At 39.0% G+C, this 59,955-nt stretch overlaps 3 protein-coding genes across 3 annotated transcripts; all 3 read right to left on the bottom strand.

The window, feature by feature from the left end:
* Positions 1 to 15,295: 15,295 nt before the first annotated feature.
* Positions 15,296 to 25,032, bottom strand: rnaseh2a (ribonuclease H2, subunit A). Its single transcript, XM_063476436.1, has 9 exons — positions 24,948 to 25,032; positions 23,415 to 23,550; positions 22,707 to 22,778; positions 22,299 to 22,425; positions 22,126 to 22,213; positions 20,647 to 20,784; positions 20,020 to 20,107; positions 16,373 to 16,496; positions 15,296 to 16,063 (listed from the first exon to the last, which is right to left on the bottom strand). The coding sequence occupies exons 2-9, from the start codon at positions 23,539 to 23,541 to the stop codon at positions 15,901 to 15,903; spliced, it is 927 nt and encodes a 308-aa protein (XP_063332506.1). The 5' UTR covers positions 23,542 to 23,550; positions 24,948 to 25,032; the 3' UTR covers positions 15,296 to 15,900.
* A 2,882-nt stretch (positions 25,033 to 27,914) lies between these two features.
* Positions 27,915 to 33,013, bottom strand: LOC134629258 (transcription factor Sox-10-like). Its single transcript, XM_063476435.1, has 4 exons — positions 32,897 to 33,013; positions 31,881 to 32,545; positions 31,237 to 31,508; positions 27,915 to 30,997 (listed from the first exon to the last, which is right to left on the bottom strand). The coding sequence occupies exons 2-4, from the start codon at positions 32,321 to 32,323 to the stop codon at positions 30,210 to 30,212; spliced, it is 1,503 nt and encodes a 500-aa protein (XP_063332505.1). The 5' UTR covers positions 32,324 to 32,545; positions 32,897 to 33,013; the 3' UTR covers positions 27,915 to 30,209.
* Positions 33,014 to 46,065: 13,052 nt separating this feature from the next.
* Positions 46,066 to 57,850, bottom strand: LOC134629257 (inward rectifier potassium channel 4-like). Its single transcript, XM_063476434.1, has 3 exons — positions 57,588 to 57,850; positions 49,306 to 49,484; positions 46,066 to 48,176 (listed from the first exon to the last, which is right to left on the bottom strand). Exons 2-3 carry the CDS (start codon positions 49,395 to 49,397, stop codon positions 46,577 to 46,579), a joined length of 1,692 nt encoding a protein of 563 aa, XP_063332504.1. The 5' UTR covers positions 49,398 to 49,484; positions 57,588 to 57,850; the 3' UTR covers positions 46,066 to 46,576.
* Positions 57,851 to 59,955: the final 2,105 nt, after the last annotated feature.

Here is a 59,955-nt window from a genome sequence, read left to right as displayed (position 1 = left end):
TACTACCAAGCGACGTTTAACCCCTCAGCGACCGGAGACGGTGAGAAAGAGTAGCTGTGCCGGCTGAGATGTGCGATTTTCTGTTCCTTATTCTGATAATAGCAGGGGGTTTCAGGTAGGAACTGAGCAGGAGGAAAGTGGAGACACGATTTTTTTTAAAGAGGCTTGTAGAGTGAAGCTGGGGGACATAGTGTACCTGTTCCTTCATTTACTGGCCCCTGGTGTTGTTCTATAAATAGCTGTAGAATATTTTTATATACTGAAGAACTCATTGAGTGCTCAACCTGTTATTTCAACTCTTATATATATTAAAAGTATTAAACTAAATGCAGTGGTTGTGGTAGAGGAGTTTATCTTTGTATATCTCAATTACCAGCTCCTATTTAGCACCATAACTGGTATCCCAAAGGGTCACTAAATGAAAGTAAATCTGAAAAAAAAAAAAAAAAAAACCAACAACCTTCCACCTGAGCTGTTTTCTTTTATTTTACAATAACAACAATAATTTCATGGGTCATGTCATTTTTTCCTGTTAAAAGGGAGTTTTTCCTTCCCATTATTGCCACAGTGTTTGCTCACAGGTGGATATATGATTGTTGGGAGTTTTCTCTGTTTTCTTTGCATTATTGTAGGGTCTTGGCCTCACAGTATAAAGCACCTTATTAAAACCCCTATGTAATTTTAAGGGCCTGTAGAGCAAGGATGTCAAAGTCATTTTACATCGGGGGCCACATACAGCCCACTTTGTAGGTAGGGTCTCAAGTGCGCTGGATCAGTGAAACTCTCCTTTCTGTCAGTGTATAGAGGTTTAACTGGCCATTTAATCCCTACAATATCTCAATGTAAGAAAAATAAGTTTAATTTGAACAGTATACCTCAGTTTTTTTACATGATAAAGAAATGTTGCTGCAGCTAATGAAAGAAAACTCTCATTAAGGCTCTTTGAGCTTAAATTGTAATAAATAAATGTGTGAAAAATAACAGAAAAAGTTGACTAGTGTAATTATAAAGCAGAATGTTTTTGTTAATTTACATAAATTGTCTTATTTAATTAATTTATGTATTTATTTTTACCGTGTCCCCATTTCTATAGTAGATAATGAAAAAACAGGGTTTTTCCTGTCATTTTAATATTTATTGATTAATGCATTACTTTAGTGTGGTATGAATGACTGTGGGGGAAGGTCTTTATCAGCAGGAAAATCTTTAACATTTATGAAAATACTCGAAAGTCTAAAATGTATGCCTTCACATTTTCCAAATAAGTCTAGAGGTTCAGATTTGAATCTTCTTGTATTTGATGCCTCTACTCTAGTTGAAGTTGAAGATCAGTCAGTCCTGGGGGTGAGGGACATTTGTTTGATTTTATATTGTGGATTTTTAGGGACACACCCTACATGACAGTTCGTTGAAACCTGAACTCCTACCTAAAATAAATTTTTTTTAAAAATCCACCCTTAATGTTTGCATTCAGGGTTATTAAGTTACCTCCAAGTTTAAGATTTAACATTGTTGTTCATAAGTGGCGTCTTCCAGCCGCCTCCTGTCATGCTTTCTATTGGTATTCCTATGAAAAATGGCATCAAGTATTATGCATTATTCAACATTCACACCTGTCACACATGGGATTCATTGGCACATAACAATTCACAGCTCCTCACCCTTGAGTTACTTGCATCCCTGATCCACATGCTAATGAATGAACATGAGAAATTTCCACTGCTGTGGTTTTAAAGACAAAGGCCTTTTGGGATGCTGGCATATTAAGGGAAACTGTGTGCGTTCTGTTCTGATATTATCCAAATCAAGTGAACCATGTTATTCCCTGCTGAGCCTGAAGACAGATGTGAATACATAGTCAATAAAAGGAATGCACACCCCAATCAATGCTAAAGAAAAATCACTACACAGTAGTAATCACTGACTGCACTGTAATATTTAGGGGCAAAGTCAATCACAGTGTTCACACAATGTCTCTGAATGATATTATACTGTTAAACACTGTCACAAGAAAGAAAGACAGAAATGTTGGTCAAAGGTGGCTTGTGAGAAGGATCAATGTGGAGAGGGAAAAACACACAGGAGGCCAGGCAGCTGGTCTAGCTCCAGCTTCAGGAGAGGGGGAGACAGGAGGGGGACTTTAATGGTTTTTAGCATTGTGGCCTAAATGATCCCCGTCTCTCTGAGCAGACGGAGCTGGCAAGCTTTACTCCCTCTCACTGCGGGATTTAGTGCTGACAGATAATTCTGAGTTCAACGTCAACTCCCCAAATACTCCACCACCAAAGCTTCAGTCTTACTTTGAAGACATAAGGAGAAAAATGCCCTCTTCTAATGTACAGTACTGTGCAAAAGTCAACCTTTATTTCTTTATGCTTTGCTAGGAAAATGGGAAATGGCTACTGGGATTTATTCAAACATGACTGTGCAAATAAAAAATGGAAATACAGAATATAAGGCAAAACCAGAGTTTGTACAGTTCTAACAAGCTTTAAAGTCAATATTTGGTATGTCCAGCTTTATTCTTCAGCACAGCCTGAACTCTATTAGGCAAGCTTTCTTGTGTTTTCTTTAAGTCCCAAAGATGAGGTTTAGGGCCAGGGGGCCTATACCAGCTATGTTTGATTAATTTCAAACTGAATTTTTGTTATTACTGTGGCGCCACTGCAGTACCTTTGAGGCCCATCGGGGGACCCTGGCCCTTTTTTGAACATTGGATGCCTTTTGATTTGTTCTCTGTCAAGATGATCTCACTGTTTTAATAACATTGAGCTCCCGGCACTGGGGAGGCCAATCCATGTCTGATGCTTTTCTATCCAGGTATGTTTGTAGTGCATTGCCTTTGTGTTTGGGAACATCGTCATGTAGAAAATGCTTATGATATTTCCTCTATGGCGGATCAAAATCTGCATTCATAATTCCAACAAGTGCAACCAACACTACTGGCTGCAATGCAGCCCCAAATCATAACAGAGCCTCCACCGTGTTTTAGAGATGGCTGTAGACACTCAGTGTTATACCTCGCTAAAACCTGGTACTTTAAAGGGGGGCTTTCTGTAAAGAATCTGCATGGGCCCACAGTCCAAAGACATATTTCCTGAGTAGTTGCCACAGTGGTTGGAACCGCATGTTTGATTTGGCACAGATGTTACATGACGCAACCCTTCCTTAGGGATTGGCACAAGGAGCACAGCTTCTCCCAGTGTTGAACTGGAGGTCATTCACGTGTAAGGCGATACTACATTGATTGGTGCCTCTGAATTGAAGATGAGTATATGGACATGAGTGTATAGTGTATGGTGTGTGTGGCAGAGTGTACCTTTCTTTTTGTCCTATATCTGCTGGGACAGGCCCCAACCTCTATCCCTGATACCTCGTTTGATAAGTGGTTAGGATATTGAATAAAAAATAAATCTATTTTACCATGGCTATTGATAAGTATGATGTCCTCTAATATAGAACAAAACCTTCTACTTTTTACAACACTGCTGTTTAAACCACATATTACTTGAAAACAAAAACAACCTATGAGATATTTGTTTGATTGTTTAAATCGTACAAACAAAACTGTACACACAAGCAAAAATAATTCCTGATGTTTTTAAGCTTAAAACATGATATTTCCTCTATGGCGGATCAAACATGGGTGCGGCAACCATATTTCTTCAAGGGGATTTGACCAGTATTAAGCTGTGCAGGGCAGCCCTGTGCTTTAGAAATAATTTTAGAACAGCTTTCAGTCCATTCTTGTTGAACCTTTTTCACAGTGGCATCTGACATTTACTGAAATGAGCAACAACTCAGACCCAGATACTCACCCCTTTAAAAGCATCTGTTTCTAATAGCATTTGTGATTATTTTTTTTACTGAAGTATTGCTCTGTGTGTCCACAATGTTTATAAGTGAATGATTTTCATTCAATTAATCAATGAGATTTCATTAATAAATAAGGTTTAAGTTCAGGTTTAACTTTAAAAATCTGTGAGATAACATAGTGCTACATGTTAACCATAAATCCAATCAAGTTGACACTGGCCTTATCAGCAGGAGGGTTTACAAACCATATCTGACAAATATGGTCATCAGCATGTCAGAAGGTGAAAAATTATAGGTTTTAGGTAGTGACCCAGTTATCAACTTGTCTGACTTCTCCAACGCATTTAGCTTATGCTGCTTTTTGTTCCGTATTATTATTCAATAATGAATGAGGGCACATGAATTTTACATCTTTTTGTTCATTAAATGCTGCAAGGTCTGAACAGGGGGAGGAGGTTGCAGTGGCAGAGCTCAGAAATGGTGAAGTTTCACAGGCAAATACCTTTTTTTCTGTTACTCTGTGCAAAAGCTCCCCAAAATGATGTCACACTTTTTCAAAGGATGCCCTGAGGGAGGTCGCATTGGGTCAGCTTTCAGCAGCCAAAAGCTTGGCGGGGCTGGGTTTTGGAGTATGCCTGCCGCTTTTGGGATCCCATTTCCCATCGTGGTAAGCCTGCCACAAGAGCTATGTCAGCTCACATCTCTTCATAGACTGCAAGTGGTTCCCCCTGCATTCAAATCCTCTGTGCATGTGTGTGTGTGTGTGTAGACAAACCGTAGCATACTGCTGTTACTGGGAACAAGCAGTCATAAATCATATTTATATACAAGGAGTATACAGTAGATTGATTAATTAGAGAGCCCCAGTAGGATGTTTTACAAACTATCAGAGATCCCTTTTGACCAATTAATCAGTTATACGCTTTTTCTTCTCCAAACGACCATTATTACACCACAGTGTACCAGAAAAACATGAAAAATGTGTCAATGTCAGTGCAGTCCAGTCAAAAAGCTGCACAATAAATACAACATTCGGAAAACCAATAGAGTAATTGTCTTTTGGCGTTTTGTGTAACTTGTGGTGTTTTATATTGTACCTTGTTTTATCACACGCAGGCTGCAATTAACTCCATTGTAAATCTCTAATTGGTCAGCTAATTATTTTCTAAATCAAAAGAAAGAAAAAGGAAAACAGAGAAAAAAAAATCACAATCCCAGAAAGAGACTTCCTCAAAGTGCAGCTTGTGTCTGTCAGACCAAACCCCAAAGAACTCCCACATGAAAGAAGAAAACCACTAAACTCTTAACTCTAACTGGTTCAGCAGCCAACTGTTTGATATCGCACAATGTGTGTATGTTGGATGTGGTCTGACCTGCAAAAACAGCTACTTTAAAATCAGCCCCGATAATGAGTCTCTAGTCTTTTTCAACTTAAACTTTTACTCAGTGCATAGCAAAATAATTAATTAGTAAGAGTTTATATAATTCTTTGGGAAAACCCTCTAAACATTGAGCCATGATGGCTTTAAGGAGGTTGCTGAAGCTTGTTTGTTTGTTTATACAAGTGCAAATTCATGTATTCATACATGCTTGTATTGATGAGCAGTGCTTACCGGCTGTGGTAAATAATTACGCATATTATCCATAACATGACGTTGCATTGACAGCATTGGCTAAAGCATTATAATGTGAGTTTAGAAACTAAATGAGGTAAAACACAGATGAAATAATCAGTCTGATTTCCACCAAGTACACCACGAATGCTTACATATAATGTGATAATTATTACTGTTATAAATCACACCTACAGTTATCTTTGTATGATACATTTAATTGTTTAATTAAAAAGAACATACAATATACAAAAAATAGTTTGTGGGTTCTTATGGCATTCGCTTACATATACAGTCATGTGAAGCATAAAATATTTACAGCACTCTCTGCAGTCCTGTGAAAAACTACACGCAGCAAGTGTGACGACGTTCAGCGGCAATAACCTGAAGTAATCATTTTCTCTATGACTTTATCAGTCTCTCACATCACTGTGGAGGAATTCTGGCCCACTCTTCTTTACAATGCTCAGTCATGTCATAGAGGTTTGCTGACATTTCTTTATGCATTGCTCTCTTAAGCTCCCACCACAGCATTTCAAAGAGGTTGATGTATCGACCTTGACTGGGTCATTGCAGCATCTTGATTCTTTCATCTTTTGTTGTAGATTTGCTGCTGTGCTTAGGATCATTGTCCTCTTGCATGACCTAATTTCAGCCAGGCTTTGGCTATCAGACAGATGGCTTCACTGAGGCAACTCAATGACTGTAAGGTCATCACACCTCCACCTCCACCATCATTGCGCTGATATGCTGTGATTGGTTTCCATGAAACTTGGAGCTGTGCATTATGGGCAAACATCGCCATTTTGGTCTCATCTCTCTCATGGACTTGTTGCAGAAGTCTTCTGGTTTGTTTAAATCAGGGTTGGGGGAACTCCAGGCCTCAAGGGCCGGTGTCCTGCAGGTTTTAGATGTGTCCTTGATTCAACACAGCTGATTTAAATGACTAAATTTCCTCCTCAACAAGAATTGAAGTTCTCCAGAGGCCTGGTAATGAACTAATCATTTGATTCAGGTCTGTTGATCTGAAAACCTGCAGGACACCGGTCCTTGAGGCCTGGAGTTCCCCACCCCTGGTTAAAATGCAACTTAACTTTACAAACCTAAGCCGTGTTGCCATATTCTTTTTAGAGCAAAGAGGCTTTGTCCTGACAACCCTTCCAAACGAGCCATACTCATTCAGTGTTTTTCTAATACTATTGTCATGAACTTTAACATTTAACATGCTAAATGAGGCCAGTACAGTCTGAAATGTTGCTCCTATGTATTTTGTAATTTCTCTAAGCAGTGGAGAATGACCTTGAGGTGAATTTGGTGGGTTGTGTTAACAAACCTCTGAATGCCCCAGACCAGCAAACTGCCAAAACATCTGCTTTTATAGAGGTGCTCACACTTGTTGATGATCAGTTAATAAAGTGCATTTCATTAATAGGACCTTGGTACTACCCACATTTTTAGTTCATATAGAAGCACTACGGGTGTCTTTAGGTTTTTCCAAGACTGCATAGAGTCCTGGGTAAATGTTATTTTACACGACTGCATATAGACAAAATTTCTGTATTCCTATTGCTCAGCATCAACTTTGCAAACATCTCAAAATCTTTTATCTCCAAACACTCATCTTACAGCCCAGTCCTCTTTACTTCCTCTCATTGTTCTCTTTTTTATACTTACTCATTCTTTTTATCCTACAGATCTACCTCCTTATTCATTTCCTTACAGCCCGTACAGCTCCCACCTTCTCTTCATTGCCAACAGTGTCTGTGTATAAGTGGGTCACAGACTACAGCTGTGCTAAAAGCCTAGTCTAGAAAGCGAGTGTCTTTAAATAAAACACCATACGATCTGCAGTCTCGGGGGTGCCTCATCATACATACATAAACCTACCAAAATAAAGAGAAGGGGGAACGACTTAAAGAGAAACAGAAAAGAGATACTGTGTGCATCTTGATTACCTAATTGGTAAAGTGGGTCCTGTCTCTAAAAAATAGAACAATTCCAACAATATTCAGAGCCACGCAAAATATTGTGCACCAAATTACTGTGAAAACTGAGCTGGGTGAGTAGAAGATGAACTGAAGTTATGTGCAGATTTATAAGTTAATTGGTACTTAAATCAGCCCATTACAGAAGGATATAGGAAGTAAGAAGATATAAAATTAATAATAATAAAACATTATTTCAATAATTCTTTGTTTTAGTACAATTTTAGGAAGCAGCACCATGCAATAATTTGGGCAACCAATGAGAGTTGAGCGTTCACATAACCCATAAAACTAATAAAAAGACCTTATTGGAGCTTTAGTGTTCACAATCATCTCTAGGGAGGGTGAGGTGATGCGAATCTGAAAACATTTTAAATACTACTTATTAATATTTTATTAATACGCCTAAGCAGCTTCCCAGCACTCTAAGAAGTAAAATAACTGAAGCCAACAAAGCAGACGAAGGCTAAAGGAAGATAGAAAAGTGTTTTCAGATAGGTGTTTGCTCAGGTTAAGGTCAAGTTGACACCTGGAAGACAAAAGAAACTTCGTGAGAGAGATTACAACAAGAAGGAGCTGTAAAAGGACCCCTCCTTAGGAATGCAACAAAATGCAAATCAAAAACCTTCAGCAGACTGGAGCGTTGGCGTACTCGTCTACAACACATTCACAGCTGTGACCTTACTGGAAGAGTCTCCTGTGTCCTCACCATAAAATTCAGTACCTAGATCTTGCAAAACAACTTCTAAAGAAGCCTAAATAATTTTGAAACAAGCTTTTTAGCAGTGACACGCAAAATTCTTCCTGCTGTAAGTAAGGGAGTGAATCAAGAAGCTTGGTCTCCAAAACAAGAACATTTCACTGGTAGGGGAATCTTGATTTAGTTAAACCTCTAAATTCTAACGTCACCCAGTCTGTAAAAAAGCTAAAGAGTACAAGAGGGTGGCTTATACCACAGAGAAGTAACTCTAAACAGACCATAACACACTCCATAACAGAGTACTTCAACAAACACAATCTTAAGATTTAGTGATCTGCTTCACAGTCCTCAGACATAAACATCACCAAAAAAGAAGCGCTTTTAGGACAACTACACAGTCTCTCACATGTGGAAGAGTTTAGCAGCAACAAAGCAGAAATATCTCCTAAACAGGAACAGAAGGGTGCTTCAAAAAGCCATCACTTACCCTGACATTTTCCAAAGAAGATACTACTAAGCACTGACCATGCAGGGCTCCCAAAGTTTTTTTTAAAACTGCAAAGGATGGACATAAAAAAGTAATCCTGCTTAAAATATTAATGAAGTGTGCCATCTTTAACATCTGTAACTGGAAATCAGGCCATCTTTTACTCGTTTAGCTGAAAGAATAGCAGTACAGATTTCTTTACTATTATTATTACCTCCACCATTGTGTTATGCACCAGGTGGATTGGTCTGCACCTTGCTGTAACCCCTCTGTATTTCTATTTATGTAGACTCTGACCATGATGTGCCTCCTCGAGAGTTTTCTGTTGTGAAGCTGTTTATCTTAACCATGGAAATAATGATAATGATAATAATAATTTCATCATTCTTTTTATTTTTCTTTGAGGTTCCTTTGAGGTCCTTTCATGTTTCTGAGCAGACCAGAATATTTATTTTAAGTCATTCTTTTTCTGATTTGGACACTCCTGTCGGTTTTACTCTCTCTGAATAATTTATTTTGTTTATTTCAGCCTAACGATGGCCTCCTTCAGTTGCATCAACATTTCTTTGGACCTCATACTGAGAGTTCAAGTGAAAAAACACTTGGATTCAACTCATTTTGGTTGATCCTTTTGTTAATCATATAATACCGTTTAGCAAATTGAAATTACACTTAAACTACCGTATTGGGTAAACCTGGGAAATACGGTGCAATTCAATACAACTCTGCCATAACTTCAATTAACTATTTATTTTTCACTTGTTGCTGAGATCATCAAAAAGGTAAAAATCTTGTTTGCTATTGAGGTCATAATGGGTGAGTGTGGTTTACTGGATTTTGGGTTGCCCTAAAAATTGCAAAATAGCAGCAAAGTATTAGGAACACCTTTAATTCACTTTAGTGCATGGCCTAAATAATAAACATGAAAATAAAAAGATCACTTTTTGATTTTATCATGGCCAATCTGTTGTATTGACTTCACAGGTGTATCTTATAAAGTAACTGGTGAGTTCATGTCAGGGTCATAACCTCTTTCTCTTCACAGAAAACATCTCTCTTTCATAGATGTGCAGAAGCTTACAGTCCAGATACCAGTGTGGGGCAACAGAGACACCACGTGGATAGGATCGGCTATTTCAAGCAAAACTAGCTGGCCTATGGTGAATAGGCAAAGTGAAATGTTAGGCCTCTTGAGACAGCCCCACAGAAAATAATTTATCTGAATTTTAGGACCAGCGGTGTCTGTGGAGGTTCAGCAAAGCACAGCGGGAGTTCATACTGCTGACCCACAGAGAAGAAGCAGCTTGAGATCAAACTACTTTCAAAGCTGTGGGAATATGCAGCAGTGACCTTCAGCAAATGCAAAATGACGCCCATATGAATATAAATTAAAAATAAAGCGGTGACTTATCTGCTGAATTGTCTTTAAATCTTTAGGCAGAAGAAGGCAAACATGAAATGTCAGGCAGACGTTTCTGCAGTTTAATGAAGAAATCCTCAAAGGTCACTTGACACAGATGATGGCATTTACGAAACATTTAGCCATCTGATATTTTTTAATAAGATGGTGCAGACTGTCTTTGATATTATATAAAACAAAATCAGTAATATTATCTTGACTGTTTAAATACAACTTCATTGCATCGAGCAGCTTTTTGCATCACACTGAAAATGCGAAATCACAAAAAAGAGAGATTTGTTTTGAAGGGCAACCCTTTTTTAATCACAAATTGAAATTCACATTGTTGACATTTTCATGGAAATGTCAACAATGTGAATGGCCTCCTTCACATTTCTCTTAATTACAGCACAGTTTTTCATGCCATAGCAACAGATCTTTCATTCTGAAGATACTGCAAGTGATAACCTTATTACGTAAATGTTGCTTGGGTGCTTACAGTGAAACGAAAGTACACCCAATTCTAAGTTTTACATATCCATCCATCACCTTACATCACCTGATTTAAACACAACCTCAGATGTACAGAACCTAAGCATATTACACTGTGTTATTATTTATTTGATTAAAATTTTGGCAGTAAAGGGTTGGCAAGTAAAGAGTTATAAGACCAAGCACTTTTTTTTTAAGATCAAAAATCTTCCCATGACTGGAGGTCCCCCAAGGTCAGACTGTGCAATACTCAGATAAACTGCAATAAAACAAGAGTTAGCATATTAAATTTCATGAAAGTACAATTAGAAAAACACTGAACATGCATGGCTTGTTTGGCAGGGTGAGGGCATATGTCAATTAAAGCTTGGACCAAATTGGATCATACAACAGGACAATGATCCAGCACATCTACAACAGAATGGCAAGAACCCAGTCAAAGTCCAGACCTCAACCTGACTGAAAGGTTGTGATAGGAATGTGCATGAACAAATGAGCACAAACCTCAAGGTACTGAAGCGACACTGTAAAGAAGTGTGGGCCGATCATGAATCATGGAGTGATTCACACTGTTTCTGCATTTTGGCTTAGCTTTCGTTAAATAATGACACAGTGTAATATGTCATGTGTTGCTGTTCATCTGGGGTTGCATTAAATAATTTTAGAACCTGGTAAGGACCATATGACCTGATTTGTTTAATTATGTCCTGGTATGTAAAACCTTAGGAGGACTGAAGGAGGGTGCTCTTATTCACATGACTTTAGGTCATGCATCTCTATTACAGACCTTGTTAAGTTCAGTCTGACATTTAATGGGTCAGAGAGCAGCAGAGGGAGTGTCTGAGTTGTGATTAGTTACATAAATAATTCCTATTTTTGGACAAAATTATGCAGTGTGATTTTCTTGTCTCACACAACTACAACTGCTCCACCACCACAGATTAATTCATGAAAGCTTTCTGTGGTAGTAGTGGAAAAGAACCAGTGCAATCCAATTAAACAATTAAAGAGATGAACTAAAGAAACTAGGACTACGCGTAATGAGAGATTTAGAGACCTGCTGACCCCTTGTGCCTGGGTCAAGACAGGATATGTTCCTCAGTGCTAAAAGTCAGCTCAAATTAAAGCTGACTGTACAGTCTGACCTTTGGTGGAAGCTTTTTCTTACGTCTCAGTGAATTCAGAAATTACTTTTTTACGTGTACAGTTCACTGTATGCTGTATATATGTATATGATTTTCACTCATGATCAATGATATCAGTTCAATCACAAACCAAATATGTTAATAGCGTTAGGAATTCTAAACAAATAATGTGGCATAAACAAAAATGATTGGGAGTAAAATAATACATTTGGGCCCGATTATCAGTGTACTGTTTAATGCATAAAATGTTGAAAAATAGTTTAAAAATCCCCTCAGAAAAATCTTTCCTGATTTGTTTCAGCAAAAGTCAAGGACAAAATCCACAAAAGTCCTTTCAGCGTCGCTGAGTGTAATAAAATATAAGAGTATTTGCGATATAAATCATATAGAAAAAGAAGAAAGATGAAAAATTATGTTGGCTTTGGAGCATTTCATTAACATGCTGGGGTTAAATGAGAACAGATTATTTAAAATGTATCAACATTGAGCGATACTTATAGCTGCAGATATTTAATTTTAAAAAAATATTTGGAAAATATATTTACAGAATGTTAATTATAACTTTTAGGTTGATGTGTGTACGTGTCCTGCTCAGTTTCCTAAGCTGATGTACTCTTGCCTGCAAATCAGCCTGGATCTTCCATTGATCCTTTTCAGTCAACAGCTCAGCTTTCTTAACGAAGGGGGCAGACGTTACGTGGTCAGGAAAAAAAACAAAACACAACAGTCCTCTTTGATGGTCCTCAGTGACTCACAAAATGTTTGTAGGTTCTAGTCTGCTTCACCTCATGCCTTCTTTTCTTTCTTTTTACTTTTTGAATATCTGCCTCACTTTAGCAGGTTGAGTTTTTCATGTTTATTTCTCTGACTTGAATTAATCTAAATGTGGAACGTACTTAAAGTTTGATTTAAAAATCAAAAGAAATATTTGGAGGGTTGTTTTGTCATAAAATGTTAAGCATACCTGTTCAACTGCTCATAAATCTAAAAATAAAATATCTAAACAGCCAAACACATGGCAGTAACTCACTGGCATGCAGATAAGGTCAAAATGATTTGCTTAAGTTCAAACTAAGCATCAGAATGGGAGAAAAAAATTTGATCAAATGTTTCTGAAAGTGCATCTGTATTGGTGTTGGTGCCAAATGGGGTGGTATGACTATTTCAAAAACGGTTTATCTACTGGGATTTTGTCACACAATGATCTCCAGTTTATATGCTATAATCTGAAAAAGAGAGAGGCAGTTCTCTGCCTTGCTGATGTCAGAGATCAGAAAATGACCAGACTGCTGCAACCTGATAGGCAGGGAACAAAAGCTCAAATAACTACTTGTTACAACCGAGATCAACAGTAGAGCATTTCTAAATGCACAACACATCAAACTTCGAATACATGGGCTACAGCAGCAGAAGACCGTACTGTCACTCCTGTCAGCTCAGAACGGGACACTAAGCCTAAGGCTACGTTCACACTGCAGGTGAAAGCGCATCAAATCCGATTTTTTTGACCCTATGTGACCCATATCCAATCATGGTATGACAGTGTGAACGGCACAAATCCGATTTTTTCAAATCCGATCTGGGTCACTTTCGTATGTGGTACTGAATCCGATACGTATCCGATATTTTAGAAAGCGACTGCTGTTTGAATGGTCAGGTCGCATTAAATCCGTCTTTTACGTCACTGACACAAGACAGACGCCAATTATCAGCGCCGGAGAAGACATCGTGAATGCTTCCTGGCCATCCAGTGTAGACGTTAGTGAAACTGTTGGGAAGACAACGTTGGAGAAACGTGAACATTTTATTTGTACTGTATAATCTGCAGATTCTGACGGAAATCTGCAACTATCCTTTGAAGCAATGCTCCTCTCTAAAACAGCAATAAGGATAATTATTAGGTTTTTTTACTTTATTATGTAAATAAAATATTCTGCTCCCTTAATGGGGATTCAGGTTCAAGGTGGTAGTGCAATGATGTGGGGGATATTTTCTTGCCACACTTTGGTCTCCTAAGTGCCAACTGAGTATCATTTAAAGGCCACAGCCTGTCTGAACACTGTTACCGACAATGTCCATGACCACAGCGCATGATGGCTGTTTCCAGCAGGAAGACACTCCATGTCACAAAGCTCACATCATCTCAAACTGGTTTCCTTAACATCACAATGAGTTCACTGTACTCAACTGAACTTCAGTCACCAGATCTCACCTCTGGCATGTTGTGAAACAGAAGATTTGCATCATGAATGAGAAACCATAAATCTGTAGCAATCACGTAATGCTATCACAATCCATGATATGTTCAGCATCTTGTTCAATCTGTGCCACGAGGAATTAAGGTAGCTCTACCAAGTATACCTAACGAGGTGGCCGATAACTGTATGTTTACAAAGTGCAAGATTGTATTCCATATACAACGCTGCCAATTCACTATGGAACAAAGACAGGATGATCTAATAGAATTACATTACGCAGTCCTAAGCTGAAATAGATCTGCCTTAGTCATATGTACACGTGGGCCAACCGCTAACTAATCCCATTGACGCAACAGGACATCGAGCTCCTCAAAGGACTTAGGAGGAGTCTGGGGAAGTTATAAATGACCATAGAAGAAGGATCAAGAAAGGAATCAGCAGCACAGAGTGATTCAGACAGCTCCAGCTGAGGCTACAGCAGCCAACTTGCCTTGGAATTCAGCTTTCTGACATCTGACTACCCTCCACAACCATGGAGCCTGTGGCACAGACAATGACTGCCACGACAGCCTTTGACAGAGAAACTTTCCCCAGGAGAGCTCTGAGAGCAGCCCCCAGAGGAGCCTCATCTCACTTTGTGGGGAGCTCTATCATCATCCTTTCCTCATTTGCCGTCTCCAGCTTAGCTATGAACTGCGGGAAGAGGATCCAGGAGTCCAGAAACAAACCCAACAGCAACTAGCAAGGTGGAGAAATGGATTTCCCTCCATAGCCAACAGCTAGGCTAATCTAGCCAGAATATATTTTCATATTCATATGACGGGAGCTGGAACTCCTAGCCAGCTGCCTTTCATCATCCTGTAGTAAAATGTGATGCATCATAAAGTGTCCAGGAGAAAAGGCCTAGAAGAGGATGAAGCGTGGAACAGATCCGGAAAAAGAATGGCTGAGATTCCTGGAATATAAACATTTGAAGATCATCTAAAATTCAGCTGTGCTCTCTAAATGCACATTGTTGGATTGATACAGATTACAGAGCGGGCTTTAAAGAAGAGAAATATATGCAGTAATGCCGTCAAACCTCATCCTACTTCTACCTCATATCTGTAGCATGTAACACTGAAGACAACAGAAGCTAAAGATGATTAAGTTCCAAATATCGGCCCCTCGGTTGTGATAAAAAGGCAATGTACTATTTTATTTTTGAGATGCTTAGCAGAAGTTTTTGTAACATGTTGTTTTATGTTGTTTCTGTTCCTGACAACCTGTCTGTTAGGACTCATGACTCAAGAAAAAACCTGGACCGTCATTTTTATTTAGTCATAATATATCAAAAGACACCATCTCCCTACAAGAGCTGGATACAGAATCACTCAGTGTATTATCATGTGAAATTCAACGACAACTACCAACTGCTGTGAAGTATTTAAAGATTGTATTAAGATACTTAGAGCTGTACTACATTTTTCTTTGAAATTACAAATTTACATAATTAAAGGCTATTTTATTGTGACAATATTTATGTTGTTTTTTTGTTAAAATTAAAGACGCTTGTTTTAAGTAGCACTGTGTTTTATTCTCAACCTAAAAGCTACCTAAGAGCTACAATCTGCGGAAAACTGTGCAGAGTATGAAGAGTGTTCCAAATCTGTAATGGACCACTTCCATCGTTTTTTACTGAAAGTACATAGAATTAATATGTTCTTTAGATTTGCGATGAAGTTTAAGATTTCACCGATGTCAGACTTTGATGAATAATTTGTTCTTCTTGTGTTGATAACTCGAATAGTGGTTGTTACATTCTGTTGATGCTTTTCATTTATTTTACCAATGGAGGGCAGTATTGGCATTACAGACTGCAACGCAATCCAGCAATGAACCCACCCTCGTTCTTGATGTATGGTACAGAATGCAGAACACACTTTAAAACATATTTAAACAACATCTTTATATATAAAAACAGCTACAAACAAGACAAATACAGACAGATGACTGAAGTTACAAAAAAAGTCCCACAATGCATTTATGACTTCCAGGATGTATGTGAAGGTCCTCTAACGTGTCTTTAGAGTGTGTTGAGGCTCTTCAGCCTCCGCTCAGTGAAGAAGCGGTGTGCCTGGTGGGTTGCATTTTGGTCGTTACCTCCAGCTGATACACTGAAGTAGGACAACACTGACTTGTTGTTCTGCCTCTGCGCTGCCTTCTCGCCATCCTCTTCATCATCGTCCCTGAGAAAAGATTTACGAGGACAAAGACTGTTTTTTAAACTCAGTGCCAACTACTTGTCTCCTAAGGTCAAACGATTAGCACAGAGATTAAGTGTAACCTGTGATCTTGCAAGTATTCTTATCTAACAGACACACTGAAAAACAAAGTATTTTGTAAATACACTATGAGAAATTGGTATCAGCCAGATCTGTGCTCACAAATAGCAGAAACAGTATAAGAGCAGAATCACAGAAGGACAGATGCTGCTTTAATTGAGGATTTCAAAACAAAAGTAGGACTGATCAGAATAGAGTTTGAAGGCTCTTTACCAATGCACATTAACCGCTTTGCTGTCCATTAGGGTTTGGGCAGTGCTCCAGCTAAATCGAACAAACTGAGGGTAACCAAATACTGGGTCGAGGTACTTCAACAGCCACGTTTTCGTCTTGGGATCTGGAAACAAAGAAAAGAGTGGGACTCAGTGCTAGTTTTTCTACAAAACTTTTACATGCAAATAAAATTATTTTAGCATAACAGTCTTAAGTAGGCAGTGTTAAATTCAACAAGTGAAATGTTATTTCAAACTGTTAATCCCAACAATGTCCGTTGCTAATTAAAACAGTGTCCCTTTGATGTAAATTGTAATGTGATATAACTTCAGGTTACTTGTGTAACCCCGGTTCTCAGAATAGCATGAGTGAGATGTCTCACTATGGGATGGGCCTGACTTCATCATCAGATCTTAATCCACCGCTTAAATCATATGGTAGGGATATCTGGATCTGTCCTAAAGTGGTTCACCTCATTTCTTGTGGATAGAGCACTTTTAGTTTCAGTGGGAAACTTCTGGTCAGATATAGCTAAATTTTCATGTGGAGTCCCTCAAGGATCGGTTTTAAGCCCCTTGTTATTTTCATTATATATTCTTCCTTTAGGCCATATAATCAGCGGTATCAAAATTATTTCCTACCATCTGTATGCAGACGATATCCAATGATACATCTCCTTTAAAACTTGGGAATTAGACAAATTATCCCTCTAATGGACTGTCTAAGGAAATTAATGGTTGAATGACAAACAATTTATTGCAGTTGAACGCAGACAAGACTGAGCGTTTAATTCTTGCCCCAGAGAGTATCAAGCCCCAAATTAGTCAAAGTCTGGGTCCTTTCTAATGCTCGATTAAAGCTACTGCTCCGAATCTTGGGATAATTTTGATCAGATCAAGTCTGTGACCTGCTCCTGCTTTTTTCATTTATGAAATATTGCTAAACTTAGGACTATTGTCTCCAAAGGTGAAATGGAGATGCTTGTCCATGCCTTCATCTCCTCCCGGTTAGACTATTATAACCCACTCTTTTCCTGTCTGTCTAAGGCCTCCTTAAATCGCTTTCAAAAATGCCGCAGCAAGGCTTTTAACCCACAGTAATAAATTCTCCTATATCACTCTCATGTTAAAATCCTTGCACTAGCACTAACTATGTGATATGCTTTTATACTTCCTTTATATTGTTATATTGTTTTGTTTAATATGCTTTTATATTCCCATGTGAAGCACTTTGTAATAGCTTCTTGTCTTAAAAAAGTGCTATATAAATAAATTTTACTTACTACTTACTACTTTACTTCAGCTCCCAGGATGAAGTTGAGAGTGCTGCCTCTCTTTCTCTCTCTCAGAGATAGAGAAGGAGAGGTGTCTCGCCCACCCTGTGTGTCCTAAACAATTGTGTTATGGGGACATCTAGTTGCAGAATATGGTTGTGACACCTAGTTAACACTAGCACGCGTAGGGTGTTAAGCTTCTTACAGCATCGGCTATAGCAGTGTTTCCCAACCACTGTGCAGCAGCACATAGGTGTGCCGTGGAAGATTATCTGGTTCGACTTGATTAGTACTCTAAGCAACCGGCATGAGTGATGGGCAGAACAATTATTCTCTTCCACTAGAGGGCAGTACAACTACCTGCTTTAATTAAATGAGTTGCTAACTGCCAGGAAAACAGAAGACCACGAAGAAATTACATAATAGTCATGCTGTGAGACAATGCAGTGCGTAACAGCAATCGATAAATATTTGAAAAGAAAAAGTAGTCAATTTGACCTGGGTCCTGTTCAGAGCCAGATGAAGGCCCTAGCATGAGAAGTGGTCAGAAGAAAGCAAAAAAGGTAAACTGGGGACAAACGAGCCCATTCCGCTATACCTGGTGCACGGGGAAAAATGATCAATATGCCTTATGTGACATTTTTGTTTGGTGGTGTGCCGTGTGATTTTTATAATGTGAAATATGTACTGTGGCTCCAAAAGGTTGGGAAATACTGGGTTATAGCATGGTTACTGAGGTGGGCAGCAGTGCCCTCTTGAGGCAGTAGTGCCATAGTGTTGTTTATTGACTTTTTGAGCGCTCTAGACCAACCCCAGGGCCACGGATTGGTACCAGTCCGTGAGTTGTTTGGTACCGGGCTGCGAGAGTTGAGGCTTGGGTGTAAAATTTATGGTTTACAGGATTTTTAAAACCGTTAACTCGTTTTCCCTGGGTCTTTTCCCGTGTTGTAGTTGAGTGTCTTATTTTGTTATTTTGAAAGAAATATTTACGCATCACCATAGCGACCAGAAAGCATTAAGGGGCAGAGAGGAGGATTTTATTCTTAATGTTGATGGCGCATTTAAGGAGGACGCTGCTAATAAAGTTACACAATTACACAGTGAATTTGCGTTAATTATTATATTTACAAAATACCACAGTTTTTGCCTTGGTTGTATCATTTTATTTTGCTGTATTTATCCGCGACACGGTCCGTGAAAATATTGTCTGACATTAAACCAGTCCGTGACGCAAAAAAAGTTGGGGACCACTGCTCTAGACTGTGCCCTCTACAATGAGTCTGGACGCGGTAGCGGGACATGTTGTGTGTACCTGTGTGACTTAGAAGTAGCAACAAGCAACATACTCTGCAGACTTGGTGTGCATTTTTACTCTAGATTTTGTCGCCACAGCTAGCCTAAGCAGGTTGAGATATGCTTCGAAGCGAGAAGAGGTGTTTAAATACCAGTTACATAATACTGTAAGCTATTTAACAAATTTCCCACGCGTGGGACTAATAAAGGTTATCTTATCTTATTTAAGGGTGGGTGGTTCTGTCCAAAGTGGTAGTGGCAATCACCAGCCAATCAGGATTTGTGGAATGAGATAAAAACTTCTGATGAATGAGCTTCTGAGGGAGGCGCATCCCATAGTGAGACAGTGAAACGAATGCTAGAATTGAAAACCACATTTCCGTTTTTTGTATTACAACACAGGCAAGTGCCAGCAGCAGATCACAGATAATCTTAAGCCAGGCCATAATTCCTTCAAACTTAGTCTTAATTACTCTGCTCAAATCACACAGTTTTTAACTAAAGCAGGCTATTTGTGCCAAACACAAAAAAAATAACAGAAAAAAAATTAATTGGAATTAATATGAATACAACCATGTATCTTTTCATAAAAAGTGTCAGCATTAAATATATTGTATAATATATAAAGCTGATACAGAAATGAATTGTAAAAAAACCCCACAAACATTTCCCAAAGAAATGTTTGGTTTTTTAAATGGCACAAAGGCAGTGATATGTAATAATGTAATAAGTCATATTTTTTCCATTGAGGTTAAAATAATTCTACACTGTTTATGTGCCATGTTTCAGTTCAAATTTTCACTGTGTGGCCCACCCCAGCTTTAACAGCTACACTAAGGTATATTAAGTGCATTAAGTGCATTTAATTTAAAGTTAACTAGGTTAATATGACTTACCATTTATGGTCAGTGTAGAACTTAATGTTTGTACCCACACTCACAGCAACATTTCAGAAGTTTGCTCTACTTAATTGTTCCACAGCACTAACTTTACATACTTTTACTTAAGCAAAACAAACTTTTAGTTTAAAATAAAACATGTTATTGTGGATGGATAATAACATATGTGCATGGTTTCCTACCATTAGGGTACCCTGAGCCATAGTCTGTATCCACCTCTCCCAAGTCCTCTGCAAAGTTCCAGCCTTTCACGACACGATCCCTAGCAACCTGTAAACCAAAAAATAGCACCAGAAAACTCTTTAAGAGCTGAAAATATGAAATATAAAATATGAAAATTCTTTAGTAACAGCAACGGTAGGTCAATAATCGCAAAAGGAAAATTGCTCCTTTTGGTCTGCTGTCTACTGCAGTAAACCAGAAACCATTAAGTGGAGAAAAAAACATCTCAATGTAAAATACTGAATATTTGAAGAACCAAAACTCTGTTTTCTACACTAAATAATTGCATAAGATATATCACTAAAAAAAAATACCATAGAAAGTGTGTAATCCTTACACGAATAAGGACATAATTTTGCATTATTGTTCAAATGCTTCTCTTTAGCCTGATAGTAAAGTTGTGCAAAATCCAATGCACAACTGTTTTGCATTTACTACAGCTTGTAAGAACTACTTATTTCAATACTTCAATAAAATATCTGAAGGTAGCTTCACACCCTAGAGATAATAAAGTACCAACCAACTCTAATAGCCAAGGAATTTAAAAATAGAAAAGACTTAAATCCAGCTGAGGACTGGTCACTAACCTTTGCACAGATACTGGCTGCACTCACAACTGGAAACAGGGAGTCAGCTTTTGGCCTCACAGTCACTTGAATACCTGGAAACCGCTGAGAGAGTTTATGCTCATACTTGTCCGCTGGGCCAACTGTGTCCACATAAATCTGCACAACACCACAGAGATGGTAAAAGTTAAGACCGAGGCAAATAATACACAATGAAAAAGTCAGGTTGGATCACTCGGAGCTACAACTTAAAACAGTTAAACAAAAAGGATAATTACTACTTCAAATATAATAAAGCTGGGATAAGATAGCGATTTATTATATTTTGGTTTTTATTTGACGATACAGTAGATCAGACCTGGGATGTACGGTCCTAGACCACCTGTAGTGGAGGTCATTGGTGGACTGTTCTGCACTAATATGCCCAGTAACATGAGGGGAAAAAAAGAAGCATTGGGGAATGTGTCCATCTCAAGGCATAACAAGACAGATAGAATTTGCAGGAAGTATGGAGTTTCCATTGAAAAACAAAGCAGACAACTTTGTTTTCCGATGGAACTTTTTCTCCTTGGCTCTACATAATAGCTATAAAGTCTGCAACACATTTTTCGATGTTGGAAAACAAAAAAGTTTGAGGTCAGTGAAAGTTAGGCAACTGCAAGCTTGGATAGGCTGTAATGGAATAAATTGCAGGTGTAATGGCAGGTATTATAACAAAAAACAAAAAAAAAAAGTCTGACTTTTGAAGCAGATGCAAGATAAAGTGTCTGAATGGTGACACAGGCTACCACACAGCTGCATGTGGCTCATTCATGGGCAAGAGTGTGGGACCCGAGAGCAGAAATATAATTTTTTTTTTTTTTTTAAGAAGAAAGGCAAGCACATCCAGAGCTCTAAGGTACATAATGCAAAGCAGATTTGTTGTTGATGTGTTCATATTTTCATCTCAGGTATTAAACCCAACTTGAATTTACTTGTTCAAGCCCAAAAAAGATTCTCTCATTGAAAAAGGAAAAAAGAACTTAAAAACTGCAGATGAAGTAATTAAAACTATAACCAAAATAGCAAAAGTGCTTTGTTTAAAATTAAAATTCTTTGAAATTTTACAAAAACATGTAACTTTTCTTCTTTAATATTTGGAAATGTTGATTAAATAGTGATAAAATATTGGTGTTTTTACTAGGTCTATTTCACATTTTCATTGCCTAATTGTAACATCTTCTCTTACCAGAAACTGTTTATACAGACATCAAGAGAGTTTAAAGAGATTAATACTGAGCATAATTTAACCCACCTTATTAGTGTGGCTCTCCACAATGCCCCCTGCCCCTTAACTGCCCACCCACACAAAAGTGCACCCTTAGGCTGGAAGGACAGTTTCAAAGCACATTTAGCTTTTAGGAACATAGAGGAAATATGACCTATACAGGACATTGCGGACCCTATATTAAAAGAATAACGTGCACATATTTAAACATTTCATGTAAACTGTTTACCTACCTCTTTAAGCTGTACTCCACTGTCCAAAGCATACTGTACAAGGTCTATTGCTGTATCGTGTGAAAGGGCGTTGAGGTTGTATTTTGTCCTTGAAGGAAAAATAGACATTATGTTAGTCTGCATGAATGATGGTAACAAACCTCCAAGTGCATGGCGCTGTATGCGCAAATTACCTCCGTAACATGCAGGTAGAGATGGTGTTTGGCGACAGAATCTGCAGAGCCCACCCAACATAACTCTTAGCTTCATCCAGTTTTTCAAAAAGATTCTCTCTTTCTGCCTCTGTCAGGGTTTTTGAATCTAAAAGAAAAGCAAATAATCACTGAAGACACAATGACAAATTGTATCTTCAAATGTGGAAAGGAAAACGCCGGGGGGCTTTTCATGCTCATTTATTTTCTGGTGACATTTTTAGTTACTGAAACAAAGTAAATAATGATTAGCAAGCTTCATACTTTTCTTTCTTTTTTTGTTTAATTGTCCGGGAGGACAGCAGTGACAATGAGTTTAAAGCATTATATTCAGAAAGACTGCTGCGTTTTTCTCAGTTTAAATACAGCAATACAAGCAAACTGGTTTACCTGCTACTTTCAAGTCCTTCAGCTCCTCCTTTTTGGAAAGTGGACAGAAACATATCCCATACACCATTGGCCCTGCATCACAAGTAACATCAAAACTGTTAGATTTCTCTACTAAATGTACATACTAATTCACCCAAAACTCAAATGGCAAATAACAGGGAGACAACAAACATCAATATCAGCTCATAGCTACATGGTTGGCTCCTATCAACAAATAACATGGCATTTACCAAAGGTTAAGTAACTATCTTGTGTCAAATATTTCCACTGCCTTAATGTTTAAGGACAGTGAGATGATCAGAAAATCTGTTGGTTTTTAACCATTAAAAATGTTCTCCTTTTTCTAGCAAAGAAGGGATATTAGAAAAAAAATACATTAAAAACAAACATTTAAAAAAAACATTGGACAAACTGTTCTTTAACACTGGTATTAGACCAGAATTTTACATTCTGTGTATCCAGACCAGTAAACAAAATTATTAAATTTTAAAATAAGTTGTAGGATAAAATTTCAAAACATTTTATGAAGCTTTTTAATTAATTTTCAATCAAAGGTTATAATTTGCTAAATTTGGCAAACATTTAATTTAGTTAAGTGCAATTTTAACACTATGTTTCAGCATAACTTTACATACATACTTTGCACTCTGTGTTTCAAATATAGAAGAACCTCGAGTGGTTAGCTTAGAGTAAGTAAAAGTTACGTACCCAGCACAGGCCCCCTGCCAGCCTCATCAATGCCAAGACAGCAATCCTCCGTTTTGCAGACTTTAGGGATCTCAGAAACCAGCCGGCAGCTGACGGAGTTGTCAGCATCAAAGGGGCTGAGGTCCATGACTGATGGCTGAAAGAACATGCAACATTAAATTAAATTTGAAGTTGATTTTTGTCTTAGTGAGTCACAAAGTAAGGCGTGTATTTATTACTTTACTTACTTTAAACTTCTGTAACAGATGCCCCTGATAAATACCCTCCAAACTTTAATTAAAAAGTCTAAAACCAAATAAATAAATAAATAAATATATATAAGGATCAAATCCACTACAAAAATAACTGAAGCCTAACTGAAGAGAAAACAAATACTGAAAACTAAAGGAAAAAAATTAATCAGAAAATGCAAAACTTTTTAAATTAATTTTTTTTAAACTCAGAAAAACTGCAACAACACACTTAATACATTTTGCTGATGAAGCGGCATCATTTAATGCCCTGTATAGCATCTAAATCAGATGTGTCAGGGCACACAGTGGGGTGTTAATGTTTTGACAGCATTGACTGACGGGACCATACATTTGTGCAAACTTAAATAAAGTGTGCGAAAAACAAAAAAACAAAACACGCTTTAGGATCAGGTTAAAAGTTGCAGTGTGTAAAATATCACTGCTAGAAAGACTGCAGTAAACTGAATTTTGTTTTCAAGTCGATATACTAACTATGGTGGCTGTTGAAGGACAAACAAGTTTCAGTCAGTCGAGAGAAACCAAAAACATTAAATTTAGACTGCACCCCACAAGGGCCGCAGCTGGCTGGCAGGTTTCTACTACTGTTTAAAAAAAATAAAAATAAAGAGAAAAAAATTTCTACACACTATATTTAAGAATATTTTAATATCAATATTTAGCAACAAATCAGGAAAAAAAAAACCCTGACATGTAAGGTGGGTAAGAAAAACAATGAAAAACTGACTCATTAAGTTATACACATTCAGACACAATGAAACACACACAGACCTACAATCGGACATAGACTATTTCATCACTCAGTACAAACATGTACTGTTTATACGATTGGGGAAACCTGCAGTCAGCTGAGACTGAAGAAGTCACTTGGATGAGTGACGAGACGTTTCTCCCAAAAGACGCTACGTCCAGATGAACAGAACCAACTTTTGGAGATTTACTTACCTGGATGATTGAGTATGCATCAAGATGCTTCTTTTCTCCTACATTTACTGCATACACAGAGAAAATTGCCACATTTCCTTACAACTTTAGAGAACTGATTTTTTACGGCGATTTTATTAACGGAAAAGGTGCATTTCAGAAGAAATATGAAATGCTCTGTTATTATCCGTGTGGCTGCTGTGAGCTTAAACGTTAGCTAAATGCTACGCGCCACTCAAACGGACAGTTTTAACCAGCTCGCCCTGGAGATTTGTGTTCGAGTCATTAGTTTAGGCTGCTGGGATAAAATGCCAAAGTAGCACACATCGTCATAAACGCAAGCAAAGTTTATGCTGACCTGCTCAGATGATGAAAACACCCCAAACTTCACCTGACGAGTACTTCTGTGTGCACCGTGCAGCAGATTTGGCGCCCCTGGATTGACGTCATCATCGGTTCTTCTTCTCTTGTGTTTGATGGCAGTTCTAATTCTCTAGAGTTGTATTACTGCCACCCCCAGTTTTTTAGTCAATCATTTCAGTCTTTTCTTCCCCCGTACCGATTCCCTTTAGAGGGCCGCAAGTACCAAAATTAGTTAAATAAATACATTATTAAATAATCAAATAAAAGTGTAATTAATTAATTAAATAATATTAAATTATAAATTATAAATAAGTAATGTATTGAATGTTTTAAATGAATTGGACAGCTAATTAATACAATAATCATATATTAATTATTTAATTAATTATTCCCTTAATTAATTAACCAATAAAAAAATAAATTGTTTAATTATGTATTTATTCCCTTTGTTTTGGGACTTGTAGTCCTCCATAAGTCCCTACACTGAAGTTTTTAAACTCACTGTCACCGACAGGAAAACTCTAATAATCTTTATTCTTGCATCATTCCAGCACAAAGACGAAACATGCTGTTTCTCTTTCTGAGCCAGTAACCCTATAATATTCCCTATAATGAAATTTTGTATAAACTAGTGTACTATTCTTTGAGTCAGAATGAACATTCCTGTCACAAGGTAGAAGCGACAATCAGGTTTTGGAAAACTGAATTGTACGTATCCTTTATTTATCCAGATACAAAGGTCTCATTGACTTTAGAGATGCCTTTTTAAAGAGAGATCTGGCCTAGAGGACATCAGAAATTGCAACTAAACATGTTAAGAGGCTAAAAAGGACTTGACTGATTACAACAAGTACAATGATACAGAGTCCTAAAGACACTTGCAAAACAGATCATTTCATTATTAACTATATAGGCCCATTAATATATCCTGTTGACTACAACCTATTTACCAATACAAGAAAATATATTAGACCTTAAAAGCACAGAGAAACTTCAGAAATCACATTTTGGCACAACATCGACAGACTCTCTTGTTCTTTAGAGTTCGGTGGCAGTTGGCATCATTTAGAGTTGCATTACTTCCTCCTTCTGAACTGAATACACTGCCATCAACAGTATTTGTAAGGCCAGTTGCTTTCAACCACCCACTAATGAGTTTCTTTCCTCTACTAAATCTGTACAGCTTTAATTTTAACCCTAGCCAATCCTTGCACATACATAACTTTTTTGCTGCAGGAGATGAGGATGTGCTCTACTGTTTCTGTAATAGCCATGAAATATGATCCGTTTAAGTTGCTGTGACCAGTTCTTATCTGCTCTTTATCTTATTTTCGGTCTTATGTCTTGTTTTTTGCCTCCTCTACTTTATTTTCTGTCTCATGCAAAGGTCTCTTACTGAGCTTTCCCAGCTCTGTAGCCATTTTTTTTAAAGTATTGACCAAACTATGATATTCCTCTTTGATTTGACTGAAAAGTTGGCATCAGCTAATGAGCAATTCATAACTGGGATCATGATGATTTCTTTTTGCCTTTTTAGTTGTTAAGTATGCTGACACTCAGTCATTATTCAAGGTGACAAACTACCTCACATTTGGAATGGTTTGCAAATGTCAGCATACACGAATCTCACAAATGTGGTTAAAAAATAAATGTTTTGGTCTGTGCCTGGACCGATACTGTAACTCAAACATGATTATGAGACAAAACAGCAGCTGAAATCATATTTCACATGTTTAAAAGAGCTTAAAAATTTAAAAGCTTATTTAAGTGAATAAATTAAGCTGAATTGTTTGTGTGGATGTATATACAGCAGCACTGCCTCTCAGCATTAGAAATATAGCTGTGATTTGTTCACCCTGTTACATATGAGTATATTCCTTTCTATTATTTTCTCTTCCCAGTGTTCTTCTGAATCCCGTCTGACAGCTTCAAACACTAACTGCTGCTTCTGTTGCCTGTTTCTGCACTGAGGTCTTCTTCTTCTTCCTCCCCTCTTTTTATCGCATCAGCAAACTGTATCAAAACTGTAACCGCCACTGTTTGTTGAGGAGTGATACTGCACCAGCTTCTTCTCTTTAATGCTGTCAGCATTTGGGCTGCTGTTTGACCCAAAAATGTTATAACTGACAAGCTGGAGTCTTGTGAAAAACTATGTACACTCCATAGTTTTTGTATAACAACCTTTATCAGCAGTAACTTGAAGTATCTGTTTTTTGTGTCAGTCACTCACATTTGTGAAGGAATCTCTGCCTACTTTTCTTTGAGGTTTGCATGCATGCCACAGCATTCAATCAGGTTTTGACTAGGACCCTGCAACACTTTGAGTCTTTTCTTTAGCTTTATCTGTTGGGCAGATTGTGCCAAATATAATTGTAGAATACTTTCACTCAGTGACTGCAAGGTGCCAAGGACCTGTGGCTGCAAAAAGGCCATAGCAATAGTTTGGTGTGAGCTGTTTCCAAATGTCATGCTGTGCATTAAAGTCAAACACCCCCATTTTGGTCTCAACTATCCAAAGGACATTGTTCCAGAAGTCTTGTGGTTTTTTTCAGACACAATTGTGCAAATCTAAGCAATGAATTCCCACTTATGACTCTTTGAGGAATTTGTAGCATGTGCATTTAGATAATCATGTGTGCTCCTGTCTAACACCAGTGTCTGTGCTGTGAGTTGCCTGTAGCAACGTTACGATCACCTAAATAACATAACATGAATTACTTGAGCTTGGTTTGGCTGATTTCTAATTTAGCCTTGAAAATGGATGAAAGCAGATAAGTACTATAATAGTATTACATTATAATACTATTTGGGATTATTTGTACTGATAAGTATAAAAACTAAATCTTTGAAATGAAAGTATTTCTAAGTATGGTCTTATGTGAGTTTATTTGGACTTTATATGAGTTTATGTAGCATAACACAATAAACTCACCAATGTTTAACAAAGTATGAAATGCTTTATTGAACAAAATGACGTAAAGGTGCAGAAAAGCAAAAATGCAATGTTTTCATGTGAATATTTATATCTACTCATGAAACTTGCTCAGAATCGTTTTACATTCTTAAAAAAGGTTTGGGTTTTTTTGAGCGCACTCCTTCACATGCCCCCTTTTAAAAGCCATTCAAGGTTTGTTTTTCAGTTTTGTCATGGCCTGGAGGTAGGCAAAAAGCTGGAGCCATGGCTGCTTATCTGTTTTTTTCTCATCTTGCCCACAACATGATTTTAAGAGTGTTTATTCTCCGACTGGTAGGATTAATTTAAGATGCCATAATTTAAGATTAATCTAAGATGCCTTTTTGTAATGTAGAAACTTCCCTTGGGCTTGGGCTGCTCTTTTCATTTAAAACTCCCACTTCCTTATTTTGGCGCATGTCTGCATCGCCCCCAACGCGGAGAGAGCAATGAACTTGACCTTTGAATTTTGCGTGTCATCTGAATGGGTTTAAACTGCAGCTGAGTGTGGAGGCAGGGAGGGAGCCTCAGGTGGAGAGGAGAGGGTAGAGTGAAAGGAAGGCCATGTACAAAAGTCCGAGTGTACGCTGGTTACTGAGCTGAAATTGGCCTTGCCTCTGGCTCTTTACACCCACCCCTTCTCTCTCTTTCTGTCCCTCGCTTTCGTTGAATGGCTCTCTTTGTCTTTCTCAGTAACACGCAGTCCCCAGCCGATTAAATGTGGGGGAATTAGTAGTCAATTTTAGCCTACCACACACACAAACACACTAAACAGCTTATGGTGGTGGGGCTCTGATTGTGTTGTTATTACAGTTCACACGTCAGCTGCGTGTTTTTAATTAATTTCTAGTTTTTTTCACCCTTCACTTGCTAACTGCTTCATATGTTATTACTGAACCACTACCACTGCATTAAATAACTCTCACACAGGACTTTTTTTTTTTTATAAATAAATTGATTTAATAGATGACAACAATAATATTTCAACATTGCTTTTCTGGTAAGGAAGCAAAATACTCAAGTGAATGTATAGCAAACACTTTACAAAACTATCCAGAATTATACAAAATGGAAGAAGCAAAGGTGTGACACGATGCATTATTACTTACATAAAAATATCAACTATGTGAGAAAAGGGTCAGTATAAAATGATAAAGTATGTGTCACGTAATAAAGGTGAAGCTGTGGTAATGACCATTATTCACATTGGTAAAAGGGGGAAGAGGGCGCAACATAGGAAGAAAGTGTAAAAACAAAAGCGTGGCTTTGGCCCACATGCGGAGCAGAACGGCCGTACATGTGATTCTAATCCTTAAGCAGGACCCAAGCTGGCCAATTATCTTGAGAGATTTGGTTGAGACTTTGCACTTATAGATTTGAACTCTGTTAAAGGTGGATCAGGAATCTTTTAGGCACTTAGTAATCAAAAAGAAAAGTGGAAATTTGCTTTAGTCACCCATGTATCCAGTCATATTTCTCCTTTGCTGTTGGCACAAAACAAACAGAGCTGAGGTAAGTGTCCGAGACTGAGCAACAAGTCGAAATGCATCTTTTAGAGCTCTCTTTCCCTCTCTTTTTCCTATTTTTCCCCTTAAATGCTTCATTGATCACTTCAGTAAAGTTAATATAAAGGCAGGACAGTGATACAGTGAGACTGCGCTATCTACAGAGAAAGAAAAGTTGCAGCTATCCTTTTCTGGCCATGAAAAATCAACCCCAGGGATCATCGAAAGATGTCTTTTTTTTTACCCCCCAAAAGCAGTGGTGCAGATGTAGATGTGTAATATCAAATCAAACACAATAAAGTTACACCCTAGGATATCCACAATGACAATAAACTTACTACTCATATAAAATAACACAAAGACATCACAAACAACCTTTAGTTTGGTTAATAAATTCTGATTATGTCAGTCTAAACCCAGCACTTCTGGGTCAAATCGGAGTCACTCATCAATCCATTTGTCCACTTTCAACGTCTCGTTCACTTGTCTATCTTTACACCCTTTCCTGTATGTCCCAACCTATGAAATTTTTGATGGCACATGTTTGTTAAGTTTTCTTCTGGTTTTGATTGGCAGATGACCCAGGAATCACACTCTATACTGTGTGGGTATTTTTTTTAACTGTTTAAGGCCCCATGAATGCACATTGCATTAAACTGACTAAAAAAGTAAAAACTTCTAATATAACATCGATATGGCACGGGCATACACACACACGCGCGCTCACACTCACATATTTTGCACACACACAGATCCACTCACACACTTCCCATATTTCCTTCTGCTCAGCTGGTCTCCCTCAAGGTCTTGTGAGTGTGGTGTAAACAGGCTGCTCCCAGTGAGTGGGGCTGTGAGAGGGCGCCACGCTGGAGGGGTCTCCTATGGTAGTGTACAGAGGCCTCTGTGTAGGGCCCATGTAGGAGAAGGCTGAGTACAGCCCAGGGGCTTGGCTGGAGTGGGCATAGTATGCCCCGGGGGCCTGGTGGTCTCCGTACTCAAACTGAGCTCTGGAGGCCAACGATGGAAATGCGGAGCCATAGTGAGGCAGGCTGAGTGGGGTGTAGGTGACATGGGTGCCTGAGGAGGGAGAGGATGAGGCTTCGGCGTAGTGGGTACCAGAGACAGATTCACTTTTGATCTGAGCCTTGGATGGGTCGGAGGAAGACGGGGAGGCCTGAGGCTGTTGTTGCTGTTTGGACAGCCAGGCGGGGTGCCCACTCGCAGCAGCCAGGGCGTAGGCGTAAGACGAGGCTGAGGATCCAGCTGCAGGAGCCCCAGTCGCACTCTGAGGGTGACCATTTGGAGGGAGGTACTGGTCAAACTCGTTCACGTCAAATGGCTCGATGTTGGACATCACCTCATGGCTGATCTCGCCGATGTCCATAGTGCCAAAATCGATGTGGGGTTTAGCACTTGAAGATGAGGGACCACCGGATGACCCTTCAGCTCCAACCCCAAGGGCTCCCCTGGGCCCCCCTGATCCTCCAGGCGCTCCTGCTCCCCCCTCCCTCTTGGCATCTGACAGTTTCCCAGACTGGAGCTCTGTCTTTGGGGTGGTAGGTGGAGTTGGCGGGCTGTGACCCTGACCTAAAAGAGAAAGAAGGAGCAACATGATAAGGTGAACTTTGACATCAGATAAAAAAAAGGCTTTTGTTTGTTTGTTTGTTTTGTATCTTTTACCTAACTTAAGTTATATTTTGAAATTACAGCATAAATGAATACGTTTCGAAATCTTTGATTTAAGTTTTGAAATTTTGGATCAGGTCTCTCGCAACGTGAAAATAATAATATCACTAAGACGTCCATAGAAACGGGAAGACACCTACCAGCAGGATGGTGGTGATGATGGTGGTGGTGGTGCAGGTCACCCAGTGGAGACCCAGCCCCGCCATTGTGCTCAAGATGCACAGTCTTGTAGTGTGACTGGGAGTGGCTGGCCTCCCCTTCCCCCTGACTATCTGACTCATTAGAAGGCATCAGTTTGCCATTTTTGCGTCTCCGGGGCTGGTACTTGTACTCCGGGTAGTCCTTCTTGTGCTGTTTTCTCAGCCTCTCTGCCTCCTCGATGAATGGCCTCTTGTCGGTCTCATTCAGTAGCCTAGGGAGCAGAAAAACAAGGACTAGTCTTATATTGCTTCCAAGTTCATTTTGAAAATATTTTATTAAAATATGTCTGAAGATCATAAATATCTCCTGTTTTCCGAATCATGCGTAATGCATATCTTTTTTTTCTTTACTTCTCTGGGTTAAAATCTGTTTGTTTACTTTTAAAGTTCTCTCTGTTAAGGAGAACAACAAAAAAACACCAAGTTTTTATTTCTATCCGATTTAATACCAAACAACCACAAACTGAAGCGCAAACATTTTACGCTTAAATTCAGCACCGGTACATCCTTTACGCACAAGAAATGTGCCGCTTGTATGGCCACACTGTTCCTTTTTTTTTTTTTTTTTTTTTTTTAATACAAACCTCCACAGTTTGCCCAGTGTCTTGCTGAGCTCTGCGTTGTGCAGGTGGGGGTACTGGTCCGCGAGTTTCCTCCTCGCCGCTTGCGCCCACACCATGAAGGCGTTCATTGGCCTTTTGACATGGGGTTTAGCTTTGTTTCCGTTGTTTACGCGCACCGGCATTGGCACAAGTGTCCAGTCATACCCGTCCAGCACCTGACTGACCGCCTCCCTTATGCCGATCGGGAAACGATCGTCCTCTTCCTCAGACTTGGCTCTGGGTCTGCCTCCATCATCACTGCTGCCGTCCGCGACACAGAGCGCGGTCAGCTGCTGCGGCGGCCCAGTCAGAGGTGAGTCCTGGCCGGGCGGGGCTCCAGGTTGAGTCGGTGACAGTGAGTGACCATCGTCTGACCCTGCGGGACTCAGCTCCGCCTCGGACAGGCTGTGCTCCTCGCCGGACATTTTTCCTTTTCAATTTCGTTAAATTATAGGACAATCCTCAAATGAAAACTTTGCCACAGAACTAACTTCTCAGAGTAATTAAATGTTTTCAAGTAAATGTCCGGGGTGTCAAGGAGCCCAGTTATTGTTGACTCTTCTTAGGCAAAGACATACTGTTGCGTAAAAGTCTCCAAATGCTTTCCACCTTCAGCTGGAAATCCTTTACAGCAACAGCGGCTAAATCTAAAAACCACACAGACACAAATTTGTTAAAAATGATTATTTTAATTTTGGTCCGAAACAAAAGAGCCGTGATTTATTTAAAGATAAACACGTTAAGTTACTTAGCGGGACTAAATGTGATCAGACAGCGACTGAAACTGAATTTCTTGTCGATAATGTCACATTCAGGAAAATAATATTCCGCCGGTAAAATATATACATATTGTTATTATCATTATTATTATTATTATTAATCCAACTTAGTCCATACAACGTTTAATAAAAATAATAAATACGCGTTTGGCAAAAAATATTAATATCAAATATTCGCTTTTATGTATAAACTCTCATTTATAAAATTACATAACTTACCAATTTAGATGTCCAGTGGTTCAGCATGGAAGTGTGTGTGGCTGACTGTAGAGCCGATGAATGGCTGCTCTGTGTGGCAACACCGGAGCTTAAAGAGCGCCTTGTGAGAGGGACAGGGAGAAAAAAAAAAGTGATTGAAAGTGGAAAACATTCCCAGAGAGGCAGCATTCCAGCACAACCAGCCCCGCCCTCCCAGTAAGACTCTGCTCTGATTGGTCCTCTAATTATCCCGCTGCTCTCCGATTGGGCGGAAGCCACGTAGCGTTAATGCCCGTCTGTCCATCACTGCAAGGTTTCCAACCGAGAAGAGGTGAGATTTTTACCTTGGAGAGGCTTAAATGACTGTACAGTACGCCCATTTACAGGCAGGAGAAGGCCAGCTTTGTTGGACGTGTTGACATGTTATATCAAACAAATAAACAATCATGAAGAGAGTTATTGCCCCGTGCGGTTCCTGAAAAAAAGCTCCAAATGAATTGTAAAGTTCAGTCAGACTGAACGAAACTCTACTCACAAAAAATTATCTTACAAATTTGAGAGATTTGGGTAAACAGAAGTTCGGGAAGAAATTCCACAGAAAAGAAAAAAACTCATGAACGCCAGTTTAGGCAGGATGTGTTGAACGGGTTTAGTTTGGATCATGAAATCATAAAAGTTATGCTAAATAATCATTTTGAATCTACATTTGACCTCATAATGATCACACAAAGCGTCATTATCTTTTTTAAGGTATCTCCTTATTCCTCGTTGTATTATCTGCAATTCATAAAACAGTCACGAAATTTATTCTATTGATTTGTATTCGTGGATGCGACTTTAAAGAGGGGAGGGGGGGGGGGGGGACCCAGGAATCTGAAAGGACGGATGTCTTGAAATGATTTCAAGTTAGCTGATATCTCAGATATTACACCTTTACTTGAAATAACCATTCACTTTTGAGTGTTATACTTCATAACTGAAATGTTAGACGAGAAATCTGTCTTTAAGAGTTATTTACGCTTCTATCTGCGTGAAAATTGGAGGAACAGACAAAAAACGTATAAAGACACCTGGATTTAAAATGATAATAATAATAACAGAAAATCTCAATAAATAGTGACATCTCTTAAAACAACCCAGGTTTATAGTTATTATTATGATTTTAATCTAATGTTGCATTCTTCTTGTCTCCTTAACCTCCTCTTCCCGTGTCCCGCTCTGCGTTTGTTCGCGTGTTAGGATCTATTTGTAGGCTGCAGGATTGAAGGCCGCGATTTTAATGCATGATGGGAAAGATAGAGAATTGACTTAAGCAGCATTTGATGCGCACCCGGACACACACACACACACACACACACACACAAAATGAATGCAACAATGACCCCTGTGTATCCTTTTGCCTCTCATGTTGAGCCCGACTCTCAGTTTTCTCCCTCTCTCTCTTCTCTCTTTGCTCTCTTTGTCTCCATCTCAGGTGAATTGTAGCCATGTGATCAAACGCCCAAGCCTCTATCCATTAACCCTCGTAAATGAAAAAAAGGGGAACAAAAAGCAGTTTTGTGCTGCAAACATGGAGAAAAAAATGATAACAGAGAGCGATGTGTGCGTCTTTCTCCCCTTATGTCCTAGCATTGACACTAGTCGCGCACACATAGAAAATACTCCGCAGCAGACGGGGACACATGGATCTCTCTGTTTCTCTCCCGCTCCGACACTTTGCTATCTTCAAACACACACTGCGCCACCTGGATATGGGCCTCGGAGGTGCTAATGGTAGGAAGTTGATGTTTGGAGGATGACGGGTTGGTAGTCGGCGGTGTGGTGGTGCTGGTGATGGTGGGGGACACCTACCTACATGCTGCACCCCATCGACCAGCCCTCAGCGCTCGGACTTGCGGTGAGGCCTCCGAGGTTTGTGTTGTTGTTTTGTTGTTGGTCTGCAGTAGACAAAAAACGTGACCCGATAGTTGCTGTTTAATTTTGTTTGTTTGTTTGTTTGTTTTCAAAAAAGAAAGTGATTAAAATTTTGTTTGCAATTTTCACATCAGCCCTGTGCAGAAGAGAGGGATGGGGGAAGTTGTGGTTTTACGGAGAGTGTTTAGTTAGTGCAGCTGGATGTGCATGACCCCCCAGGGAGCATGTCTGAAAGAGCCGTGAGGTTCCTGTGTCGCCAATTTATCAGAACGCCATTAAAATAAAAAGCAGGCAGTATCACGTTTGGTCGAAAACACATCCAGGTAATAATCAAAGCTTCTGCTGCTGGTTGAGGTGTATCTGATCATCTCAGCGCAAGGCACGTCTCATTAAGTCCTTATAATCAGCGTAAATTATTGCTACTAACATTAAGTTTCTGGAATCTGTGACGTTTTTATGTTTTATGTACTCCGCGAGTTTATCGCGTAATTATCGCGTTTTATGTTAAACGATGCAGAAAATATAACGAGATTTTTACAGACGATTTGAACAAAATTTCCTCTTAAGATTAAAAAAGAAAAAAAAACTTTCTGCCTCTGGTTTTATTAGGCATGACAAAAAAAAAATCAGACCAAATTATTTTCATCATTCATGACTACATGTGCGACAAAAGCAAATGCATGATTTATTTTTATTGAAGAAAATAACCGAACCAAAAGTTTCTTTGTTGTTGTTTTTTGCCACACTGAAACAAATTTAAAAATCAAACTTCAATTAGTGATAGGAAATTATTATTTTACTTTATCTTATTTTTTAAGTGACTATACAGGCAATAGGTAAATATTTGACTAATAATTCAACTAAAACAAATATCTGCCAGGCTGCTTAATTAAATCAAGTGTCAAATGTTTAACGAAGTCCTGTGTTTCGGTCTGAAAACTCATCACTATTTTACAAATGAATGGGCTTTTAAAAATAAATAAATAAATAAATATGTGCGATGAAACGGACTGCATTTTAGTTTTGGCGCTGTGTACAAATTTGTTCATCGGTTCTAAATATAAAAGCGTTAACAGGCCCCAGAAAGCAGCTGAAACCCACTCCCACGCCCATTTGGATTAAACGTTGTGGATGTTCACTTGGATAAAGTCTTTTTTTTTTTTTTTTTTTAAGTCTTTTGATATGTAGCGGAAGAAAAATAGACCGATAATTTATTTAGATAAACTCAATGATTTTGAAATGACTTTACACATATTAAAAAACAATTACTCATCGCATGGATTCTATTTGTATTTTAGATGTGATTGAATTCAGTTAAAACTACGCAGGAAGTCGAGCTCCTTTAATTTAATGGGGGCAGTCTGCAGTGCCAGCTCTGATTCACTGTCATATAAAGGGACAGTATTTTATAGCATTTACGACTTTCACTTTTCTTCCTCTTCCTCTTCCTCTTCTTCCTTATACTGAAGCTTATATGCTTCACTTAAGCTTTTCCCTACGTGCAACTATGATATTTGGATGTGCGTTAAAAGTCCCCTTTTAAAAAAGAATCAAAAACTTAAAAGATTCTTTAAAAGCAAAGGTTTAAAAGTCATGTGGGGCTTTGTAAACATCTAATGTCAAGACCTCGCCTATTACACCTGCTGCTAAAACCAAAGATCACCTTAATCTCTTTAGAGCTGACTCATTTTTCCACAGATAAAAAAACAAACAAACAAAAAAACAAAAAAAACAAAACAAATGAGAAAGAGACAAATTTTGCCTGGAATCGAAAACCCTCATGCACTTTCTGGCATTTTATATGTCCTGTGTGAAACTCTCATGAGCCCCGGGGCAGCTGTAACCATTTAGAAAATAGAGCTCACATGGTCGCATCAGTCCCTGCGCTAACCTGCCATGTGACTGCAGTAATGGGCCTCTCCATGGCTGCACAGACCACTGTGTCACAAGAGCTTGTTTCCTGTGGCTCCTCGGGGAGAGCGGGGAGAGGATGGCAGGACGAGGTCCCATGATCAGCAGGGAGGTCAAAGATCCTGATCAACAGGAGGCGGGTCAAAGAGCCATTCTTCAGGTGCACACTGAGCATTTTCATGTATGAATATGAAGCTGCTTCAGATGAGTTTATTTCTGAAGAACCTTTTCTTTTGGATGTTTCTTTTGTTTGTTTGTTTTTTGTGAAGACAGAAACTTAGATGGTCAGGTGGTGGGAGAACAAGGAAAGTAGGAAAAGAGAGAGCACCCTCCAGCTTTGGCCGTAATACTTGAACGGCTCCCAGGGGGAAATTCCTGAAATCTGATGATGGATAGAGAGAAAAAGCAAGAGAGAGGAAAACAGGCAGATGCAGATAATATGAGAGAGAGAGAGAGAGTGTGTGAGAAGGATGCAGATAAGGAAAGCATGCACAGCGGTCAAATATTCACATGCTGGGTCACATTCTGCATCAAACTGGTGCATAATTGATGGAAGGCATTCATTCTGATGTCAATAGGCACATTTGGCCTGAAATGAATGGCGTCATTTGTTCCAAATGATGACAAATGTAGAAAAAAGAAGAAAAGAATCTGAAATTATATTTCAGAAGTGGCACATTTAAGCCATAGTATCATATTTCACCACAAAATATTCCTATGAGGTTGAAGCAGTCTTATATGTTTGGTTCCTCTGTGTTTTCTTACTTAGTGCAAAATATTGTATGTGATTCATAAACACTCTTAGTTCCTCTGAGAGTCTTTACCAAAAAAACAAAAGAACAGTCGAGGTCAGTGCATTAGCTTGGGGATTTCCAGCTCTTAAAGTAGACTATCAATAAAACTGAACATCATGTGACTCCACTGTCAGTAGGTCTGAGACCTGTACAGTGAAGCGTAGCATGTTTTCTCTCTCAGAGGTTTTCTGAGTCAACAACATACAGTGGTAACTGACTTTGTGACTGGATGTCAGGCGATTGACTTACATGTTGACTGAAAATGTGGGGGGAACAGGGGTCATATTGAGACTTTGAGCAGGTCATGATCATAGGGTCATTAAGCTTGTTTTTAGGGGCTCTGTGAAGCCGGTTAGATTTGGACTTTCTTCTGTGGGGTGGCTCTAAATCGTACTTTTACAGACTCCGTGGCTGCAGGTGTTTTCTGCGTCCATCTCTTGACTGATTTCTCAGGAGATGATAATGCAGCGACACGCCATCCGTAGGGATGAATAAAATAGATTCTGCTATCTGACCTCTGTCATTCCTTCTTCACCCATTTTCACCCAGTGAATTAGTGCAGCTGCACCACACTTAAATGGGTCCCCCTCTTTTTTCTCTGGGAGTGTATGTGACCGGGCATGAATCCTCTCTTTGTGCTCAGTCTGCAGAGTTTCCCCCCCTCTATAGTTTCTTGCCTTCTTCATCTTTTTTATTTGGGGAAAGAGGGGCTTCGGTTGCGATGGCGGCAGCACTGGTGAGGTGGTGGCAGCGGCAGCGGTAGGGATGGCGGTGGCGGCAGCAGGGACGAGGAGGGGAGGACGGGGGGGAGCGGGTAACTTGTTGGACCACATTCCTGTGCAGCTGTGGAAGCTGGTGCAGGGTGGGGGCTGGAGGGCAGAGCAGGATCATCATTGCATTGCAGGGCATCATGAATGGTCTATTGTTTGGTGGTTTGCTGTGTCCGCATCTCTTTGCACAACTTCAGCCTGATTGAGAGCAATGGGGGGAAACTAAATGAACAACAGGGTGACCAAGGAAGAAATCTACAAATTATTTGGTGACTTATATGAGACGAGGCCTGAGAAAAACACATTTGTGACTCAGACGCAGGAGGTTGCCGAAACTCACAGCGTAATGATGATGGTGATGATGAAGATGGGGATGATGGTTATGCGGACAATGGCGGCATTCATGGTGCAAATTTATGACGGGTTTGCCCCTCAGTCATACGTGCCAGCACAGTGTTCAGTCATGCATTTATGTGCAGTGTTATCTATACTCAAGATTCTTCCCTGCAGTCCTGCAAGGACCAAATCTGAGGTTGCCATCAATGTTTTCTTACTTAATATGAGAATCGCCCTTATATCATTTTTTTTTACTGTCACATTCAATTAATCCCCTTGCACTTGTCGACCATATGAACATGAAACTCTCTTTGCCATACATACATGTTTTATTCTTACACGTTATATCTACTTCTCATTGTTTCTTTGGAGTTATGTTAAAATCAGTAAGACGTCGAGATAAGGCTTAAGTAGAGTAAAAATAAAGAAGATTAGGATCAAATGGACCCAGGCGAACTCAAAACTCAGGTATCTTTTAATCTCAGAGGTTTTCATCAATCAGCGTCTCTAAGGACTTTTAGCTCCACACTACAGCACTTTGTTTTGGGCCGCGATTCTGTTTACAACAATGTGTGAAAGCACAATGAAAGAAATCACAAGGGGACATCGTTTTAAAAACCTTTAAAAAACCTTCATACACTCAAGCCTATTTAACCTGGTAAATAAAGCTTTTATAACCAATAAAGTGTATTATGTGTTGAAGAAGAACCAATGCTATTGAAGCCAAATCAGTGCATATTAAAGAAAAAAAGACATTAAATATCAAATAGACAGTCTCATTAGGAAAATACAAAAAGAAAAAAAAACTTGGAAGACTAAAACAAATGTCCATTTTTTTTTTTTTTTTTACAGGAAAAAAAAAATCAAAAGCAACTTTTTATCCCTTCCTGCTCTGGATTAGGGTGATTTCAGTGTTCACATACTCAGAATTGTGTTCAATATGAAAAAGCTGGAGGTCCTCTTTGACTGAAAAAAACGGGATAGACCTTTGTTTGTGTTTATCTATGAAGCCCTCATGGGAGAGTCTTCCTATTGCTACACGGAAGACTCTTCGACTCTTCAGTTTCTATGCTTTGACCACCTGGAAGTAAAAAAAAATTACACTAAAAATGAATTTCTGTAACTCAGTTTGAATAAATGAAACCATTACGATTCTATCTGTTTTACTTGAGATGCCTCTCATATTTTGATCTTGTTCTTTAATTAATTTCATTTATATATTGTGTTGTTGTTCTCCTGTTTAAAGTGTAAATTTTACTGTTTTTGTGGATTTTAAATGATTGTCATGGTTGGGACTGAGAGCTAGCCCTGATTTGTTTTAATTTAAACATTCAGTGAATTAATCCATACCTGCCTGTCTCTTCAAAATCACTAAAAAAAAAAGACAAAAACAGTGGAGCACAACAATCAGTCACTGTTAAACCAGAACACATTATTTAATGTACCTCATAATTTCTGATTCTTTTTATTCCCCTCCCAGCTCCGGCACTTTCTGCTCAAGTTTTGATGACTGTAAAAATGAAGACAACTCGGATGTATGCTATCATTTGTGTGTTAATTGATCTTAAACCACAAATAAAGCAATAATTTTTATGAAAACAAAAACGTCTGTGTTTTCATTAAAAAAAACAACAACTTTTGAAATGCCATCAGGGACAGTAACTCAAATATAGATTTTATGACAACTTGTATGAGAAAGAGAGAGAGGTAGAGAGAGAGAGAGACAGGGAAAAAAACAGGAGAGAAAGCGGCATCCACTTTCCAATCATGAGCTCCTCTCAGAACATTTAATTACTGTGTGTGAACGAAGGAGAAAGAAGGAAAATGCCCGAGGGTCGGAGCAAAAGATGACTACATGAAAGAGTCTGTTGTTGTCTGAGCAGAGGAAGGGAGATAAAAGGCAACAAGACAGAAAGATGGATGGGATATTTAGTGGTAGAGAGTGAGAAATATGGTGATTTATTATTTATTCCTCACGTCTGTCATTTTGTACTTCGTTCTTCCATTCTTCTTTTAAAAGCTTGGATTTTTCCACAGTTTAACAATACTAGAGGACTCTGTGAATGTATGTCACAAAGACTGTAAAGAGCAGAGAGATTTACACTAGTCAGAAACCTCTGAGCACACGAGTAGGATGTGTAAAAGCCTGGAAAACAGCCTGATGCACAGACAGCGGGACAAGTGGGAGATGCACAGATATCAGAAAATCTGGGACTGCCTGCAAAAAAATGGACAAGATATTTAGATTAGGAAGTGAAGCAGCACTCATCTAGTTTGACATTTTGGAAAGCTCACTTATTCACTTTTCTTCTGGGAATTAAATTAGAAGAGACATACCTCTCTTATATATTTGTCCTTTCAGAATAAGAGTGCACAAAGGAGCCACCTAGCTCAGAAAGAGTGTAGACAGGAGGAAACTGCCAGCCTAGCCCTGTCCAAAGTAGTTTAAAATTCACATGTAGTAGTTAAGAACAAATTGTAGGATAATCTCAGAGGTTTTACAGTTTAGATTTGAAGTAAACCCAACATGTGGTGTTGCAACAGAAATGCAGGATACACATAGACAGACTGACAGACAGAAGATGCAGGAGACATACAGAAGCATCCAGAAGATGTTTGCCCTGTGGTGCTTCCAGCCTGGTTCAGTCAGGCCTCCCCTGCTGGCCTGAGCAGCACACAATGCTCCTCTGTCCCCGCAGCGAGCTGCTTCACAGCTCAACAACGGACAACAGCTCATTATGGAATCAAAGATCCCCCCAGCCACGGCTCCCGGTGCCTGAATACTGTCCCCCGCTGAGGGCACACACTGTCACCAGCTCCGTCGCACAGCCTGAGGCCGCAAACAGCCAGTGAGGCCGGAGAGGGCATGCAGATATGCAGGGTGTCATGCACATGAAAGCACATGCACACACTCACACGCTTAACCTAGACAAGGAGGAACACACACCACCTTATTAGACAGGATCCTAGTCAGCCATTAGCAGCCTTAACAAAGGTCACGCAGGTCACCCAGCTGCTCTCCCTCACGGACACTGATGACAGGGGATGTGACGATACGGATAATTAACCGACATCAGAAAACAGGCTGATAGACAGACAGGGTGACAGCAGGGAGAGAGGAGGACTGCAAAGAGGGGAACTATCTCGTTAGACAGGACAGGAGAGAGCATCGGTTTTCACCTGAAGGACTCTGAAAGCATAAGAAGGAAATAAAAAGAGCAGCAGGGGGGAATTAGAGCACTAGTTATTCATTGAGCTGCTCGATGGCAAGAAATCCCCATACAGCAAAAACAGGAAAAACAACAAAACCCTGTTTAATTAAGCTTTCACTGAGATGCCGTGACCTTGCTCTATGCTTTAAAGTCCATTACTACTTTTGTGTATTTAGCAGCTACCTAGATTCACACTTTTAACAGCATCTCCCAAAATAGAAAGACTGCAAGTCTGCTCCAAGGATGGTCAACTCAACAACAACTACTTCATTTTTTTAAAGCTTGATTTGGATTCAGATTTGCAGATAGATAAATTATAATGTGTGAGGTCATGTGCGGAATTTGCAAGGTCAGATGTTAGCATACTTGCAACAAAAAGTTGCTCTTTAGTAACAACTGTTATCTACACTTTTATTTAGTAAACACTTGCGTATTGTATAAAAGCACAGCTGTCACACTGGGGTCTTGTTGCAGCATGTACAGGAAATATGATTAAAGCAACTTAAAAGTGATCTGGACTTCTGAGTTCTCCTTTAAGACAGGCTACACCTTACAACAGAAAGTGTGACCTTGGTCATGACCGAAGCCCTGAGAGTATATGTGCCCACCTTCTCTGTTGTTAAATGGGATTATTTAGCCTGATTCTATAATAGTGAATCCTTTTTTACTTTGGTGGCAGGTTGAATGTCTCTATAAAATTTCTGTCTGTCACTGCTTTCTTTTTTCTTTGTCCATGAACTCCTCTTAAACCATGAGGAGTTGAGCATTATAATTATATATTTATAATTTATATCTACAAAAATTGGTTTCAGGTTGCCTGGCAACTACCAAGAATATGATAAAATGACCTATTTTTAACCTTTTAGAACCTAAAGCAATTTATTAGGAAATAGTGTTGTTTTAATTTCATGACAATAACATCTCCTTTATATCCACAAAAACTGAAATGTACATGCCTGGCAACCACCTAGCAACAGGCTGAAATGACCCATTTTTAGCATATAAACAACAGCTACCATCCCCTCATTTTTTCTCAATGTGGTTAAGTACTGTTAAGTATAGCAGTTTGCCGACAGCACAAACAGGCGTGGGCATGTACTAGTGTTCATAAGACATAAGTGCTTCCAACAAGTGGTCTTCGCTTTAAAATCTTAATATTTTGCTGGAGAATTCTCAGTTCAATACCTGTGTTTTTTAGCACCTTTTGCTATGAGAAAAAGCACATATTGGGTCTAATAAATTTTAGTGGCAAGTTGGCTACCCATGACAGAAAACAGGGAAATCTAAACTGAAAATCCCAAGATGTTTTCCACATTTCTACCCAGCTGATCCTCTTGAGGGCCTTATGTCTTTCATATGACTCCTTGGAGACGCTGTGAACCTCAGATTATAAGCCACTGTGCTAAATTATTCCTGTGAGTGATCACCCTTTAGAGAAACCACCTGTTTACTCCAAGGTTTTTAATCACATTTTAATAAACATCATGAAAATAACAGTGTAGTAATATTACAGCTCTTTCCTCATGGCATCACTGTTCAATGTCGCAGTTCAGCCACATGATGGAGCCTGCAACCAAGGAAATTCCTACAGATTCGCTTCAGTTCCTCTTGATGTTTTAAATGCTATTTATATATTTTGCTTTGTTTTTCTACTTTTCTATTTCTTTATGTCTTTATTCTTTATTTCAAAGTATCCTTTCATTCCAGTCGACGATTTGTCAGGCTGAAATCTGTCCTTTTCTCTGTGACTCTGTGAAAACACAACCAGATTAAAAATTTTGCTTGTGTGCCACTGCAAAGTCCTCATCCTTGTCCAAATATAGGTCTTGTAGGTGAGATTGATGGAGGGTTTGCCCTTCATATCACGACTGAATTAGCCTGCCTGTGAACCCAAGGGGCAAAGCTGCATCTAAGTCCCCATCAAGAGCACACGACAGAGGACTTTTTGGCAGAAGTGATGGTATTTGGTACTCACAGTCCTGAATCTGGTTGTTCCATTTTGCAATCTCATTTTAATCTTCTCATTTGGATTTTATTTCGAAATAAATCTTATTGTTACTTAACATATGTCCACAGGACTCCCCAGAATTGTTTTTGTCCATTTATTTTGTTAAAAAATAAATACAAACCATTCTGCAGCCTCTCTAGTCTGCGTGAACCAGTTTAACTATATATTAGAAATTCTGTTTTCTCATTGGAAGAAGGCTATTAATTATCTGCTGCCTGTCATTAATAATGCATTGTGATGGTGACCAAATTTTAATCTTAGCAATTGGTTGATTAGTGCTGAAATTCACATTAAAGACTAATGCTGTTGATCTTATCATGTGAGAATATAACTTTGAGAGTTGATCTCTTTATCTAAGCCTATAACATATATATCTAAATTATTATCTCCCATGTCTAAACTAATTTGTAATGTTAAAACAAGTTTATGTAACGTTAGGCTGACATGTCTCAGCAAAAATTGTAAACAAGGTTCTGTTTTTTTCTGGCTAGTGACATCACGATATACCTGTAGGAGTTAGGTCTGTGGAGTCACACGGTTTTTGATGGGTGCAAAATGGAGTGGAATATAATGAGAGCAATTTAATTGATTTGTCGTATAATTTTTTTGTTTAAGTAAAAATTTTCGAAGAATGTATGGGACTCAGAAGATTTATTCCTTCGTGTCATACTGAAAGCAGAGCACAGGCCTGCTCAGTAGGCCTCAACTCTTCCACCTCCAGTGCCACCGCCTCACTACAGATAACAATATTGTCTACAAACGTTATAGTCCACAAAGACCCCTGCCTGACCTCATTGGCCACTGTCAAAAAGAAGGGTCTCAAAGCAGATTCCTGATGTAATCCCATCCTCACCTTCACTTCTACTGCACACCTCACCGCTGTCTCACAGTCCACATGTCCTACACCACCACACATGTCTCTGCCACTCCTTTGGCTTCCTTATGCTAAGATCACATCTGCAGTGCGTTTTCTTGACATGAAGCCATACATTTGCTCACTGATGCTCATCTCTCTCCTTAACCTAGTTTCTTGGTAAGGCTCATGAGGGCTATCCCTCTGTAGTTTCCACAGCCCTCACATCACCTTATCAGTGTATCAGTACACTTCTTCATTCTTTAGGCATCCTCTCACTCTCCAGGATTGTTTCAAACAATCTGGTGAAAAAGTCTGCTGCCCTCTCCCTTAGACATACCTGCCCAGGTATGTCATCTGGACCAAGCGCTTTTCCACTCTTCAACCTCTTAATAACTGACCTCACTTCCTCCTCTTCTTCCCTTCCTGGTTCACTAACCTTCCTCCATCTCTCTCTCTCTTCATCCATCAGCTCCTTAAAGTAAAAACACATAAATAAAATCAAAGTAATTTCTACTCAAGTTTAAGTTAAAGTTAGACAATATTCACTAGATTTCACCAGCAGCAACCAAATTTTCATCAGAACAAAGGTCAGCTGGTTCTGAAACCTGATTGGTACACACTAAAATGTGGCATCATCTCTTCCTTCTAAGACCTGCCCACGTCCAACATAGCTACTTCCATGGTAACCAAGAGAGTGAAAAAAGTAGTTGTGGAGCCCCCAAAAAAATCTGTTATCCACTGACTTCACTCTGTAAAATACTCTTTCTAAAAATATCTTAATGTAAGTTTAGTTTATAGCAACAATAAAAGAGTGCAACAAATAACCCAGAGCCTTCGTTAGAGCCCTTTTCATAGACTTTTCATATATGTATATATCTTCTTTTTTTTGCACTAGGCTTTAAACATGCTTCAGTTTTTAGCAGTTTGAAGTGGTTTTAATTTTTTTTAGAAACTACTCATTTGTATACTCTCATAGAAAAGCACCTGTAACATCACAACACATAATAAGGCTAAAAATATGTCTTAATTGGACTGATCAAAGTGGTAAATGGCACGAAAGCTGCAAAATTATTTGAAAATGTGAAATAATTTCGAGACTGACGAGAGGCAGTTCCAGTCATAACAGTACATACTGCTGTTTATTAGGTGGTTTTGTTCATACAAAACATCACACAGTTGCAAAGTGTTTGTGTTTGTTGAAAAAAAAGTAAGAGTAAAGTGCTTGTTCATCATGTGCACAGGTTTGAATTGTATAGTGTGGTTCTGGATTTACATCTGTGCTTTGTTAGCGCTAAAGAATATACAGTGATGAACTTCGAAAGAAAAGAGAGAGAAGTGCTTACTTATCAGATGTGAAATGCAGCAGAATTCAGGCAAGAAGACAGAAGATGAAAATGCAGAAGTAATTTATTTTTACACAAAGAAAACAAGTGTGTTACAGTTTGAAGCATTTGTGTCATGCTTACTTTTTTTTTTATCCTGTAGCTATCTGCATATGATGTCAACTCATTATAAAGTTAAAAGAAAATTATATCATATTTACAAAAACAAAAATGAATGGAAATCAATAACAGAAAGCTTAGTTGCACCTAAAACAAAAGTCACACAGAAACAGACAAGTAAGCAATTGAATTTTCAGGGTAACTCATGATTGAAGACAATTACCTCGTCACCGTGTTTAAAAGCAGGTGAGCTGTGCAGTTCGACAGATGTTGATGTTACACTGAAAGTGTGCATTATCTGAAACCATGAGAACTAAAAGCTGTGTGTATTTTCGCAAGACCTCCACGGGTATGCTTTAAATTGCGTTCACCATCTTTTATTTTTTACAAGAGTTCAATACTTTGGTTGGGTGCACGCAAAGAGAGGAAATAAATGGAAGAGCAGTCATTACCATTGATTAAACTCCTGACTCTCTGCTGATGTATAAAGGTAGAGCAGGCTGTAGTCTGTCAAGGCTGATCTGATTTTCTGTATCCAGAACACATAACATCTCCACTCTCTGCTCTTCCACAAATGTCTCCTTGAAACCTAAATCACCCAGCTGCTCCTTTGGATCCTTCTCATCCTCATCATCCCCACAGCACAAAGCTACCTCGTTCTCGTAGCAGAAAGCACTGGGAGAGTGTGAGCCCAGTAGGCGATGGCTCGCCCTCGGAGCAAACGGTGAGGGGGACTGAGAGCAGCTCGAGCTGGAGGATGAGGAGTGCTCCCTGTGACCCATCATCTGGTTCAGTTCCCTGGCACTGCAAATAGGTGTAGATGGCACTTCATAGGTCTTATGGAAGCGGGAATAGTCCACATGGTAGCGATCACCCTTCTCAAACACCACAGGCTCAAAGCGGTGACCCCAAAGGATCTCCTTGGCCAAGTAGGAGCTGCGAGCCTGAGTGGTCATAGCTGTCGCCTCCACCATGCCCTCCAGGATGACCACAATCTCAAAGTCCTCCTTCTGCAAGTCATTGCGGTTCAGGTTATACAGAGGACTGTTCTTGTTGATCTCGTGGACCACCACCAGCGGCGACACCAGAAACAGCCGATCCAGTCCGTCATCATAGCCGACGTCAATGTCCGTTTGCTCCAAGGGGAGGTATTCGCCCTCTGCAGTCACGTAGGGCTTTATGAGCTGAGCACGGACGTGGGCCTCTACAATGTGGCTTTTGCGCATGTTTCCCAGGCGCCACATGAGGCACAGCTTCCCGTCTCGCAGAGCGATGACAGCGTGATGCGAGAACAGCAAGGTCTGCGCCCGCTTTTTGGGCCGCACCATCTTTGCCATGATGGTCCCTATCATGAAGGAGTCAATAATGCAGCCCACAATGGACTGCACCACAACGGTCACCACTGCAAACGGACACTCTTCGGTGACACACCGGAAACCGTATCCAATGGTGGTCTGAGTCTCTATGGAGAAGAGGAATGCCCCAATGAAACCCTGGATGTGGAGAATACATGGCCGCCACTCGGTTTTTCCTTCCTCTGCGCTACTTCGAGCATCTCCATCCTTATCAGGGATGCGAATGTCAAAGTCTCCATGAGCGTATGCCACTCCCCAGAAGATCAGGCCAAACAGCAGCCAAGACAGAAGGAAGGTGGTGGTGAAGATGAGCAGGAGGTAGCGCCAGCGTATGTCCACACAAGTGGTGAAGATGTCAGCCAGGTATCGTCGTGGTTTATCCTCCATGTTGTTGAAAACCACGTTGCACTGGCCGTTCTTCTTCACAAAGCGACTGCGCACACGCCCGATGCCCAGATCCAGGCCCAGGCGGCATGAAGGTGAAGCTCGGCAGCTGTTGTGGACAATCGGATCATTTGTCACCCTCAGAGACAGAGCCCCTCTTCCGTCATCGCTTCCTGGACACTCTCCTCCTCCCCCTCCTCCTTCCTCACCTCGCATGCAGGCCCCGGATAGCGTTTGCTGGCTCAGAGGACTGTGTCCGTTGTGGAGGCCCAGGCTGGAGATCTTCAGGGCATCTTCATCTGTGGAAACGATGCTGTATCTGGAAGAAAAATGAAGGAAAAACTGAGAAAGAAACAAAAAAAAATGAGTCAAACTAAATTCTTAATTAGTAGTTTATGGAGCCTGAAATGAAAACTGCTGATTTTAGATTTTCTCATCCACCTGCATCAACAGTATGAATGGTTGCATCAAGCTAACTTTGACTGATAATGACTGACTACATTTGTTCGAACAAATATGAATAAACTCGCATGACACAGACAGGAATAAACTCTCTGTAACTAGTATTCTCTGAGTTACAGCTTAGCTCAAATTTTGTCAGAATTATAAATCCTTATGTGTATGTTGACATCTTCACTATCGGTGTGGTATATAAGTGTGTGTGTGTTTATAATATTTTTTTCTAAGATATTATTTTCTATAAGCTAATCAAAAGCAAACCCTTTATATTTATCTTAATAATCTTCAAGCTGCCTCGACAAATCCTGACAGACCTGCAGCTCTAACAGCTCTATGTACTTGGGATTGAAATATGGCAACAAGTAAGTACAATTATTTTTCTTTTTTCTTTTTTAAAACTACCTTATTAAACGTTACGCTTTTTTAGGAATTTCACAAACAGTAACTCATGTGCAGATCAGTGTTATACAGAACCACGTTGTGAGTTTTTAATAAGCTGTCAATCAGATATTAGTATGACTAGGTTATATAAAAGCAGATATAAATACAGGCTGTATCAACTTTAATCTATATTCTGCAGCCGTACTAATCCTTGCATCATTAAGCCTCTGAGTTTCTTGGCCAAAGTTACATGTTTGCATGGCATCAGCGATGTCTTTTGTAATCATCTTTTGTTAGTTGTTGTAAATATCAGTGCGTAGATGGAAAAAAATAAAGAAAGTTTTGTGGCTCACTAAAAACAATGTTCTAAAAGCTGACAGCCCAGTGATCTAGTAAGACTCAGTTAAACTATAGTTAAAGCCTGTAATTCAAAACTTGGAGTAAAGCTGTGCATCTGTTTCAATCTAATGCTTTGATTTTGTGGTTTACTTGTAATATATCTATGTTTAAAAGGCTACTAATGAATGGACATACTTTGCCAAATTGAAAGGAAGAAATGTTCTAGAAGCTGCATCCACTGACATAGTTTCATTTCCATTGGCTCTTACCTGTTGACCCGCACCGCTCCCATGGCACCGGTGATCATCAGGCTGTATCTGCGGGGGCAGTAATGTAGGTTGGGGCGGGTAGTTCCAACCATTAACGTACTGTTGCTGAACAGGGAAGCAGTATGAGCTCAGGTGTGACTTGCTTTTGTTATCAGCACTGTGCTCTCTTGGTGCATTTTCTGTGAATGTAGAGGACAAAGAGGAGCCATGTTGAAGTTTTATAGAATATGAGAATACATCAAAATTTGAGGGTAGATCACAGCATATAAAATGCAACAACTTATGGAGGGGAAACTGAACATAGCTAATTCCTGGGAATTCCTAGGAATATGATAGCCCCGGAGGGCCCAGGAATTAACCATCTTCAGTTTCCCCTCCATCATTTCCATCATTTACATATAGATATATAAAAGGCACTGATATACAGCACCTACACATCATACAACACATCAATGAATCCATAATTAATGATCCAATGATATTACTGATACGATTATGATTCCCACTGCCCCTTCCCATGTCATTCCATCACATTATAGAAAATTCTGTCAGCAGTAAAATGGACAGTCCTGTCTTCTTCAGTAACATTCATGAACATTATTGCCAGCGCTAATGCAGATTATTCAGTTGATTTACTGTAAACCTTCTGCAGCATTCCTCTGGCAATTCTAGAGGATTGCTGCATTACATTTTAATGCACCAATTTAAATTTCTGAGAATTTCTTTAACACTGAACATTCGGATAATTTTCACCTGTCTGTTTATCACTCGCAGTCTACATTGTCACTCACTGGACACTTTATTAGGTACACCTGCATAGTTGGTCATTAAACAATGAACCAATCTCCAGCATCTTCAGTTCATAGCCAAATCCATGCCACGAAGAATAAGGGCAGATCCAGAGTCAAGTGAATATATATTAATTCACCACACAAATATGTTCTAATGTGATAAAATAAAGATTGAAAAAGCAGCAACATAAAAAATAACAATTTCGCTGGTTTAGACTTTTTAATGGAGAATAACAAATGGCAACCTAAAGTAATCTCAGAGACACTGAAGATAGTATGACTGATTCTCACTGGACCGTGAATATTTGTAATAAAGTAATGACATCTCGTCAAATGGGGGCTAACACACAAACAGAAGACAAGAATCTCCCTTAGCCCACCATCCATAGATCCATAAAAAAAGGTCAAAAATTCACAATCAAAAATCCGTCACAAACTTTGGCCTTTCCTAATGCATGGAGCAGACCAGACAGTTTTGTATAATGACAGCACATTGATTAGGTCCTTGCTAGTGATTAGCCTTAGGGACCTTCAGGCCAAACCAGGGGTGGAAAACCAGACGGGCTGTGGAAGGGACAAAGGTTTTAAGAGATGAATCAGTGGTAATCTACTGTTAGAGGAACAATTGATTCGCTGTTTTGGCCTGATGACAGGGTTATGTCAGCAAACCGGGAACCGGGATGAACAAAAACCACAGGGTTGCATAACCAGTAGAGGGCCAGTGACACGCAACACAACAGGGCGTTAGTGGTTTATGTTTTATTGTATGTGAATCACTTTGCCTGACGTGAATTAGCCGACAGGCGTGCATTAATGAAAGAGCAGAAATGGATTGTCTTGGGAAAATTTCTGACAACTGTAGTTTAAAAGCCTCCGTTCGATATCGCCATTACGTCAATAACAAGCACATGCACCGCTACACATTTTAACACACATGAGCACACACACGCAAGCAGATTTTGATGGGATTTGGTGTCGTGTAATGAACCCTTGTATGCAACGGTTCCACGCTCGTGTTACACCAAGGACAGATGTTACGAACTGGCTGCTCAGTGGCTGGATAAAGGATGATCTTCTATTGGATAATCCCAATAGGGCAGATGATTACATCATCTTAACTCTCACAGCTGGAGGAGGGAACCTTTACTTATGGAGTTCTTAAAGACGTCAGGCAGTATGTCGTGCCACACGGGTCTGACCCGTGTGAGTGTCAACGAGTTCATTTGTGGGCTAAGGCGAGCACGACACAGTTCACAGGCTGGTCTGTTTGGCCTGCATTTATAATGGGAAAATTACTCTTTCTTGTTGCCCTGATTTATTGTAGATTTGTTATATTTTGACTAAATTTTGTTTAGATTTGTCAGCAGAAACATGTCATTAATAATGCTATTATATTTGCTTCTTTAGGCTTTGCAGTTTTACATGACATGCAGTTTTGTTTTGCTTCTCAAGGTAGTTTTGTATTGTTTTTTTGATGATTTACAGTTTTTCCAAATATCAATAATTTCATCTTAAATTGTAAATTGACTAGTACTGACATTCACACACACACAATGCCATACTGACATGATAACTTCACACAAATGCTGTCGATTTGTCGTACATCTCTCATTCCACCACATCACAGAGGTGCTCTGTTGGTTTGAGCGGGCCATTTAAGTAAAGGGAACTCATTGCCATTTTCAAGAAACCAGTTTGAGGTGATTTAAACTTTGCGACATGGTGCGTTGTCCTGCTGGAAGCAACCAACAGAATGACATGGCCAGCAAAAATACTTAGGTAAGCTTTGCCATTTAAACGATGCTAAGTTTGTACTAAGACGCCCAAAGTGTCCCAAATATTCCCCCCTCACCATTACACCACTGATAGCAGCCTGAGCTACTGATGCAAGGCAAGACACAGCTATGTTGTTCACACCAAATTCTGACATGCGATCAAAATTAAGACTCACTGGACGAGGCAACATTTTTCTTCAGGTTTCATTTATTTTGTGTTCAGAGATGCTCTTCTGCATACCTTGATTTTAATGAATGTTATTTAACTTACTACCTTCCTTTCAGCTCAAAGCAGCCCGGCCATTCTCCTCTGACATCTGACATCAGCAAAGCATTTTCAACCAGAGAACTGCCACTCGCCAGATATTTTCTCTTTTTTGAACCCAGTGCTGTTCTCTCTTTTGAACAGCAGCCACAACCATACCATGCTGAACTTCTGCAGGGCATCTAGATCGTGTCTGCATACCCAAATGCAAGGAGTTGCTGCCATGTATTTGGATGATTAGACATTTGGATTGAACAGGCACATGTAGTTAAATTATCTGTGAGTGCATATACCCTTGTGCTTTTCACATTTAAGCGAGCACTCAAAATGCTTTTAACTCCACGCCACATTCATACACACATTCATGAAGCACGTTATTCTATATGTTTAAGGATATTTCTTACTTTCATGCACACATTTACTCCGATGGATACATCAGGACTAATCTGGGGTTCAACATCTTGCCCAAGGACACCTTGAACCACAAATTCACCCTTTCCACCTCCCTTATATTTGTGCTTCAGCCACGTTCACAAAATCCATTTATTACATCTGTTTTCTTGACTTCTTTGACGGCAGATTAAACTGAACTGCCTATCCTTAGTGGTTCAAGATTGTTTCTTTTTATTACAATGGTGGAAATTAAAATTATACTTATAAGTTTATTATGCGTTTTTTTTTGTTTTGTTTTTAAGTTTTAGTCAATGTCAGAAATAAAGAAGATTTTTGTTTTTAAAGGGCGGACAGCACTACACAAAAATATAAATAAATAATTAAAAATCAATTCACAACAAGGTTTGAAGATATGAATGGGCATGGATATAATAAAATTAAAAAATGATAACTCTCAAACTATTAGCCTCCCAACAATTTTTTATTTTTTTTTTTGTAGTTGTAGTTAAGCCTTTGGAGCCATGTTGGCTGATCTGTTTGTTCGCATTGTGTCCAAAATAAGGGGAATACCTTGCAGTATTTATAGTACAGCACAGCAGTTTAGTGTTGTTGCCATGGTGATCATCATTTTGACAAAGCCATAGACACATCTTTCAGTGAACGCAGTTAAATACAATTTAATGTATGTAATGATTATAGAAGTAGTGGTTTCACAAAACCAAGTTCACCTTCTAGGAGTGCAGGCGAAACTCCCGATGCTTCAGAAAATCCTGTCACTTTATTGGGCTGTTAGAAAAATATTCTACTCTATGACATGATCTCAATAAAAACATAAAAGAACATTACAAGTTTCATAAAACAAGCTTTGTTCTTACTAAAACACGAACAAAACAGCTATGGAGGTAAACATCATGAAATACAGGCCCATTTTTGTTTCCACCAGTTACGAAATAAGTAAAAATAAAATAAGGTAGAGTTTGAACATCCCCTTTACTTTGAATACAAGCCTTTACCATCATGTAACACATGTTAAACTGCATCCATCAGCTACGAATATGAAACACTTCCTGTGTGGTGTCTCTTTAGGCTGCCAAAATGTGACACAAACTACCTAAAAATTCCTTCCAGCTTTAATCAAAATGTTGAACTGTGGTGCTAAAACCTAAACGGAGCAGTATACAGCATGTACATGTGGATTCAGATTCATGGATTCAATCCTAGCAATTTGAAATTCTCTGCAATTCTTCACTGAATTAATGTCTCCTTAAGGTATGTCCACACAGGAAGCGGATCACTTCTCATGTATCGCTTTGAACCTGACCGTTTGTCACTAATGGACATTCAAGGCCCCTGTTGCCTAGGTAACCGTCTATTACACTGCTATATGTCAATCAGTGGTTTGCTTCCCCTCGAAGTTGAGAAAAGTTTACCACAGACCCGCTCACTACCTTTTCCTGTGTCCTCTATGTAAAACAACGGACTGTAGCGCGATGTCACTTTTGGATATTTGTACTTTCTCTTCTATTTTCTTATTCCTCATCATTAGTCAGTTACTGTTTTTTATGCATGCTGGTCCCTTTTTCCCCAGCTGACAGTAGTCCAGGGAGAGAGCTACAGTAATTGATGATCATAGTTAGTGTATTAGCTGTCGCCATAGGAACATCTCTTCTCTCAAAGGGACTGATTCGCTGTGCTCTGTGTGTTTGTGTGTGATGATGATTTATCCTGTGAGACAGGACGAGATAAACTGACTGAGAGAGGAGAGAGCCATCCACAGAGTCGCACCAAAACTCAACAGGGATACAGCACAGTGCATGACAAAGCTCTACAAGATTAATATTATTATTAAATACTGTGTCAAAGACTCTGAGAGGGATGCTCATGCGTGACGTAGCTCTTATTCAACTACGTCAGCCGAGCCAAACTTTCATATTCCAACATAATAATCCCATGCAGAGGAGAGGATGTAGGAAGCCCTCTTCAAATAACAGATTACTACTTCCCTTAATCCCTCGATCCAAACAACAATACGAAAGGTGGATGGCAGTAGCTGTATGACCTGGCTTAAGCCCTTTTGTGTAATCTGATCATGTAATCTGACATCTGATCATATGAGAAGAGGAGAATGAGAAAAAAGAAACACACAGATAAAGAAAAAGGGAAAGAAACAAAGAAATAAAGGTTTACAGGTGCAAGGTCACTTGAGGTGGCCAAAGAGTGGGGAAAAAATACAGATTAAGATGAAGAGATTATGACATCAGAGGATGTTACTATAAAGTGTAATGCCATTTGCATAAAATTAGAAGATTTACACACCACAATAGGGTAAAACACACACACACACACACACACACACACACACACACACACACACACACACACACACACACACACACACACACACACACGTGTATTCTGCACCCTGTTTTTGTATTTCTTCCTTCTGCCTGTGTAAATGCTTTTTTATAAAGAAATGTGCGAGAGAACTGGCACGCTTTTGGGTGTGATTTTTTGTTGTCCTCTATTTTTCTGTATTTCTGTACAAGATGTTCTTAAGTGAGAAGGACCTACATATCCCTGAGGACAGCACTGGCTCTACACTCTGTCCAAGTTAAAAAAAAAATAGGATCTTGATCACTCAGCAGACCTGACTATACACACACACACACACACACACACACACACACACACACACACACACACACACACACACACATACACACACGAAATAAGCAGTGACTAGTTGAAACTGTTGAAAAGGTTTAGTCTTAACAAAAGAATTAAATTTACTTAGTCTTCTACATATACAAGCCAGTGGATAAAGTAAGTGCTGGTAACAGCTGCTGGACTAGCATACTGCTAGTATTACATTGCCCAGCACCACTGTATGACCAAATACTGCACTTTCTACTTCACACAATTTATTGTAAAGATAATAAAAAATAATCAACAGCTGCAACACTAAAGTGATCAACAGCAATGAATCATTAATTATGATCCAATAAGAATATATATGTGATTTTGAAATGTGCAACATAATGAGTATGTTTGCTTTATTTAATTAAAATATTTTTGTTTGTATAACTTTTTGTGCACTATTAAGCGACTGAAGTACACTGCAGAAAGTTCCATAAAAATTCTGTATTATGAAACATCTTAAAGTGAAGGAATTTTCTGAATACATTTTTTATGAATGTTTTTCTGTATTTTTAACCAGACCTTGAATTTGATTATTTACAGAGATGCACATAAACCTTAATAAATAGATCATGTGCCATATGAAGATTACTAGGGTATTCTCCTTTTTCTTACTTTTGTTTTTGGTTTTTTGTTTTGTTTTTTTAAACATATAGGAATATAACTTTTACTTAAATAAAAATATACATACTTTTTTTTTACACTTTTAAAACAATTACTGTGTCCAACACACAAAAAAATAAAAACATCAGCAGGACATGCAACATCAAACATCAACAGGCTGTGCATGAAGCAGAGAATCTTGCCCAGTTTTTCTACACTGACTTTTAAATCTCATTAAATATTTGGATTTCCTGTGCCCCAACCCTGCCCCTGTTCCTCGTGACCCCCTGTGTCACCCCAATTGCAAAATCCTGGAAACGTCCCTGCGCTTACCAGACTCATGGCTTCATGGACCTCACGATAATGAACACAGGCAAATCAGCTCAAGTAAATGAAAAAAAGGGAAGAATGGTTTCCTTTCTAAGGATGCAGCTGCTGTGATAGTTTGTGGATGGTTGTTCAGTGTATCAATAATCTGTATCATAAAAGCACTTTTATAATGGACACTATGTCATGATTTTCACTGTTCAATTTGGAGAATGAACAATGAACAGTCTGTCTGTAAATTTTAATTACACGCAGTGGTGGAATCTAATCTTTGTTTTTAAACTTCTGTTCTTTTCAGTTTCTGCTTCAATTTTGTACATTTCAGAAAAAAAAATATTACTCTTCTCGCTTCACTTTTACTTCCCTTTAGAGTGCATTAGATAAACATACTGGTTTATATGACCTCACACCTGTATTTTTGCTCTGTAATAGAGATGTGGATGAAGTCCAACTCTAGTCATTAATCTTGAGACCTTTGACTTGACAGGAAAACAAAAACTGGCAACTGGACTTTGATTTTATTACCACTGACTTCTGACTTCACTTGAACATTTGCCTTTGATTGACTTGATATCCTCCCCCTCAGTTCTGCTGATAATGAACAGGGACTGAAACTCAAACTGTGATCAATGGGAATGAATTTTGCTGGTATTTGAGTGACAACTGAACTACGGCATCAGCACTTTTACTTTCGATATGTTAAGTACAGTTTCCTAGATCAGGCCTACAGAAAGAAATTTTACATGTATCTCTACTGAAGCATCATTTCAGTAAAGTATATTCTGATCCATCCTATAAATAAAGGTCATCATTAGATTGAAAACATATAAGATTAAGTTTCCATCTCTGCTCCGTCCATCCCTGCAGGAGAAGGTCTAACAAGCCGATCAATGGTTCACACAGTGCACGCAAAAGTTATGACAGGGCAGTTTTCAAACAAAGCTGCAGCTATGACGTGTGTCCGTTTCATTGAGGCCACAGGAGCTGTCCAGTGCTGAAAATCAATCCAAAGCCTGCAGGAATAATTGACAGCTGGGAGGTGGAGGAGGAGGAGGGTGGTGAGAGCGGAATACTATCCTAACCTTGAAAATGATGTAGTCCTTTGAAATCTTTTCCTCTATCTGTTTGCCCTGCCCACATTTATTACAGTTGACTTATTCAGTAGCATCAGGGTTTCGTTTAAGTATTGATTACATTTTCTCGGTAGTTAATTAGTTAGAACAGGGAAAGAAGAACTGCAGCAGAGCCTACGAAGGTGGCAGCTCCTTATAATGCACTTTTAAAGAGATCTAGTTTTGGGTGAGGAAAGGAAATACGCTGGGCTAAAAGCTTACATGTAATTGTTCCATCATTATAAACTTAAAACACTTCTTATGAATAAGTCCTTTCCTGTGGGGGAACAAACATAAAGATGGAGCTTTAAACACTCACCTTTGTGTTATTGCAGACTGAATTAGTAGTTTCATCCTCCAAAAAAGAAAAAAGAAACTTGAGTGGATTTACAGTCTCTGCCGCTCTCCCCTCTTTTTCTTCCTCGCTTCCCTTTAATAGAGAAACACCTATGTCATGAATACGCTCCAAGAGTTGTTTTGCACGAACTTGCACATGTCTCCATCCTGAGCTTGGGCTTGTTGCTCCATAGTAGCTGATCAGAGCCGCTCCAGCCTGGTGGTTGTGCATCTGCCCTGATCCCTGCTAGCGTGAGTGTGTGGGAGAGAGGGAGAGAGAGAGAGCGAGAGAGAGAGCGAGAGGGAGAGAGAGAGAGCTCTGATTATGATCCTATTTATATGTGCTATTGTTTTCCCCAGAGAGTGGAGATGTGGACTGTATAATTTAGACTTTAGCCCACTCAGGCAGATACTGAGACTCACATCCTAAAAAAGAAAACAAAAGATAAACACCAGTGAAGACTTTTGTAATCCTGACAAAATCCTGTAGAAATTTAAGAAGTGTCTGTGAAGCATTTTAGTGTGTGTTTATATGGAATAAGGACACAACATGACTTTTCTTGTGTAATATCAAAGGTATTCCTTAAATGCTTCAGTGGAAATCATCCCCACTTTAGATGCATGTTTAGAACATCTACAGTTTCATCTTCTTAATGGGAAAACTGCTCAATTTATTCTGTATGATTACACCGATTTGCCTATTTATTAGGAACACATATCTATGGTTAATGCATACAATAACACATGCAATCAGTCCTGCTCAGGTTCTGTTTTGACCTGAGTGAAAACAAAAGAAAAAAAATCACAAATTTTATGTGTAATATTGATTCTAATTACAAAAACCTTGTCAGAGATTATTTCTAATTAGGATATTAAGAAGCTCTGGTGTTGCCAGGACACTTTGTCTGCTTGATTGAAAGTATTATTATGCTCAATATGTCTTTCTGGTATGATAACCTGACTGAAAAAAAAGGAAGAGACTGGACAGGATTGTCAGAATGCAGAAATATTTATAGGTTCACAGCAAACCTTGATCTGTAATCATCTGTAGCATTGTGCCATTTTAAGGGAAGCCCATTGTTGCTAATCAAGTACACGTCTTTATTCTGATTTTGAATTAATACTCTAGAGGATGGCATTATAGCAGGACTGTTATATTACTCGGCATCACGTATAACAAAGTGGTGTACATGCAAAGAGGAACCCACGGTATTCTTCAGTTACACTGGTGTGGGTCTCAGTCATCGATCTGGCTATTGAAAAGACAACAACAAAAAAAAAAGACTTGCAGCTTTACTTTGACATATGACATCTGGCTTAGCTGACTTCATGTTAATCAGGTTTCATATTAAAAAGAAAATCCTGCTATGGTTGATGGTAATGTTATGAGTTTTACTGAAATGTATTCATAAATCAGTTTGAGTCAGAAATTTTAATTAAAAAATCAGAGATTACTAAATTTAATGCAGCTTATGTTGAGGAAATATGAATGTGTACTATTTTACTGGATGTGTGAAAATTTTCCTTTTTATAATGCAGTCATTAGGATTCTCAGCTGCTAGAGCAAGAATAAGAATGCAGGGTACACAGTGGATAGCTCACCTATCACTGGAGGGGGACCCAAAGTCTCTGCACAAAACTTTTTGGCCATTAAATCTCTGTGCGTGGACTCTCCATGCTCGCCTCTGCAGATAGCTGTCCAGGTTTTGGTTCTGCAGAGTTCTCGTGCTGTTCAAATCAGTGTTGTCACTTCACGCCAGCTTACAGTCAGCAATCGATTCCTCATATTAACACATGTGGATATAAAAAGTATTCAGTAGTCAACAAAAATATACATAGCAACATGCTGGATGCTCAGCTATTTACAGGCATAGCACACCGACACACAGGATCTGACTGGTTTTGAATCATTTAAAGGTTCTTTAAAAGTAGACAACAAGAGGATACTGTAAATGACACATGCTTTACAACCAAGTTGACACACAAAACTGATCTCTTCCATTTTTTTGTGTATTTTTGCAGGATACAAATGGCTTGCACTGTCAACCCTGATGACTGAACAACCAGTCTTTTGACAAGAAGAGTGGTGGAAGAGAGTAATCACTACAAAACTTCCACCGGTTCAGTTCTTCCTCCTCTAAGAATCAACCATAAATTATGTGAGACTAAATAAAAAGGAACTTTTGTTGCTGCTCCTAACTCATTTGTATTTTTCATTTGATTAAGTGTTATTTAAGTGAGATTAACATCTGGTTTAACAGGTTACATAACAATGTTTGTGTTAACATCCTGGAAACTTCAACTGAAAATTTGGAAATAAAAATCTTAAACCTCTAAGTTGCAGATAAATT

This window comes from Pelmatolapia mariae, linkage group LG6 (genome assembly GCF_036321145.2).
Source record: "Pelmatolapia mariae isolate MD_Pm_ZW linkage group LG6, Pm_UMD_F_2, whole genome shotgun sequence".
Classification (NCBI taxonomy): Eukaryota; Metazoa; Chordata; class Actinopteri; order Cichliformes; family Cichlidae; genus Pelmatolapia; species Pelmatolapia mariae.
This window is presented reverse-complemented; position numbering and strand designations above follow the sequence as displayed.

Bases quoted from the DNA above. Each gene is read 5' to 3' on its own strand.
- rnaseh2a (XM_063476436.1), bottom strand. From the start codon at position 23,541: ATGGACCTCAGCCCCTTTGATGCTGACAACTCCGTCAGCTGCCGGCTG. The intron at 22,426-22,706 runs GTAAACCAGTTT...CTTTTCTTTTAG, and splicing joins GAAGGACTTGAAAGTAGCAG to ATTCAAAAACCCTGACAGAG. The intron at 20,108-20,646 runs GTTAGTGACCAG...TTTGGTTTACAG, and splicing joins CAGCCAGTATCTGTGCAAAG to GTTGCTAGGGATCGTGTCGT.
- LOC134629258 (XM_063476435.1), bottom strand. From the start codon at position 32,323: ATGTCCGGCGAGGAGCACAGCCTGTCCGAGGCGGAGCTGAGTCCCGCA. The intron at 31,509-31,880 runs GTTTGTATTAAA...TCTGCTCCCTAG, and splicing joins ACACTGGGCAAACTGTGGAG to GCTACTGAATGAGACCGACA. The intron at 30,998-31,236 runs GTAGGTGTCTTC...TTTCTCTTTTAG, and splicing joins TCATCACCACCATCCTGCTG to GTCAGGGTCACAGCCCGCCA.
- LOC134629257 (XM_063476434.1), bottom strand. From the start codon at position 49,397: ATGGTTGGAACTACCCGCCCCAACCTACATTACTGCCCCCGCAGATAC. The intron at 48,177-49,305 runs GTAAGAGCCAAT...TTTTTCTTCCAG, and splicing joins GGAGCGGTGCGGGTCAACAG to ATACAGCATCGTTTCCACAG.